The 72089-nt window shown below is 33.4% G+C and overlaps 2 protein-coding genes and 2 non-coding genes across 4 annotated transcripts; 3 read left to right on the forward strand and 1 right to left on the reverse strand.

Annotated features, from left to right (window-relative positions):
• Positions 1-14421: 14421 nt before the first annotated feature.
• LOC121209252 (small nucleolar RNA R71) lies at positions 14422-14528 on the forward strand. The gene has a single exon (XR_005904369.1). It is a non-coding gene; the product is annotated as a small nucleolar RNA R71 (small nucleolar RNA).
• A 15547-nt stretch (positions 14529-30075) lies between these two features.
• Positions 30076-30181, forward strand: LOC121209177 (small nucleolar RNA R71). The gene has a single exon (XR_005904294.1). It is a non-coding gene; the product is annotated as a small nucleolar RNA R71 (small nucleolar RNA).
• A 9099-nt stretch (positions 30182-39280) lies between these two features.
• On the forward strand, positions 39281-40684 carry LOC107896747 (protein DETOXIFICATION 53). Its single transcript, XM_016822011.2, has one exon. It carries the CDS (start codon positions 39284-39286, stop codon positions 40682-40684), a length of 1401 nt encoding a protein of 466 aa, XP_016677500.1. The 5' UTR covers positions 39281-39283.
• A 1312-nt stretch (positions 40685-41996) lies between these two features.
• LOC107896748 (expansin-A4-like) lies at positions 41997-43279 on the reverse strand. The gene is given in 3 exon segments (NM_001326844.1): positions 41997-42611; positions 42686-42998; positions 43084-43279. Coding segments are annotated over 3 exon segments (777 nt in total). The 5' UTR covers positions 43244-43279; the 3' UTR covers positions 41997-42307.
• Positions 43280-72089: the final 28810 nt, after the last annotated feature.

The raw sequence follows: 72089 nt of genomic DNA on the forward strand, positions 1-72089 counted from the left end.
TGCCTTCGGGACTTAGCCCGGGTAGAGCAACTACTCGCACAAATGCCTTCGGGACTTAGCCCGGATATAGTAACTTGCACAAATGCCTTCGAGACTTAGCCCGGATATCATCCGAATAATCAAGCACATATACCAATAAATCTTGACACATCCATATTTCATTATCATAACTAGAATTCAAACACAAGACGCTTATCAACCATTACCATTTTCGGCTCAATAGCCACATACAAAGAGCATGATTTTGATTTGCTTTATAACATGATCTCTATGCACATTCGGCTACCCGTCATAGGTATAAACTAATCACCTCAATATACAATTCAAGTAGAATCATTATATCACCGTTTATTTGTTATGCTTATATGTCATGACTTAATCAAATCATAAACTAAGTTTCATTACTCGAAAACTTACCTCGGATGTTGTCAAACAATTTCAACGGCTATTCGATCACTTTTTCCTTTCCCTTATCCAACTTTGATCCTCTAAGCTCTTGAGCTAAATCAAACAATTTACTTCCCAATCAAACACAATCACACGGCATCCATATACATTTTAGAACCATTCTTAACATATTTACTACTTATTTACAAACAAACTACTCATATCACATTTATAAAACTACAAGCCGAATATACCTATGTGTGACCATCCCAATTTAATCGATTTCTTGTTTTATGCACTACCACATATTCACACATATATATATTATGCCATTTACTCATAAACCCCATTATGCCGAATATTCATTAACCAATAGTCACACACACTACTTATGTACAAAAATTTATCCACCCTAGCCTATAGTTCATTCGGCCATTCATCACTCAACCAAACAAAATTTCATAGCAAACTCCTATGACCAAGCACACACATATACTTACATCCCAATACTAATAACATTCAAAATCACATTTTAAGTAAATTATCTTAAACAATGCCGAATCCTTAAGTGATTAAACATCAAATTTTTACTCAATTCCCAAACATATAAACAACATTTATTCATGACATCAAGCATCTTCATTTCGGCTATTACAAATATATACACTAGCAATCAAATACTAACATTTGCATTTTACCTTAATAGCTAGCTTAGCAAACCTTAATTTAACATATAATTGTTCATAACACAATTAAAGCATCCTCTCCATTCCATCAATTCAAAACACATACATTGCCCAATAATATCCAAAATCATATTCGGCCTTAGTACTCAACTTGCTAGCCGATTTTTCTCCATCTAGCAACTAATGCACATATGTGCTCATTTGTTAGACTCTACTTCACCTAACTACCAATTTTTTCTTTTCATCCAAATAACATGAACAACAACCATTTCTTGAACATTTTCTCTTAACCGATTACTCATGTTACCAACAAGATTCAAAATTTGGACATGGGCTAAGCAAGGAGCTTAATGACTAACTCAAAAAAAAATGCTAGAAATCCAAGAATCATCCTTGAACTTACCTTGATTTAGCTAACCACCATAGCTGAATTTTTCCAAGCTTGTTCCCTCCTAGTCACGGCAATGAGGAGCAAAGATGAAAACTTTGGTTTCTCCTCCCATTTACCACATGTTTTATTATTCTTAATTCCTTATTTTATTTTGTAAACTAATAATGCTAATAGAAAATACATATTATCATCAATGACCCATACCATAGCCGGCCACTACTTATTATAAATGGAAATTTGACATGCAAACCCATCATTTTTATAACATGCATTAATAGGTCCTTATAGATTAACCTATCACCTTTTAAAAGTGTCACACATAAGTCCTATTAATTAAATTCACATGCAATCGACTAAATCGAAGCTTAAAACTTTCACACATTCATATTCACATATTTTGGACAATAAATATCATATTCCAATACTTCGGTGACTCGGTTTAGCGGTCCCGAAACCACTTTTCGACTAGGGTCAATTTAGGGCTGTCACAGCTCTTACTTATTCGCACACATAGTGCCACGTTTCCTCACACACATAGTGCCATGTAGTCTCGCACACATAGTGCCACTTAATTTTTGCACGTATAGTGCCACATAACCTTGCACACATAGTGCTGAAATTTCTTACCTATAGCTACCACAATATCATAGATAGGTCAATAAATCTCACATTCGATTTTCAGAAACTCATACATACCATGGTTTCTTATCCAACCTATTTTGTGTCATTTATGTGCATTATTAATCGTAACCTAAATTACTTAGAAACTTACCTTTTTAGTCGGATGAACAACTCCGATCAGATACTCAACAGCTTTCGCTTTTCCTTTGGCCAAACTTGGCTCCCTTTGATCTTGATCTCTAACTCCAACTAGTAAAAGAGGGTGCCAAATTACTTTAGTGAAATTTCTCTTTTTCTTTCCTTTGGCTTCGGTTTTTGCAAGAAGAAGAAGATGAATACTTATTTTTAATTTCTTCTTTTATTCATCTTAATATTTTTTATTCATATTATTTATGATATTATAATCATTTATCAATATAATATTATGATTAAATTAAACTTAGTGGAGGAACATCATTGCTTGGCCGGCCACTTAATGCATATTGGGCATTTTGCCATGCAAACCCAAACTTCCATTCTTTGAAATTTATTTGGTCCTCACACATTTACCTAACATATTTTCTAAGTTTCTCAACTAAGTCGTTTCAAGTGAAATTCTCATTCATTTGACTAAATTAAAACATCAAATTTTTCACACATGCTCTATCACACATAGAAGATATAAAAATTAATTTCATAAATTTTATGACTCGATTTTGTGGTCCCGAAACCACATCCGACTAGGGTCAAAATTAGGACTGTCACAAATGCTCAAATCATAATTGCACCTGATTGGAACTTACCATTTGAATTAATGTGTGATGCGGGTGATTTTACAGTAGGTGAAGTATTGGGACAGCAAAGAGACAAGCATTTTCAACCTATCTATTATGCTAGAAAAACTTTGACAGCTGCACAAGATAATTATACTAGTATAGAAAAAGAATTACTAGCTGTCGTATTTGCATTTGATATTTGATCATATCCCATATTGTCTAAAGTTTTTGTTTACACTGACCATTCCGCCCTTCACTACCTTTTAACTAAAATTGATGCAAAACCTCGACTCATTCGATGGATTCTCCTATTGTAGGAATTTGGCTTGGAAATTCAGGATAAGAAAGGAGCTGAAAATCTCGCGGCCGATCATTTGTCCAGGCTTGAGAACTTCAATACCAAAGGGCTAGATGAAAGTGAAATAAATGATTCATTTCCTGAAGAACAATTTTTTGCTATATCTGACTCCAAGGTACCTTGGTTTGCAGACATTGTGAATTTTTTAGCCGCTAACATTATCCCAAAAGGGTTAACACACCAGCAAAAGAAGCGATTCTTTAATGATATGAAAAACTACTTTTGGGACGACCCCTTTCTTTTTCGCAGATGTGCAGACCAAGTCATTAGAAGATGCGTTACAAGATTAGAAACATCAAAAATATTGGAACATTGCCACTCAGGGCCAACTGGAGGACACTATAGTGGAACTAAGATCGCACATAAAATACTTGAATCAGGTTTTCATTGGCCCTCGTTATTCAAAGACGCTAACAGGTACGTTACTTCATGTGACAAATGCCAACGGACAGGTAACATATCTAAACATGATTAAATGCCTCAAAACTATATGCTTTCATGTGAAATATTTGACGTTTGGGGTATAGATTTCATGGGCCCATTCCCAGTTCATTTGGGAATAAATACATCTTAGTAGCAGTTGATTATATGTCCAAATAGGTGGAAGCCCAAGCTCTACCTACTAATGACGCTAGAGTGGTAGTTCGTTTCCTTAAGAAACTCTTCTCGAGATTCGGAACACCTAGAGCAATTCTCAGTGATAGGGGCACTCTTTTTTGTAATACCCAATTTGAAAAAACTCTTAAGAAATATGGAGTTCATCATAGAACAGCCACCCCATTCCATCCTCAAACTAATAGACAAGTTGAAGTGGCAAACTAAGAGATCAAACGGATCCTTGAAAAAACAGTATAATCAAACAGAAAAAATTAGGCAATGAAAGTAGATGATGCCTTATGGGCTTACAAAACAGCTTTTAAGGCCTCCATAGCGACATCACCTTACAGACTTGTTTAAGGAAAAAGTTGTCATCTACCATTCGAACTAGAGCATAAAAATTTTGGGGCTATTAAATTTCTAAACCTTGATCCTGAACTTGCAGGAAAAAATAGGTTGATGCAGCTGAACAAACTTGATGAGTGGGGAGCCAATGCATACGAAAACTCATGCCTATACAAGGAGGCAACAAAGCGGCATCATGACACTCGTTTAAAACAACAAAAACAATTTGAAGTTGGAGATCTTGTCCTACTATACAACTCAAGACTCAAATTGTTTCCTGGGAAACTTAAATCACGATGGTCAGGACCTTTCGTAATTCAATCTGTTCTTCCATATGGCACAATAGAGGTAAGTTACCCATCACATGGTACTTTCAAAGTAAATGGACATCGTCTCAAACTTTATAATGGTGAGAATTTTAAAGACGATGGAGAGGAGCTACGACTCCACGAACCGCCCTGAATAAACCAACAAGGTAATAGTCGAGCTTTGACTATAAACAAGCGCTTCTCGGGAGGCAACCCTAGTACTAACAGTTTTAAATTATTTTAATTTCAATTTTTAAACATCTAGGTCACTAACAGAGTCTTTGAGCATAGGTTCCTAACTCCACACAGCCGATAACACGGTCGTGCTTAAGGTCGTGTGACAACCATGGACAGAAACACAGCCGTACTATACGGCCTTGCTAAAATAGGCTAAAAGTTATCTTCCCCAACACGGGATGCGATAAGTGGCCACGGACGTGTGACCTAGCCATGGTCAAATCTGCCAAATGAACACGGGCGTGCGACACGCCCGTGTCTAGCAGCCGTGGACAGCACTGTCAAAATAACACGAGTGTGCGCAGAGCTAAACGACCGTGGGAGAAGCGAACCACATCACACACGGTCGTGTAACATGATCATGTAGCCACACAGCCTAGACACATGGGCGTGCCCGAGGGTCATATGACGACATCTCACTTTACGACAAACACGGGCGGGACACAATCCATACGGGCGTGTGAACCAGCCGTGCCACTTGAAAAAAATTATATTATCTATCTTATTTTATTTTTATTTTATTAATTTTTGAAGATTCTTTTGTTTTTAAATACGGCTTATCTTTATGGTTACTATCAAATTAGTCCTCCAATTCTCCTTTTGTCCTTCAGAATCATGTTGTCCTCCAGCTTTATTTCCAACAACTCGCTCGCGCTAATCTAGGAATTTCATCCATTTTTTAACTCAAGAAGTTTCACTTTTCTCCTTATCTTATGAACTTACACTTACCTTTTCCAAAATATCTATCTTTGTACATTGAGGACAATGTACATCTTAAGTGTGGGGGGTATTCATTTCACTATCAGAAAAGTCCCTGAATGATTGCTTTGTTCTCTTGAAAAGCCCTCATATCATGTTTAGGATAAATTTTGATTGATTTATGATTTTTACTAATATATTTTGAATTAAAACATAGGTATTCATGCACTGAGTTTTTAAACTTTAAGACATTAGGGAAGCAAGCATGATAAGTTGATTTTTGAGAATTTAAAATTTTAGGTTGTTTCCCCAAAGTTTAGGTATTACTTTGAGTTGGAATTCACAAGTTTTAAACATCAAAGAGCCATAATTATTGTGAGATTTTTGAGCCTTTTGAGCATCTATTAATTCTTTCATGCTCACTTTTATTATTGCTTTGAGTGCGTCAGTATTGAACTGTTATTCTAGAACTTGATTGATTATGCATGTCAAGACCACACCATTTGATTTGATACGTCAAAATGATAAAGGCACTTAGGATTAACCCACTAATGCCATGAAAAGCCTACCTTCACAATTAACCCTTAGTGAACCTCCTTGAGCCTAAGAACCCATTCATTGATTTACCTTTAATATTAACCCATAACTCATTATTGTTGAAATCCCCTAAATTAATTTGATCCCCATTTTTTTCGAGATTTGAATTGGAATAATTGCTTAGCTATGTTTTATTCTACTTTTTAATTTGACTTGTCCTTAAATATATATACATGTATACATTTTAGTAGTAGTGATCTTCTGAGCTAAAAAGTTAAAATTCCATATTTTGAGAAAAAGCTCTGTTGTATGCAATTGAGGACTAACCATTTTTTCTAGCTAGGCAATATTTAATTCAATCTTGATTCTAACCCTTTCTTTCAGCTTGTGACCACGCCCTCTAACCAAAGCAACATTACAACCCTCTAAAGACCTTTTGATTGATGTTTCATCTCAATTTATAGTGGTGGAGATTTGATTTTCATGCAAGCCTATGGTAATGACTTTTCATTATTGAATATTGAGTGCTTTATTTATTGTCCTTAAACACCTTGAGTGATTTGAGTGAATCTTTAGTGAGGATGTTAAACTCCGTGAGATTTCGAATCAAGGTAACCACTTAGATAAGGGGAGATGCCTAAGTTTTGCATGATTAAATACTCAACTTGGAATGCCTGAAGCTCTAATGTTCTTTTAGTCAAATTCTCAATGGATGATTACCTATGGATCATTTTGATATATTATTGATAGAGATTATAAGTTGAGAAGAATTTGTTTTGATTATGAGTTGAGGATTTTGCTTGAAGACAAGCAAATGCTTAAGTGTAGGGGCATTTGATAGAGCGTAATTTATACATATTTTTACCCCATGCTTAACACATTTTATGGATTATTTTTCCTTAGAATTGGTGAATTCGATGCTCCTAATGCTTTAATTTCATGTTTTATGCTTAGGTGAGCATAGGAGAGCGAAAGGAATGAGAAACGAGCCAAAAATGGAGAAAATGGGCCAAAGTACGAAATCAACACGGCCTGGACTTCCTCACACGGGCAGACCACACAGCCGTGTCATTCTAACAGGCTCGAGCACGGCCTAAAGTAATCGCACACAGGCGTGTCCTTGCCAAGCCCAAGTTTAGTCCAATTCAGAAAAGGCCAATTTTGAAGGTTTTTAGGCATTCCAAAGCCTATAAATACACCATAGAGGAAGAGGAAAAAGAGAGGCACGGGGAGGAAGGAAGGAATTACTCGAAGGAAGCCGATTGATCCATCTCAGAAGTCGGATTCATCATCAAGATTGAAGATCTCCCCTCAATTTCCCTTCAGGAGTTTTGGGTTTTCTTTATGTTTTGTATTCATTATTCTGTTGAGATGTTTTCCTTTTTAGTTTTGAACTAAATCCCCTAAATACCTAAGGGGAATGAAACTTAAGACAAATCTTGTTATTATTTTCTGAATTGTATGATAAATATTTAACTTGTTCTTAATTATGTGTTATTAATTCTTGTTTTGATATCCCAGGATACTGATTCAAGATAAGCTCTTATTCAGAGGAGGAATAGACCCTGTCTAAGAGTACAATTGTCATAATTAAGCGGAGTTGATTGCGCGCCTAGAGATAGGGTGACAAGATTTTACCGGATTAGGGTGAAACCTAATAAGGGGATCCATAGGTTGAGTTAATACAACCCTAGGGTGTTAATTAGGGAAAAGTCTCAATTATTCAGTCTAGGGATTAGACGTTATTAGTCTTGAATAGGATAATAACATAACTTAAGGATCTCTACGGAACAAGTTAAATGAATAAATCGTCCAATTCAGAGTCAGAATAACAAGTGAAGTCTAGGTGGATTTTTCCTTAGGTATTGTCTTAATTCAATCGTTTTCCAAAAGTAATCTCTCAATTCCATTCTCTGTGAATTCTTAGTTTAGTTAATTAGTTAGTTAAAACAAAACTCCCTTATTCTTAGGCTATATAATAAAAAGACAGTCATTACTAGTATTTTTAGTTACTTTGGGTTTGACAATCCGGTCTCGCTAAAACTATACTACTGTTTGATAGTTACACTTGCCTACATCGTGATAATAGTTAGTTTCAAGAAAGATTCATTATAAATATTTAAAACCTATCACGAAAATCACGATCAATCGCATTTTATTAAAATAACTTGACCACTTTTGTACCTCAATTTGATCCTCGTGGGATCGATACTCACTTATCACTTTATTACTTGATTCATGTATACTTGCATAATTCACATATCATTTCACACGCGACAGTGAGTGATCACTACTAGCAACAATTGAATGGCCTCCAATCGTACAACAAGGGCAAATGTTTCATTGAATTCAATTTTCTCAACTTGTTTGTACCCTTAAGCCACCATTCATGTCTTATTGTGAGTTATGATCACATTTTTATTTGTCTTGTTCTTGAAAATCTATTTGCTAGACTTCATTTTGATCGAACTTCTGGAGTTCTTCCTACATAACCTAGATGCAATCCTTATCTTTTAGTGTTTTTTCTACCTTCTTTGGTTCAGCTTGATACATGTAACAAGCAAACCTCAACATATTCTTTTAGTTTGGTCATTGGTTTTCCTCTAGTTTTGACCTCATCATTGAGATCACCAATCACATCACTAATAGAATGGTTCTTCCTAAATTTGGAATGTGGTCATAACTGCTCAACATCATGGTTTGGATCTTCCTCTCTACTGGATTCCTCAACCTCATGACTTCCTCATTCAAGTTTACCAGTTGTTTACTCAGTGTTTGGAGTAATGGGCACTAGTTCAAGCACTAGTTGTGCCACATATTCATATTCAAATTTTCACCCTTCTTAACAGATTCATTATTAATAACAACATTAATAAACTCCATTACCTTCTAAATTTTCTTTTTGTATACTCAAAAAGCCTTACTTGAATCTAAGTATCCTAGGAAAATCTCTTCATCATTCTTGGAGCTAAACTTTTCTTGATACTTTCTATCTTTAAAAATATAGCAAATACTCCTAAATACATGCAAGTACTTGATATTTGGTTTCCTCCTTTTCCACATTTCATAGTGATTCATGCATATCTTAGGTCTCAAGTGAACTCTATTGATAACATACACAATTGTGTTGACAACCTCAGCCTAGAATTTATGTGGAATGTTCTTACTGTTCAATAGAACTCGAGCCATTTCTTGAATAGTTCTATTCTTTCTCTCGACTACACCATTTTGCTATAGAGTCTTTTTACAGTAGAAAATTCGTGCTTTATGCCCTTTTCATCATAAAATTCTAAAAACTTCTCATTTTCAAATTCTCCACCATGATTACTTCTAATCCTCATATTTGTACCAATGGTGCTCCCTTCTGATTTATCAGCCTTCTACTTAAAGTTTTTAGCTCACCAAAACCATTTGATTTTTTTCCTAAGAAATCTCACCCAGGTAATTGAGACGTCTAATTTATATAGGTTTGTTTAACACATTTTTACTCATAAATCATGCAAATTTTGAGCATGTGGATAGCTAATTGAGTCATTTTAGTTCATATTTAGACATTGGGCATAATTTTAGTAAAGTTTGTAATTTTATATAATTTAGTATTAATTTTACATAATTTTTCTATTTTATGCTACATGTTAATTTTTACTCAATTTGCTGCAGTTAGACCATTGAATTAATTCACGTGGGAATCAATACAAATTCACATGCAAATGAGCTATAGTCTACTTCATGTGGAGGGCTAGAGGAAGAATTGGGCTAAAAAATATTGCCTTGACCTAGCTTGAAGATTGTTGCTGAAAAGAATTAATTTGCTTGAAATTTGGGTTGCAAAACTTGATTAAATTAAAGGTTCATAATAACTCGAAAGATCTCTATTACCTAACATAACTTTTAGATTTGTGTGATTAAATTGCTTCAAACCTAACCAATCCCTGTTACTTCACATAAATTCTAAGGAATCCTTATTTAAATATGGACATAGAAATATACATGTTTTTCTAAGTATAAGATTTTGGAAGAACTTATATTAGATTCAAAGTTAATGAATGAATGGGTTGCTATGGAATTTTTCTGGAACATTGTTAACATGATGAAAAATGACTTGAGTCAAATGTTGTAATTATTCTAGTTTATTCATGTTATTGTTGTTAAACTTGTGAAATTGCTGCTAAACCATCTCATTGCATCTGTTGCTTTTCATTGCATTTAGCTTAATTTACATTTAGTTAATTTAACATTCATCACCCCCAAAATATTGTGTTTTTCTTACCAACTTGTAAATTCATAATTTTGCAATTATTTGATTAACAGATACAGTCCTTGGAGAGACGATAACTTTTTTACTTATTACTTGATAACAACTGTGTACACTTGTACATTCCGTTGCGAACCAATAATCTAAAATAATCATCAACATAGGCAATAATGTATTTCTTACCATCTACTTTAAGTTTGCATTGGTTCAGTTAGGTCCATATGGAGAAACTCTAATGGAGTAGTGCTTTGGACCAACTTTAACTACTTGTGGGGCTTCCTATGTTGCTTTCCTTAGAGAAAATTTCCACAAACCTTTGGTACTACTCCTCCTAACTTGGTTATTCCTCGTACTACTCCATATCTAACTAGGCATTTGAGCCCCATGTACTGAATGTGCCTAAGCTTTTCATACTACAATTCTAGTTTAGAGATACCAACTTTACTGTATCGTGGTGGTTGAATAACCTATAGCAATTTTCCAGGGTTCATGCTCCTTTCATGACATTGTCTCCTTATTTGATGGTAACAAAACACTTGTCTTTGGTGAAGTTGACAAGCATTTGTTGATCACATAACTGGCTGATGCTGATCAAATTTTCCTTTAATCCATCAACAAGAAATACATTTTTCATTTCAAGTAATTCAAGAACATTAAAAATCCCATTGCCAAGAAATTTACCTTTCTTTCAATCACCAAATGTTACATGACCTCCATGGCTTTCATCAAATGTAGAAAAACAATTAGCATTACTAATCATATGGCAAGAACATCCAATGGTGAAATACCATACATGATCTACAGTGGTCTTCAAAGATTAATGAGCAACAAACAAATATTTTTTTATCATTCTTTCTCTAGAAAATAATTCTCTTCTTCTTCGAAGTAGTGTTGAGACTAGTGGACACTTGATATTGCATTTCATACTTTCTTCTTAAATCATGAAGCATCTTAAAGCATCTTGTGTAATGTGACATAATGTACCATGATAAATACAAATGATAACAGTAGGTCATTTTGAGATTTCTCCCTGACAATCAATTGTAGTTTTGACAAAGACAATAGGACCTTTAACAACAATTTTAGATTTTTCCTCAACATAACTTTATCCTCTCTTTTTTTTATGGCTCCGCCTTCTTACAACTATAGTTTCATCAAGTTTTACACTTTTGGCATTGAATTTCTTGAACATCTGCTTTATTGACTCAAGCTCTTTCTAAGTCTTATCCGAACTTACTATTTCAATAACAAGTTGAGACTCTTTCGCTTCCACTTGGTTGATCACCTTTGAATTTTCTTTTTTTAACTAATTGTTCTTAGTTATCATTCTATAGTTGACATTACATACCATTTCCCACTTATCAAACATTTTTTATAGGTCTTCAAGAACTCAACATTTGATTTTGCTTCAGATGCTTCATCAATTGTTACTCTAAGATTTAGCAACTATGTTTACCTTAGAGGTGAACTCAACGTAATTACTTAGATGTTCTTCATTGAAATTTAAGTTACTCGTGGAATCTTTTTTTCCATGTAACACAAAAGGACTTATTTTTATTCAAAGTGTTTGCAAATTCAGCCTATATAATTCCAAATCCATGACATTCATGATATTAGATCCCCTTCTTCATTTCCTTAGCTACTTCTTCACTAATGAGAACTCTTGTAGACTTCCCTTTTTGGTATTCCTAAAAGTTTCAAACTTTTGGCTTCTTCTAAAATGCTTTATTTAAAAGCCTTGTTGAAGTTTTGAGTCAACAACTTGACCGCCTCTGGATGTACCAATGTCTAGAGTAAAAATCTTGCACAAAATATATGGAAAATGGTATCCACAATTATACAAGTCAGGTTGTAGTATAGTTACAATGGAGTAGATGAGTACCCCAAGGACCATACCTAAGAGAGGTAAGTATTTAAATTAATCTTAACTTAAACAAAAATAGATCTAATTAATACTCTAATCAGTTTACAGTATGAAGTTATAAAAAAGGAGTTTTTGGATTATAATAAAAGAATAATAAAAGTAACTAAATGAATGGAAAGCAAGAAATCAAATAAGGAAGTAAATATCAAATCTGGACATGGGTGATTAACCCATTTTGGTAATTATAATCAACTACCAGATTACCATTGTTTCAATATTAAGGTTGATGTTGAAATACACTCTAGTCCTTTAGATTCTTGAGTACACTGGCTTCGGTGTCGCAACACACAAAGTCCATGTTGCGACGTCGAAATGATTTCCTTAATTCCTTCGATTCTGCCTTTGGTCTTGCAACATGGGGCTATCGTGTTGCCACACTGGCTTTGTTTTCACCCAAAATTCCAATTTATAGAGTGTTACGGTTTCTATAAAACATAAAGTTAATGAAAATTAAAATCTATGCTAAACAGTTAGCTAAAAATACAATAATTTACAAAAGTTAAACATCAATTCAAATAAAATTTTAAGACTTACTGTGTATTCATCCGATAGTATCATTAATTCACAGGTGGACGATTATTCAATTCTATCAGTATTAGTCTATCATCCGTCATGTCATTCCACCTTTTCTCATTTATCCCTTTACTTAAACCTATTTTTCGACCTACATGCATAAAAAGAAGTATGTCCCTCGAATTGGGAGTGTTAAAAACAAATAATTCCTTGCAGTGCTCCCCTAATTTCTTCCTACTTTCCTAGCTTGGTTGATAACCAAATTCAAAAGTTTTAGTCTCACCATTGATTTTTATGGTTAATTTATTTTTTTTCTAAATCAATGGTGGACCTAAAGATGGCTAGAAAAAGTCTACCTAGTAATATCAGTATCTCTCAATCTTCTTCAAAATCTGCTAAGACAATAAACCTGTGTACTTTGACTAACACATCTTCTAATACTCATTTTGGATGTACTGAGGATTTGTCAGCCAGTTGTATTGTTATCTGGGTACTTTTGAGGTCCTCTAAGCTGAATTTTTCAAAAAATAGATATAGGCATTAAATTAATACTAGCTTATAGGTTACACAAAGCTCTATTAAAATGAATGCTCCCTATCTCTATGGGAATAATAAAACTTCTCAGGTCATTCAATTTTTAGGGAACCTGTCTCAAGATAACCATAATACAAGAAGCGTTTATATTAACCTATTTGTCTACCTCAATTTTCCTACATCTAAACATAATTTCCTTTAAAAACTTGGTGTATTTAGGAACTTTCTCAATTAATTCAATTAAAGGCAAGTTAACATTTAACATTTTGAGCAAGTTCAGGAACCTTACAAATTTGTCCTCATCCTACTTTTGCTTTTTTTTCTAGTCTTGAAAGGGAATGGTATCTTTGCAATGGCAGAATCTTTAGTTTTTTTTTGGCTCACCTGCCAGTGTAATTATCTCCTCTGACTCTGGTTCATCTTTATCCACTAAAGGTCTTTCTTGAATATCACCAGTATTCTCCATATTTACCTCATGAGTGGGGTTTTCTGGGCTACTCAGTACTTTTCCCAATCGGAGCACTTTTGCTTTCACATTCTCCTTCCCTTCCCTATGAGGATTATTTTCTATATTGCTGGGAATACCTGTTTCAATTTTTCTTTTGATGTCACCCATCATGTTCATCAATTATCTCATTTGTTCTTGAAGTTTAGTCAATTTCTTATTAAGTTGGTGCACTCAGACTGCACCTGCTTCACGTCTATCCTTATTAACTACATCTCCCTCTCGATTCTATCCAAATGTTGACTACATACAATACGGTCACTCGGGTTTGCCCTATCCTGAGGTTTCTACAAATAAGTAGGTTAAAAATTATTATTTTTAACTTCATCCAAGCTATTACCTCCTTATTGGTTTCCTTCCCTTCTCAGGTTCGGGTGATCTCTCCATCCGGGATTGTATGTATTTGAATAAGGGTTTCCACCCCAATTTTTGACGTAGTTCATATCCTCGATATGATTACTAATATAGGGGAAGAACGGTTCCTCCATAGGTATCTGATACACCCTTTTTAACCTCTATTCGGTTGATTTTGTCCAATAATTGTTGGTATCCGTCATCTTCTTGGACAACCTTCACTATAGACAGTCTTTGGTCATATGTATGATGTTTAATTGGACAGTGGAAAGAGTTCATTGTCATACTTTCTATTAATTCGTACGCATCCTCGTACGTTCTATTCATCAAGGCTCCTCTTGCTACTCCATCTAATCTTGACCTTGAATGCACATAAAACCCATTATAAAAAGTTTGCATTCGTAACCACTTAGGTTATCCATGGTGTAGGCACTTCTGAATCAACATCTTGAAACGCTCACATGCTTCATGAAGGCTTTCTCTTTCTAACTACTTGAACATCAAAATTTCCCTTCTTAATTAGACTGTTTTGCTGATGGGGAAGAAATTTTGTAGGAATTTGCCTACGAGTTCATCCCATGTACTTTTGTAGGAATTTCCCTACAAGTTCATCCCATGTCGTGATTGATCCTGGTGCCTGCAAATCTAGCCAAGAAAAAGTGTTATTGATTAATGAAAAGGAGAACAACCAAAGACGAATAGTATCATAAGTGACCCTTTAGTATTTGAAGGTATCATAAAGCTGGAGGAATCATTTTAAATGCTGACTCAGATTATCTGTCATTGTTCTGCGAAACTGCAAATTGTTCTGGATCATAGCTGGCTTAATCTTGAAATTATCGGTCATGATAGCTGGCCTTGTTATGCTCCTTTGCACCATATCTAGATTTGGAAGTGTATATTCTCTTAGAGTCCTTTCATTACGTGGCATGTTTAGATTTACGGGTAATTTTGGTGGTGGTGGTGGTAAGTTTGGTGGGTTAACATTGGATTCGTAGAATAGCGGATTTTTACTAGGGACATTTCCCACAACAGGTTATGGGTTCTGCATCTGTTGCTGCTGTTGCTATCGATGATTCCTTTAGATAATTCTTTCAGGATCAGTGGCTGGCTCTATAGGTGTCCCCTTACTACGAGTCATACACGAACCCAAAAAGATAGAATTAGTATAAAATTAAATTAAATTTGGAGCTCTAACCTAAAAATTTCCTACTTATTCTATTAAAATGTAAAAATTAAAACTAATATAGTGACATTGCCTCCTCGGCAACAGCGCCAACAACTTGACCACTTCCAAACGTACCAACGTCTAGAGTAAAAATCCTACACAAAAGAAATGGAAAAACAGTATCCACAAGTATACGGGTTAGGTTGTAATATAGTTACAATGCAGTAGGTGAGTACCCCGGGGGTTGTATCCAAAAAAGGCAAGTATTTAAATTAATCTTAACTTAGACATAAATAGATCTAATTAATACTCTAATCAGTTTATAGTATGAAGAGATAAAAGAGGAGTTTTTTTTATTATAATAAAATAATAATAAAAGAAATAAAAGTAACTGAATGAATGGAAAGTAAGAAATCAAATAAGTAAATATCAAATTTGGACATAGGTGATTAGCTCACTTTAGTAATCATAATCAACTTTTTTCTAAGGCTTTTTTGTTCAATCAACTACTCAATACCCTACAAGGATCTTTTGGTACATCCACTGAAATACTTAGTCGAAAATGACTACTTATCTTTTAACCTCACAGTCTAGATCGATTCAGGGTTGAAGTGTTCATGGATAGGCCATACCAATTTTGGGTTAATTCCTAGGGTTTTCAGGCCTAAGGTTTAGGTTCTTCCTCTCCTGGACAGCTGTTACACTAAGGAATACCTATAAATAGTTAATTATTCATACCTCATAGATCTAGTAAATCGTATAAACTTGAATGAAAGAATAAACAAGAAATGCAAAATCCTCATAGAGTTTGAGAATAACTTTAAAATCTTATTTCTTCTTGAAAGTAAATAATAGGAATGAAAATAAAGTCTAAAACCTAAGAGAAAGGAAAAACTAAGGACTAAAACTAAAATGAAAATTATATAATAGAAAGAGGTATATATAACACGTGTTAGCTGAGCCTATCTATAGACTTAGGATGGTCATCGTCCTTAACCCTAGGTCAGTTGATGTTCCTTAACTTAAAGTTGGATTGTGCAGACCTAAATGTCCCTAGATCATATTAATTTCTCGTACAGAGGCAATGTCGCAACACACCAAGTTTTGTGTCACAACATCGAGGGTAGTATACTTAGCTTCAGGGTGTCTTTAGGGGTATGTCGTGACATCCTCAGGCTCTGTCATGACATTGAAGGCAGTCTTGGACTTTCCTTATTCTACTCCCTATGTTGTGACATCGCATGCTCCATGTTGCAACCTAGTGACCAGTGTTGAGTTCATACGCCTTCTAATGGTTTCATACACACTCACAAAGTATATTAGCTCCCCTTTAGGCCTCATTCGGCCTCTACGGTCAATAAAAGACTCGAATAACAAATTTTATTACACTTAACTGAACTTGTTGAAATGTAATTAAAACATAAGTAAAATGCTTATGTTTAAGCTCCAAAAGTGCGAAAACTAATTTAATCTACTAGACCGAATTACGGTAGATCAAACACTACCTATTCCTATAACTTTTCTATAGCAGTGTTGTGATTAGTGGGTACTGCTTCTATTACTTGTAAGGCAATACTGTTTTCTTCTTTGTTCTTGTTCCTATTTGTTTCATCTAGATCGATCTCAAAGGTTTGATCTAATCAACTCATTAATACGTATTGTATCCATGTTTTTTTCTTCCTCGATAACTATTAATTTGATAATGAATCTTTCAGGCCAGGATTGGAGAACCTTTTTGACTAGTTTTAAATTTGAATACTCATCTCCAAGGGCAAAAGCCTAATTGGATTTATATCATACAGTTCTGCATAAAACTCTTAAATTGTATCATTCTCTTACATCTTCTAGTTTCAAGTTTAGTTGTGAGCATCTGTAGATTCATTTGGTTCACAATATTAGTGCCTTTATGAGCTTCTTTAAGGATATCCTAGGCTTCATTGGCAATAGTGCATTTGGAGATTCTTTTGAATTCTTGAGGATCTATCCCACAGAAAATTACATAGAGAGCCTTTAAGTTAGTATTGGTAAGCTTCTCCTATTTAATTGTCCAATCCAAGTTAGACTTAGGCATCTTGATTCCTTCAACCTTAGTGAAAGGATACTCCCATCCAGCAAAAACTATTTTCCAAGCTTTTTCATCAAATGACTTTGTAACACCTAGACTTGGCAGGTCCTAAGTCTGAGTAAGTAGCCCAAAGGAAATCTGATTGGCACGATCCTATCCACCCAATTTTCATCTCCGACGCACTCATAGGGCGCATAGGTAATAGCATAATTTAGAGTAAGGTATGTCTTCCCAAAAGAGTGTGTATACGTAGAACGAAAGGTTGGCAAGGATATTAAATAATTCTTGGGTTGTAAAAGACCTCACCTAAGTCAAGGCATGCCATATTTGTCTAGCTTACATATAAGTTACGTAGGTGGAACAACAAGTCAAATCAAAGATATGAAATGATTTTGGATTCTAAAATACGCTTCTCTACAGTTGTAAACCAGCAATAAGAGCAACCTTGAAAGTTAATGACATGTGTTAAGTTCTTCGAAGAGAGCATGGGTTTTCTCTATAAAATATTGCAACTTAGTTTAGAAGGAAAGTATGTTATCTCCTCCGTTCTATTTGAAAATAAAACTATTGTTGCCTTACTCTAGAGGCTAATCAAGAATTTCTTATTATGCTAAAACTAAATTCCAGAGTTTACAAATGAGGTTGTATTTCACCTGTGTGACTTTTAGGGGGCCGCAAATAGATGTACAAACTTAGGGATCAAGCTGTTGTTCATGAAAGTCAAGTGAGTCTGTAAACTGACTCTTATATGCATTGCATGCCTTCAAGATATTTTTGTACTGAGTAACCTAAAGCCTGAAGAGTAAAGACCTATGAACTTGCATTTATGGAAAGCATGTTGCTTGAAGGTTAAATGTTTAGGACATGAATCTAAAGATTAATAAGTAATGGTTATGTAAGTGTATGTGTCATGAAAATATGTTAAGAAATGTGTCTAGTAAGCATAAAAGCGTCTGACATGAGTGAGTCGATGCGTGATGAATCTACATCTGTCTCTAGAATCATCAAAGGGTTTCGTTGGGACTAAAAACATGAATATCTGAAAAGACAAGTCCATGGGCATGGCACTGAAGGACCATATCGAGTAAGACTGTAACTGGTGGTTTATAGCATCATATGGAAGAAAGACTATATCATGTAAGACCATAACTAATGGGTTCTGGCATCATATGCAAGAATTTAAGGAAGGTTATTAGCTAATGCGATCCCTTGTGTGTGCCAAGACAATGAAGAGAAAACCTTACTAAATGTGAGTCTAAGCAAATCCCTATCGCCTAAATAACCAGGAAAGAAAAAGCCTTTGTGGCAAAACTCTAGATGGGAAAGCCTTGGTGGTGAGTTCTGGATATTAAAGAATGCCTTTGTGGAACAACTCTAGACAACAAAACCTTTATGGTGAGTACTGGATATTAAAGAATACCTTTATGACACAACTCTGGATGGTAAAGCCTTTGTGGTGAGTACTTGATATTAAGGAATGCCTTTGTGGCACAACTATGGACAGGAAAGCCTTTGTGGCAAGTACTGGATATTAAGGAATGCCTTTGTGGTACAAGTCTAGACAGGAAAGCTTTTCTGGCGAGTACTAGATATTAAGGAATGCCTTTGTGACACAACTCTAGACAGGAAAGCCTTTGTGGCGAGTAGTGAATATTAAGGAATGCCTTTATGGCACAACTCTGGATAGGAAAGCCTTTATGGCGAGTACTGGATATTAAGGAACGCCTAAAGCCTTTATAACAACTATTGGATATTAAAGAATGCCTTTGCAACACAACTCTGGACAGGTAAGCCTTTATGGTAAGTATTGGATATTAAAGAATGCCTTTATGGCACAACTCTGGACAAGAAAGCCTTTGCTGCAAGAACTGAATATTAAGGAATGCCTTTTTGGCATAATTCTGGATAGAAAAGCCTTTGTGGCAAGTATTTGATGCAAAGGATGCCTTTGTGACAAAACTTCGAAAGGGTAAGCTTTTTTGGCGAATCTTTTAAGGGACACCTTTATGGCGAGACTCTAGAAAGAAAGCTTTTATGGAGAGTACTTAATGAAAATGATGTCTTTGTGGCAACTTCTAGATAAAGAAGCCCTTAAGGCTATCTCTAAAAAAGAAAGCCTCTGTGCCAAACTCTAAACGAAAAGAAGGGAACCTATAGCAAACTCTAATAAATGATGTACAAAGTCTTTTGAAGGTATGGTAAGTATAGCGAACTCTGAAAGAAAGGCTCTATAAGAGGCATTGTGGTGAACCCAGTATAGTAACATGGTAAGAAAAATGAAACGAAAATGCTCTAGCATGAGTGGCGAACCAAAAGTATTTTGTCTGTAATAACCTTTGAAATAGGAATGATTGATAAATCACAAAAGAACAAAGTGAATAATTCGATTGATCGCGAGGTTTCATGATAGGTTTTAAATATTTATAATTACTCGTTCTTGAACTAACTATTATCGTGATGTAGGCAAGTGTACCTATCGAACAGTAGTATAGTTTTAGCAAGACCGGATTGTCGAACCCGAAGGAACTAAAAGTACTAGTAATGACTGTCTTCTTATTATCTAGCCTAAGAATAAAAAGGTTTTTGTTTTAACTAACTAATTATCTAGACTAAGAACGCACAGAGAAAAGAATTGGGAAATTGCTTTTGGGAAAATCGATTGACTTGAGACAATACCTAAGGAAAAATCCACCTAAACCTTACTTGTTATTCTGACTCCGAATCGGACGATTTATTCATTCAACTTGTTCCGTAGAGATCCCTAAGTTATGTTATTATCCCTATTCAAAACTAATAACGTCTAATCCCTAGATTGAATAATCGAGACTTTTCTCTAATTAACACTCTAGAGTTGCATTAACTCTATCTATAGAGCCCCTTATTAGGTTTCACCCTAATCCGGCAAAATCTTATCACCCTATTTCTAGGCGCGCAATCAACTCCGCTTAATTATGACAAATGTACTCTTAGATAGGGTCTATTCCTCCTCTGAATAAGAGATTGTCTTGAATCAGTATCCAGGGATATTAAAACAAGAATTAAGAACACATAATTAAGAACAACTTAAATATTTATCATACGATTCAGAAAATAATAACAAGATTCGTCTTAGGTTTCATTCCCTTTAGGTATTTAGGGGTTTTAGTTCATAATTAAATAAGAAAACATCTCAGAAGAATAAAAAATATAAAACATAAAGAAAACCCAAAACTCCTGAAGGGAAATTGAGGAGAGATCTTCAGTCTTGATGATGAATCCGGCTTCTGAGGTGGATCAATCGGCTTCCTTGGAGTAATTTATTACCCCCTATTCTCCGTCCCTCTTTTCTTCCTCCTCTAGGGTGTATTTATAGGCTTTGGAATGCCTAGAGGCCCTCAAAATTAGCCTTTTTCGAATTGGACTCAACTTGGGATATTACTCCAGGCCATGTGCTATACCCATGTGAGTCGTGATTCGATTCTGCCAGATTGACACGGCCGTGTGGTCTGCCCGTGTGAGGAGGTCCAGGCCGTGTTGATTTCATACGTTGGCCTATTTTCTCTATTTTTGGCCCGTTTCTCGTTCCTTTCGCTCTCCTATGCTCTCCTAAGTATAAAACATGAAATTAAAGCATTAGAAGCATCGAATTCACCAATTCTAATGAAAAATCATCCATAAAATGCGTTAAACATGGGTAAAAATATGTATAAATTACGGTTTATCAAATACCCCCACACTTAAGCATTTGCTTGTCCTCAAGCAAAATTCTCAACTCATAATCAAAATAAATTCTTCTCAACTTATAATTTCTATCGATAATATCTCAGAATAATCCATAGGTAATTATACATTTAGAATTCAACTAAAAAGAACATAAAAGTTTCAAACATTCCAAGTTGAGTATTTAATCATGCAAACATAGGTGTTTCTCTGCATCTAAGTAATTACCTTTGATTCAGAATATCACAGAGTTTCACATCCTCACTAAAGATTCACTCAAATCACTCAAGGTGTTTAAGGACAATAAATGAAGCATTCAATAGTCAATAATGAAAAGTCATTACCATAGGCTTGAATGAAAATCAAATCTCCACCACCATAATTTAAGATGATACATCAATCAAAAGGTCTTTAGAGGTTTGTAGTGAGGCTTGGTTAGAGGGGTGCGGTCACAAGCTGAAAGAAAGGGTTAGAATCGAGATTGAATTGAAAAATTGCCTAACTAGAAAAAGAGTTAATCTTTACTTACGTACAACAGAGCTTCTTCTCAGAATATGAAATTACAGATATGTATACATAGTTTTTTTTTAAGATTAAGTTAAAATAATATAGACTAACTATTAAGAACAAAACATAGCTAGGCAATCCATTCAACTCAAATCTCGACAAAAATAGGGATTAATTTAGGGGATTTCAACAATAATGGGTTAAAGGTTAATATTAAGGGTAATACAAGAAATGGCTTGTTAGGCTCAAGGGGGTTTACTAAGGGTTAATTGTGGAGGTAGGCTTTTAATGGCATGAGTGGGTTAATCCTAAGTGCCTTAATCATTTTGACATATCAAACCAATTGGTGTCGTCTCGACATGCATAATCAAGCAAGTTCTAGAATAACAGTTCAATACTGACGCACTCAAAGCAATAATAAAAGTGAGCATGAAAGGATTAATAGATGCTCAAAAGGCTTAAAAATCTCACAAAAATTATGGCTTTTTGATGTTTAGACTCGTGAATTTCAATTCAAAGTAATACCTAAACTTGGGGAAACAACCTATAATTTTAAATTCTTAAAAATCAACTCATCATGCCTGATTCTCTAATGTCTTAAAGTAATCCCTATGTATTAATTCAAGATATATCAATCAAAATCATAAATCAATTAAAATTTATCCTAAATATGATATGAGAGTTTTTCAAGAGAACAATATGGTTATTCAGGGATTTTTCTGATAATGAATGAATGCCCCCACACACTTAAGATGTACATTACCCTCAATGTACCAAGATAGATATTAGACTATAAAAATAAGATAGGGAGAGAAGTGAAACTTCCTGTATGATGAATTCCTTGAACTAGAGTTTTGGAGTGTGATCGGTTCGAGAGTGGAGGAGGATACTCCGGCGATCGTAGAGGTTCATTAGGCCATAAGTCCTGTGCCAAAAGAATATTAAATCTAGTGGTAGCTATGGTCGCGGTCGAGTAGGACATGGCAGTCGTGGAGAACCTTTCCCTGTGGAGTTTTAGTTCCTATATGATGATAAGCTTAAGAGCTCTATATAACTGTGATAAAATCAGGAACTTTTTAAGGAATATTAGGAAGAATAATTACTCATAAAGAAAAACCACAATTTATAATAAAATTCTAAATCTGCTAAAAAATAAAAATAAAAAGTAGTTTGAATAAAAATTAAAAACATAAAATAATAAAATAAATATTTCTAAACATTTTCATTGCTGGATGGTTCGCGAGGTGGGACTGGCGATGAGATGTGGAGGTGCTGACAAATCTGCTGTAGAGTAGCATCAATGTTGTCAAATCGTTGAAAACACTGATGCTCGAATCGGGTGAGGCACTCAGAGATGTCAACATATGAAACCGCTGCATGAACTGGACGAGAGGGTGGTGGTGGCTGAGTCGGTGGGCCCTCGTGCTATGGGGAGACATCATCAGGAATGTCCTCGTAGGCCTCCTCCTAAGGAAATTGTGCGAGACGATACTGGGGAGGGTAGGTTCCTCAGTGCCTCTCGATCATCCTCATGCTAAGCATGCTCGAGATGCCTAATGGAGACATCTGGCTGATGAGGGTGAGGGATGATTTTTGGGCCGCGGTGTTGAGGAGACTGAAGTGTCACGCCAGCCTAGTCACGTAGGGGCCAATAGAGATGACCCCCTTCTGATGCCGCTTCGTCTGGTGTTGAATCGCAAGGGCGATGAAGTAGGCAAGGTCGATGACGTGCCCTTGCGACATGCACCATAAGAAGTAGACATCGTGGGTGTTGACGACGTCAGTGCTCTCTCGCCTCCCTGTAATCGTGTGAGCTAAATAGCGTGTAAATATCTCAGGGATGGTGGGAGAACTGATGCCTTGGAGTGGCTAGGATTGTAAGAGGCCGTGATAGGGGCCAATGATGGAACGTTGAGCATAGTTTCATCGAGAGCTCAAGGTATGTCAGCTCGATAATCCCGAAGAATAGCTCTCAAGGGTCGGTGGTTAGGAGAGCCCGAATCACGTCAGCCATCTAAACTTGTTCTATGGCAGCCCAGTCGATGCAGTGGCCTACTGCTAAAGGTCAGGCCTGAAGTATTTGGAAGAGCTCTTCTTGGGGCCCTCGTGGAAACTATAGGGGAAGGTGACGAATTTCCGTGATTGGACCCACGGAAGATGACGCTGCCTTCCTCTTCTTCGAGGCTGGTACGGCGATTTTCTTTCCTCTTGAAGATGAAATTGAAAGCCTGTAATATAAAGAATAATAATAATAGGTAAACATATTCAAAAGGGAAGTAAACTATTTCATCCAAGACTACTAATATGAAGCAAACTCAACCACAATAATAATGAGAATGAGAATAGAAATGTAATGGGTATAAGGTTTTCCTAGTCTCAATTTAACATAAATTGTATGGTAACTAACCTAGGAATGCAATTTAAATGATAGACATTGGCATGATAATAGCATGAAAAATAAGCATAGTAATGTCATGGATATGAGGTGTGTCTAACAACTTGATTTAATTCGAAATGTATAATAAAGAACCTAAAAATGCAAAATGATAAAGTAATGAACAAAAATGAAAACTAGTTCAAAAGTAATGGAGATTATTGTAATAATAAGCATTAATAATATGTACACTAGAAGTGAAAGGAGTAAACAAACGCTAAGGGAGAGAGATTAAGCTTTAAAAACGAAGTTAGAGGTAGCGCACGGGTGTGGCAGGGGGCCATGTGGAGTTGCAGCGGCTAGGGCTAGGGTTTTTGAATGGAGAAGAAAGTGAATAGTGCAGGGTATTTGTAACAGCCCGATTTTAGGCCTAGTCAGGACAGTGGTTTCAGGACCACTATTCCGAGGCAGGAGAAAATTATTTTAGTATTATTTTATGTGTTATAATATAATTTTATAAGTGCATGTAAATTTTGGTAAGTTAATTTTAGCGATTTCTAGTCCAATTTCGAAAAAGGACTAAATCGCATACAAGGTAAAAGTTATGTTTTGATGCCTAAGGTGTTAAATTGCTTTTTTTATTAAATTGAGGGACTTTAAAGTGAAATTAGACCCCTAAATTAAGCCTGACCGGTCATGGGGGACAAAAATTGTTGAAAAGTCAAAATTAGGTGAAGTTGGTCACCAATTTTGACTAGTTTTATTTTAACAAATCAAAAAGAAAAAGTTATCATTTTTTCTCTTCTCCTCGACCGAAATATGCAGCAAAGAAAGGGATTTTTAAGCTTTGAAATATCAGCCACTTACATCCCTTGCTAGTAAGTGATTTTTAATGTCTTTCTTGATGATTTTTACATTTTTGGAACCCCTAAAGCATGAGCTTTCATATGAGGGGTCTAGTTTGCAAAATGATGAAGAGTCTAGGGTTTTTACATGAGAGTAAATATGTTGTTTTCTGTGTTTTTATGGAAGATTATGAGTCCTATTTGTTTAATAAACAACTTTTGTGAAAGAAATTGCATGAAAACACCTTAAAAAGGGCTAGTTTGCCAAGTTGTAAGATAAGGTGTTAGTGTGTGTAATAATGATTTTTGTGAGTTGCCATAGTTATGAAAATGGTTTATCTAGGCTTAAGGAGTAAATAAATTGAATAAAAATCATTTTTTGAGCCTAGGGGTAATTTGGTAATTTTGGTAAAATAGAGGGGCAAAATTGTAAATTTTACCAAAGTGTGTCAATGGACTAATTTGATTAGTACATTGTTTTAATAAGCTAAATGTGATGTTTTAGATGTTGAAAATCAAGATTTGGGCTTAGAACGGAAAGAAATCGATTAAGGGATGATTACGTGGACCATAAAACCTTGTGTAAGACCATATCCAAAATATGGCAACGATATGTGGATCCATGTAAGACCATGTGAAAGACATGGCCTTGGGCATTCTATTCGGTGTATGATAATTCCGAACATCCTTTAGCGTCCCGAGTGTTCAAAGGGTAATGTAATAGATGATGTGATGAAAGTTCTAAGAAGAGCATGTTAAAGAAGGTATGATTATATATTTTATCTCGAGTTGGTATAGGTATGTACACTGAGCTTATGAGTAATACCTTGATATGTGATAATCTATGATGTATATAGTATTTGGTGAATACTATGGAAATGGCATGATTTGGAATAAGTCTTTGATATTTGATGACAATGAGATTATGGGTCCATGCTTATGATGCATAGCTATGTGTTCTTACCATGATAGATGATATGATGTTGTATTAATTTTGTGAATAATAATTGTGAATGAATAAATTAGCCTGGACAGTGCTGGGCTATTGCATTGGTGTAACTTTGAAAATACACCAAAAATATTAAAAAATGAGTTAGAAGCTAAATAAAATATGATAATAAATATTAATGAGTATAGTTTCTTATAAAAGAAACCTTGTAAGCAAAAGAATTTCCTATAATGAGATATTTGAAGTTACATGGGACAGAGTCAGAATGACTTCGAGATCCGCTACTCTGATTTTAGAAAATCATTATAAATTTTAAAAAAATGGTTATGAGTTATTATTTATATTCTTATAATCCTTAATGAGCCTAGTTTCAAGAGAAATAGACGAGAACATTATTTGAGTCCTGAGCTATGAGATAATTGAACTTTAATGTAGAAGGGTCTGAACTGTCAGACAGTGAATAAGGTGTAACTTTGAGGAATAAAATGTACTAATTGGAAAACCAAAAATTCTGTAAAATTTATGATAGAAAGGTATATGAATCTAGTTTCAATAAAAATTAAAGGAACTTAATTTGGAGTTTCGTAGCTCCAGTTATAAATAATTTAGTGACTGTTACTCAGGAAGACAACTTGTTGTGAACTTGAGAATTTGTTGTAAACATTGATAAAACATGTTAATGAGTTGATTATTGTTTTTATATGAACTTACTAAGCATAAAGCTTACCTCCCCTTTCTTTCTCATGTTCCCTAAGGTTTCCAGGTTAGCTCGGGTTGGAGGCCGTCAGAGATATGATCACACTGTCGAGTTAACGCTATTAGCGTAAGTAAATCCTAGTGTTCCGAGTCTATGGCATGTATAGGGTTTTAATGTTGAGTATGTGATATTATGATTTAGCCAAAGGTGTTGGCTTGTATTGATAAAGTGTTGTAGCCATGTGAATTGGTCTATGTTGGCTAATGATGTTGTCGGCCTAAATGTTTATTCATATATATGTATGATACTATCTCTTGTGATGTGGCTTATAGCATGTATGCCTAGAGATTGAAATGAGATTCATTAATGAGTTAGTAACTTATGCAAGATTAGATGATTGGTAAATAGTTAATAATGCCTCATGAATGGTTTGTGGAAACGATTATGCATGCTTACTGATGGACATGAGGTTTGTGATGTAATGATAGTCATAACTAGTATGTGGTAATGATGTGAGCAAATTCTATGATATTTATTGCATAAGAAATTGAATTGAGCATAACATGTTTGTAGATGTTTAAGAGCTCATTTTTGCCATGTTGTATGTTATTGGATAAGTATGTGTGCACATGTTGTGAGGGTGACAAATGGCTTGGAAAATAGCCTTGTAATTGTCCACACGGGTAGACACACGAGCGTGTGTCTAGACAGTGTGTGACATACGGTCTGCCCCCATGGGCGTGTTGTCCAACCGTGTGTCCCTTGCACCTAAGTTTTATTCAAGTTAGTATGCATGGTAGTAGTACACAGGCAAGAGACACGGCCATGTGTCTCAGCCGTATGAAGGACAGGTCATAGGACACGAGCGTGTGCCTTGGTCGTGTGGTTTTGGCAGAATGTCCAGGTTTTTAGACACAGGTTCGGGACACTAGCCTGTCCCTAGCACATGGGCGTGTGCTCTATAACCACACCAGTGTATGAAGCCTTGATGCAAGAGATTTTCTAAGTTTTTCATGAGTTCTCGGTTGGGTCTTGAGCCACCCCGGATGTATGTTTTGGGCCTCGTAGGCCCGTATATGGGACAGATTACGTGTGAAAAGAAAAGTTTTAAAATTGATCAAAATTTTACGGCTCGATTTTTATGTGATTGATTGAGTTTAAGTCAGGTAACACCTCAAACCCTGTCCCGGTGTTAGATACGGGTGAGGGGTGTTACAGTATTTATAGATTTTTGGGGCACACAGCCATGGCACACACCCGTGTTCCCCAATTTCAGCCTGTGTGATTCGCAAAATTCAAATTTGGGCACGTCTGACATTTAGTACATGTCAATATTCCTCGGGCGTGTCACACGATCGTGTCTAGCTTCATTTGCTTCTTCCACGGTCGTGTGTGCAAGCCCCACACCTGTGTTCATTATACAGGTTCGACCACGGGTGTTAGACACGGACGTGTCTAATGCCTGTGCTGTTTTAAAAAGTTCGTCCACGGTTCTTCCACACGGGCGTGTCGTACGCCCGTGTTGTTTTGGCAGGCTCAACCACAGCCATGTCGCACGGTCGTGGCATTTTATCGCAGCCCGTGTTGGGGAATTCTTTTTCCCTGTTTTCACACGGCCTTAGGCACTCTCGTGTGCTCGGTCGTGTCTCTGTGGAAACACCTATATTCAAGATTTCTATTAGTAGGTTAAGAGTTAAATACCAAAATTTAAAGAAATTAATAACGTTAGTGCTCGGATTGCCCCCGAGAAGCTCTTATTTATAGTCTAAGCTCGACTTACCTCTTCAATGAATGGTATGGTGGTTTGAGGAGTTTATACTCCTCATTCCTGCTATCAATCTCATCAGAATAAGGTTTTAATCAGGTTTTGTTTACCTTAAAAGTGCCGAACTTGGGATGACTCACCTCCACCGTACCGAATGGAAAAATACTGAGTACCATAAGAGGGATTTCCTCATTTAGTGTGGTAGTGACAATGTGGGGATCTGCGGCATCTAATAAGACCTTATCACCAACCTTAAGTTGATTTGGAGAGGTATCGAACTCCTTCTGGCGTAATTTTGGTTTATTATGTGTTTTTGGTTTATGTGCTCTCCATTCGTCTAGCTTCTCTATTCGTAGCCTTCGTTCTTCATGAATGTGTCCTCTATCATTGCTGGAACATGGCTCGTGAACTTCTTTGAAACTCAACTTCTGCAAAGTAGGTTGTGTCATATTGTTAGTTTTAATAGACTGGTGCGGACCATTACCTTCAATGTTCAATGTGATGCCAGAATTATGAGCTTGAAAGGTGATCTTTTCGTCTCCCACACGAAGTGTAAGCTCACCTATGCCAACATCAATAATTGTTTTAGCAGTTGCTAAAAAGGGCCTCCCTAAAATCACAGGGGTGTTATTATCCTCTTATATGTCTAGAACAATGAAGTCAACGGGAAATATGAACTTATCTACTTTCACTAGTACATCTTCAATAATACCCCTAGGAAATTTTATAGTTTTATCTGCCAATTGAATGCTCATCCTAGTTTGTTTAGGTTTCCCAAGACCTAGTTGCTTAAACATTTTGTAAGGCATGACATTAATACTAGCCCCTAAATCAGCTAATGCATGATTTATATCTAAACTACCAATTAAGTAAGAAATTGTAAAACTCCCTAGATCTTTCAATTTGCGGGGTAGCTTATTCTATAGAATTGCTGAGCAGACTGTGTTTAGCTCTACATGCAACGCTTCGTCCAACTTCCGCTTATTTACTAAAAGCTCTTTTAAAAATTTCATTACATTCGGCATCTGCGACAGAGCTTCAATAAACGGTAAGTTAATATGTAATTTTTTTAAAAGTTTAAGGAATTTACCAAATTGTTCGTCTGAGCGGTCTTTACTTGTCGCGTTAGGGTATGGGACACGAGGTTTATATTCTTCATTCACCGTTTTGTTATGACTTACCTCACTTTTACCTTTGCTCGCCATAGTTTCTTGCATCAATTTTGGCTCAAGCGCAATGAATCTTTCCTTATCTTGAGTACTAATTGCATTGAGGTGTTCCCTTGGGTTAGGTTCAGTATTACTTGGTAAGCTACCTTGTGGTTGTTCGAAGATTAGTTTGGATAGCTGACCTATCTGAGTTTTGAGTCCTTGGATCGATGCTTTTTGATTTTTAAGTGTTGTCTCGGTATTTTAAAAATGGGTTTCTAACACCGAGATGAATTTAGTGAGTATCTCCTTAAGGTTCTATTTCTTCTCTTGTTGATAAGGTGGTTGTTGAAAACCCTTAGGATTTTGTGGCTTTTGATTCCCTTGACCACCCCAGGAGAAATTTGGGTGGTTCCTCCAACCTGCATTATAAGTATTACTGTATGGGTTATTTTGAGATCTAAAGTTATTGTTACCCATATAATTGACTTGTTCCTCTTCGGTTGTAGGATTGAAGGATTGATATTCTGTATGCACACCTCCTCCACTTGAGTCACACCTCATTACTGGATGTACCTGCGTAGAACCAAGTAAACCATCAATCTTTTTATTGAGAAGTTCTACCTGATTTGACAACATAGTAATTGAGTCGACGTTATAAACGTCTGCTTTTTTTTTGGCTTAGTCCTCATGACTTGCCACTGATAGTTATTTAGTGACATTCCTTCAATGAATTCATAAGCCTCTTCAGGTGTTTTGTTGTTGATGGTTCCTCCAGCAGCTGCGTCAATCATTTGTCTTGTCGAGGGATTCACACTATTGTAGAACGTTTGAACTTGCAGCCATAGTGGTAACCCATGGTGAGGGCACCTTCACAATAGATCCTTGTATCTCTCTCATGCATCGTAAAGTGTTTCTAAGTCCATCTGTACAAAAGAAGAGATATCATTATGTAACTTAGCCTTTTTAGCCGACGAAAAATATTTTAGTAAAAATTTTTTGGTCATTTGTTCCCAAGTAGTGATAGACCCTCGTGGTAACAAGTTCAACCACTGTTTAGCTTTTTTTCTCAGTGGAAAAGGGAATAACTGAAGGCGAATGGCATCATCAGAAACGCCATTAATTTTGAAAGTGTCGCAAAACTCCAGAAAATTTGTGAAGTGAGTGTTGGGATCCTCATCTTGCAAACCATCAAACTGAACAAACTACTGTATCATCTGAATTGTGTTAGGTTTCAGTTTGAAATTATTCACAGCAATAGCAGGTCTAACTATACTTGACTCAGGTCCTATTAAATAAGGTTTAGCATAGTCATACATAGTACGTGGAGCGGGATTTTGATTAGCCGCAATTGCAGGAGGTAGCTGATTGCCTTGGTTTTCAGCCATCTCTTCGGTTGGGGGTTGAGTATCGTCTTCTTGCTCGTTCTCCATGTATCTTAAGCTTCGCCTTATTTCTCTTTGGGTTCTACGAACTGTGCGATCGATTTCTTCGTCAAAAAGTAATGGTCCTGACGGGTTTTTTCTAGTCATAAATTATAAAAACCTCCCAAGAGAAAGAAAGAGTGGGTTAATAAATAATAATAATATTAAATTGCAAGAAAAATAAATGGCTAAAGTAATAAAAATTAAGCGTTCCTAATATCTTAGTTCCCCGGCAACGGCGCCAAAAAAACTTGATCGCGAGGTTTCGTGATAGGTTTTAAATATTTATAATTACTCATTCTTGAACTAACTATTATCGCGATGTAGACAAGTGTACCTATCGAACAGTAGTATAGTTTTAGCAAGACCAGATTGTCGAACCCAAAGGAAATAAAAGTACTAGTAATGACTGTCTTTTTATTGTCTAGCCTAAGAATAAAGAAGTTTTTGTTTTAACTAACTAATTATCTAGATTAAGAACGTATAGAGAAAAGAATTAGGGAATTTCTTTTGGGAAAATCGATTGACTTGAGACAATACCTAAGGAAAAATCCACCTAGACCTTACTTGTTATTCTGGCTCTAAATTGGACAATTTATTCATTCAACTTGTTCCGTAAATATCCCTAAATTATGTTATTATCCTTATTCAAGACTAATAATGTCTAATCCCTAGATTGAATAACCGAGACTTTTCTCTAATTAACACTCTAGGGTTGCATTAACTCGATCTATGGATCCCCTTATTAGGTTTCACCCTAATCCGACAAAATCTTGTCACCCTATTTCTAGGCGCGCAATCAACTCCACTTAATTATGACAAATGTACTCTTAGATAGGGTCTATTCCTCCTCTGAATAAGAGCTTGTCTTGAATCAGTATCCTGGGATATTAAAATAAGAATTAAGAACACATAATTAAAAACAAGTTAAATATTTATCATACGATTCAAAAAATAATAACAAGATTCGTCTTAGGTTTCATTCCCTTTAGGTATTTAGGGGTTTTAGTTCATAATTAAATAAGAAAACATCTTAGAAGAATAAAGAATACAAAACATAAAGAAAATCCAAAACTCCAGAAGGGAAATTGAGGAGAGATCTTCAGTCTTGATGATGAATTCGGCTTCTAAGATGGATCAATCGGCTTCCTTGGAGTAATTCCTTACCCCCTATTCTCGTCCCCCGTTTCTTCCTCCTCTAGAGTGTATTTATAGGCTTTCGAATGCCTAAAGGCCCTCAAAATTAGCCTTTTCTGAATTGGACTCAACTTGGGCTCGGCAGGGACACGCCCGTGTGACACGCCCGTGTGTGATTACTTCAGGCCGTGTTCGAGGCTGTTAGAATGGCATGGGCGTGTGCTATACCCGTGTGAGTCGTGCTTCGATTCTGCCAGATTGACACGGCTGTGTGGTCTGCCCGTGTGAAGAGGTCCATGCTGTGTTGATTTCATACTTTGGCCTATTTTCTCCATGAAATTAAAGCATTAGGAGCATCGAATTCACCAATTCTAATGAAAAATCATCCATAAAATGCGTTAAACATGGGGTAAAAATATGTATAAATTACGGTTTATCATCGATTTAGGTAACGATGATAGGTAATGCATGTTATGATCTTAGAACGAAATGTGACACCCACAGTAAAATGAATAGAATCCAATGGACATATTCGTCAGATTCAAGCTAAAGAATAAGTGCAAGGAGATGATATTCTCAAATAAGATTTAGGTCAATTAGGGTTTACTCACTAAGTTCTATCGAACTTACCTCTATGTCTTCTTGTTACGTGTAAGCGGATTAAGGGCTACGTCAAGAGGGACGATGCCAGGTGTAACATCCCAAATTAGGGCCTAGTCGAAATAGTGGTTTTGGGACCACAAATTTGACATCAAAATATTTATTTTATGAATATTACGAGGCTTAGAATATGAGAATATGCATGTGTTAAAGTTTCATGAAGGAATTCTTTGAGTAAGTGCCTAATTGGAAAATTAGGGACTAAATTGAATAAATTGCAAAACTTGGATTCTAGAAGCAAATTTCATGAAATTGCTTTAGATTATAAAATAGAAGGTCTTGGGGAGCAATTTTCCCAATTTCTAAGTTTTTGGACAAAAATGGGCTTGCATGGATGAAATTTCAAAGAAAGGGATTAAGGGCATTTTGGTCATTTGGCATATTAATGAAATAAAATGGGAAAAAGAAGGCAAAAATCAGCCATTCTTCTCCCTTTTCCTGCCAAAATTCCTAAGCCACCATAGCTAGGGTTTCCAAGCTTTTCAAGCTCATTAGTAAGTGCTCCCAAGCCCCGTTTTTAATGTTCTTTGTAATTTTGAGATCCCGGTAGCTTACTCTCTCCATTTCTACCCATATTCATGCTATGGTTCATGTTTAAAAATACCCATGCATGATTTACTTGTATTTTGATGTTTTATGGAGGAATATGAAAGTTTGATGTGTGTTAAACAACTTTTCTTGGGTAATTTTCATGAAAAAAACCCTAAAGGGACCTTTTTGCAAAAGTTGTAAAATGTGTGGTAGAAATGTGAAAATAATGGAAAATGTGGGCTACCATAATAGGGAAAAGTGTTCGGCTAGGCTTGAGTAAGGTAGAAATTGCATGTGTTTCATTATACGAGCCTAGGGACTAAATTGTAAAAATGTGAAAGGTTAGGGGCAAAAGTCATTTGGACCGGGGGTGGAATTTAGGCTTGAAATGTATAATATGGAGTGTTAATGATCTATTTTTATTGTTATAAACCCCGAGGAACAAATTTCGGAGGTCGATCGAGGAAAAATGAAAGGTTTCGGAATAACCGAAATGCGACACCGAAACGAATACCAGGTAAGTTCGGATAAATTAAAGTAAACACTCAATGTGCCTAATTATATGATTTATGAATGCATGATGATTGCATTTATTAATAACATGGAATTTTATGAAATGCATGTTTAAGTATGAATTGTGATAAATGTCTCGGTTGAGCTTAAGAAGGAAATTCGATGGATAAAACATGATTGACATGCGTAATGAGGTCCTGTATGTGTTGCAGTAAGGATTTAGCCTAGACAGGTAATCCGTTGATCTCATTTATAAAAGGATCTAGCCCGAACGGGTGTTCCTTTGAATGGTCGAGCCTCTTGAAGAATATGTGTGCATCATGAATTTAGCCCAGACGGGTAATCCGATTAGGATCTGAATTTAGCCTGGACTGGTAATTCAGATCCAAGCTCAATAAAGGTGTTTGTCGTTATAAGGGATTTAGCCTGGACTGGTAATCCTGACATCATCTTATGAGTTCATAAAATGAGGGATTTAGCCTGGACAGGTAATCCCGCCATAAGATGTGAGGTTCGCGGGAGTGCATACTTGAAATGATCATTCATACAAACTGACGGTTAATGGGTATTCCTTCGAAACTTCCTAGAAACTCAACGAGATTAACATGACTTATATGTACAAAATGAGATGTTGAATGATGAGCTCATCTAAGATAACTTTCATAGTGCATTGTTATGTGACTAACTCATTGATTGAGTGTATGTGATAGGGAAGCCATCCTATGCTCATTGAATTTATTACCCAATTTGATTGCATGCTAATTACTTGGTAAGTTTACTTTCCAGTTATTCGAGCTTACTAAGCATGAAAATACTTACCCCTTTCTTTTCCCTGTCTCTCATTGAGCTCGAGGACTCGTAAAAATTGGAAGACGATTGGAGAGTCAGTATACTATCAAATAGATCAGCTTTAGTATAAAGATATTTACGATTTGTTCAATGGCATGTATAGTTCTTTTGAGTATTTTGTTATATGTGTCATTTGATTTGCCAAATGAAGGCATGTAAAGATAAATCTATCTTTTTGTATATGGTCATAGAGATTGGCTTGCTTTGAAGTAGGCTATGACCTACAAAATTTCCATGCATGTTTATAATCATATGCAATGGTTGAATTCCAATTGGCAATGAGTCACAAGAATGAGCCAATCTTGAATGTATTAAAGTGGTATGAAAACCCATAAATACAAGATGGGAAATAACCTAACATGTATGAAACCAATGATATGAGGTTTCCATGCAATCAGTTTTTGCAAAGACCTTTTATAAAAGTATAATCATGTTTTACTTTGTATTTAATAATCATTATGTATAAGTGATAAAAAAGGGTGACCAAAGGCTTGAAAAATAGCCTATTAAGGTCCACACGGTTGGGCACACGGGCGTGTGTCTAGGCCGTGTGTAATACACAGGCCACACTCATGGGCGTGTGGCATGGCCGTGCGTTCCCTACATCTAAAATTGTAAGTCTGTTAAATGAACACAGGTCAGACACACGGGCGTGTGTCTTGGCCGTGTGAATTTAACAGAATACTCAAGTCTTGGACACAGGGTGACTGCATGGGCGTGTTCCAAGCCACACGAGCGTATGATACTTTAAAGTAAGGGAAATTTTCCAAGGTGCCCAAAGTTTATCAAATGTTCTCGATTTTGTCCCGCACTTCCTCTGGGTATGTTTTAGGTCTCGAAGACCTGTTTAAGGGACAAGATGTACATATTTGAAAAGTTTTTAATTTGAGAGCAACTTGGTGACTCGATTTAATATGTTTATGAATGTGAAATCCTAGTAACGCCTCCAATCCTATCCCGACATAGGATACGGGTGATGGGTGTTACACCAGGGCTATGCCAAAGGAGTGGCGAGATAGGCTGTTATGCATACAGAGTAAGAGGAGCAGCATATTCAAGTCTAATAGAAATATTGTGAATAAGTTATGAAAATTGTTGATAAGTCTTGTGGCGTGTACAGAATGTGTTAGTATTATAAACGCTACTAGTAATATTATTTAGAGGCAGAATAAGTGGAGTAATATAAACAAGCGAGATATATGTACTTATAAGTCCTCATCGAGTGAAAAGTATTGTCTAATGGTTATAAGTACACTTTGTACGCCTAGACATAAATTAGTTGGGCAACGTTTCTAAATAAGATGTATTGTTGAAAGTTGTATACTTTGGTTAAGTATAAGTTTGTGTTAGAGTGGTAACACCTGAGATACGGATCTAGTGAATCGGATCGAGTTTAAGGGATTACAGACTTTATGAAATTCATCATTCTTGTCTTCCAGCAGGCATAGTTTGCACCATTGAGCATAGGGGGTCGAGAAACTGATGAATCTTCCATTTTAGGCAAATATCAACACCAGGAAATTCACAAAATGTGTTAAATGGTAGGCTCTGATACCAATTGAAGGACTAAATCAATATTTGAAAGCAAACTTGAGGAGTGCAAAAAACCGTGCTTAAGACCAGCACAACTGCTTTAAGCACTAGTGATAAACAAAACAAGAAAGAAAGAACAAAGGATATGTTTGCACAATTCAGTTTCCCTACGTTTGTGAGATTTTGTCGAGAGAGATAATCTGCTATCTTAGCAACTCACACAACAAGTGATTTCAACATCTAACACACATCATATTAGGTTCCTCAATTTTGTACCTAAGATCTAGACAACTGTCCCATGAGTTTTCCCCCTGAAAACTTAAGACATAAACCAAGTAACTCACTTGAATTAGCATTCAATGCACTCACAAAAGGTTCATTGATGAACAAAAATAAGTGTTATTAAATTAGTATATAACTTATACAGGTCTCCTAAATTTATGAGGATTTGACACTTGCTTAACATATTATATCAATTACAATCAACTTTCCCGTAAAACCATCAGGATAATAAGTATAAAAAATATCTTAATGAACTTAAGATAAGTTTTGAATCTTCAAGATATATTTTCATGTTTCACTCCATTCGATTCAATCTTACCAAAGTTGGGAAGTCGATTTTCTTAATCCAAATCCAAATCAATCTTCAGGATATGTTGCTATAAACAGTTTGGATATCACAGGCGGGTTTACAATCATCTATAGTATTAGCAAGAATCAAAGTCCAAAGATTTTTTATTGTCAAATTTTAGCAACTTTAAACATTTCAAATTTCTGAACTAAGCAATTGGCAATGCTGCTTCGCGCAGCTCAAAAATGGCCTCACATTCGAAATAAATATATTGTGAAATCTAGTGAAATTCGATTAAAATTGTAGTTACTCTTTGAGATTTATTGACTTCACTATCGAAATTTAGAAATCATCTTGTTTTTATAGTCTTCGAAGTCTTCCTCTCATACTACTCTTAAAAAAAAAAAAAGGCCCCACTTCATCACTCTACCAACTATATGTTTTAACTGACGACTCAGCATACCATATATTTAATTCATCTAATTAAATTATTTCATAAAGATCAAACCAATATACTAATCACAAACCTGCAAAACTTTGTACGGACTAATCTTTATATATATAAAAGACATAGACCTTCTTCTCAAACAGACAGATAGCACATAAACGAAGAGTAATTAAGTTAACACAGCCTTGTAAAGCTAATTAGGTAACTTAATTAATTGCATATAAGAAAATAAAAAAGAAATTAAGGACCAAAAAAGCTTATTAATGTATATTTAATAGATTACACCATAAAACTAGCTAGGGTATTTTTTTAATTTAAAGAAAAGAAAAAGATATAGTGCCCTACTTGGAGCTAGCTCTGTTTCTGCATTAGTTGAAGCAATCCTTTCTTCATAAGCTCATTGGCATTGCATATATAAGTGAACCAATAAACTAGATAGTCCTGGATCAAGCAAAGAAGCTAGTGGAAATATCATTCATCAACTCAGTTTCGAAGAAGAGTATGTGTGCGTTTGTATATATTATTATATAATTTAAGTTAAAGGTGAAGGGATTAATTAGTATTTGTCTTGTTTTCTGCAGTATATCGTCAGTACTCTATATATTCAGTGTCCATAACCACTTAACCAGGAACAAACTCCAACAACAAAATAAGAGCAGTGAAAGGTGTTAAAGCTCTGGGAATATCAAGGTATGTATTTTTATATATATAAACACTTACTTCTGCATGCCATTTGCCTATAAAAATATGTAAAAACTGAGTGCATTTTCTTCACGTTTCACTTGTTGGTTCTGAGTTTGAGGATTAAGTTCTCAGGTATTTTTCATTTTGTAGGTTTGGTATAAACAAACATGTGCCCAGGAAGTGATCTTGAATCTCGGGAAAGTACTTTAAACGGTGATCACCAGAACCAGCTTTTGAAGAGCTACAATGAGGAAACAGGTGATGGGGATAAATTCATTCATGGGTTTTTGCGGAAGATTCAAGTCAGACAACTACTCAGCAGGTTGCCATTGAACGAGACAAGAGAACCTCTGAACCAGGCAAGCCTTCCACCCTCTCTCGCTCTTTCTCTCTCTCTCTATGTTTTCTGTTTTTATTCAGATTAGTGTGAGAATTTAATTAATTTCTATTCAGATTGGTTGTTATTCTTTTTCAGTTCAACTTTGAATGTCTTTTGGCTGTAAAATCACTTTTGTTTGAATTCCTTTTTTGGGGTTTCATATGAAAGAGATGTTTAGCCTTTATATAGAAACCATTTACGTACAATATAAACAGCAATTGCATTTTTCAGACTTTTGATTTGAGTGTGTACTGTACAATCAAAGTGACCACACCAGCTTTGCAAATATTCCCTTCTTTTCTTATCATTTTTCTCCTTTCTAAATAAATTCTAGGTTAAAATATGTTGTTATTCGATATACTTTCTTTTATTTAAAAATCACAATTAAATCATTAAAATAGTAAGTATTTATTATAAAAATTTGTTAATTCCATAAGCATGTTAAATTGACAAGTTTTAACGGAAAAATACCAATGATAATAATAATTGAACTAAAATTTTTAAATTAAAAAATTAAAAAAAATCTCAAATTTTATAAAAATAATTCTAACAGCATATTCTAACTTAAATTCTAAGATAATCAGGAGTTGACCCTTAGCATTCATATTGTATTTTCTTCATATTCATTGGTTTAGATAAAAAAAAATTCTTTAAAAAAAGGGATATCTTTCTATAGCTAATCTTGGGTGCTGATTGGATAATAATATTCTTCATTCTCAATTTCAAATGCACATATAAATGTTATGTATTTATATATTTCTTTAGAACTATTCTCACTTAAAAATTTAGCACCACAAACATTTGCTATGCCTGGAGGTATGGGGGCCTATAGCTAATTCCATGGAATCAATTTTTTAGCTTATTTTAAGAATATAAAACACCAGCTTTTTGGTTTCATACAAGTAATTTTGTTACGAGAATTTTGAACATTAAAATAAGGTGTATAGTGGAACCCTTCAATTAATTGACAGTCTAAAATTTGTGTTATAGGGAATTTATCTTTCCTTTTCCTTAAAAGACTTCACTTTTCAATAAAGTTGATGTACTGAAATTTTGTTGTATAGAATAGAAAAATACTTAATAAAACTTCATTTTTTTCGCTTCACTTTTTGGCCACTTGCACTTTTTAATAATAACCAAAAGTTCAAAAGTGGGTGTACTTAATTTCTTTTCATTTTCTTCTCCTTTTCCTCATTTCCCTAAGCTGGCCATGTGAAATTAAAAAGAAAAAAAAAACATTTTCTTTTCATTTTTGAGAGGAAGCTTAATTCTTTTGAGAATATGGGACATAATATTTGTGAAAAGCTAGCCAATGAGTGGACTTGAATTCCATGCAGGTGGGAGATGAAGTGCTGTCAATTGGAAAGATCGCAGGCCCAATCATAATGACAACATTGCTAATACATTCCAGATCAATTATTTCTATGCTTTTCCTCAGCCATTTAGGCAAAGAAGAGCTTGCTGGAGGATCCCTTGCAATGGGGTTTGGAAACATTACAGGGCTCTCTGTCATCAAAGGCCTTGCCATTGGGATGGATCCCATCTGTGGTCAAGCCTATGGAGCCAGAAGATATTCAGTCCTCAGCCAAACTTTCTATAGAGCATTATGTCTATTGCTACTTATATCCATACCCATCTCGATTCTTTGGCTAAATGTTGAGCCCATATTTTTACGCTTAGGCCAAGATCCTGAAGCTACAAAAGTCGCCAAGGTTTACTTGGTTGCCTTCATTCCTGAACTGCTAGCTCAGTCATTTCTCCATCCAATGAGGACTTTTCTAAGAGCCCAAGGCATAAACACTCCTCTTACGATCGCTGCTATATGTGCAGTCCTCCTCCACCCTTTGATCAACTACATTTTCACAATATATTTTGAGTTAGGGGTGAAAGGGGTTGCATTAGCCCTTGCTTGTAATACGTTCAATCTAAACCTGGGATTGATAATTTATATGGTGATGTCAGAAACTCCTTTGAAACCTTGGCATGATGTTACCATTGTGTCAGTCTTCCAAGGCTGGCGGCCATTGTTAGCGCTAGCACTGCCTAGCCTCCTTTCGGTGTGCTTGGAATGGTGGTGGTATGAGATCATGTTGTTCCTTTGTGGCTTACTCGACAACCCAAAGGCTAGCGTTGCAGCAATGGGCATCCTCATTCAAACAACAGGCTTATTATATAATTTCCCATTCTCACTAAGCAACAGCATTTGTACGAGAGTGAGTCAGGCTTTGGGTGCTGGCCGACCATCCTGTGCCCATCGGGCCGCCACCATCGGTCTCCTCATGGCCTTTGCGTTTGGCCTCTCAGCCTTTGCTGTGATGACAGTCCTGAGATCATGGTGGGGAAGGTTGTTCACTGATGAGCCACAAATCCTTGATTTGATCTCCACTGTGCTTCCAATTCTGGGGTTATGTGAAGTTGGCAACTCTCCACAAACAGCAGCTTGTGGTGTCTTAACAGGAACTGCACGTCCAAAAGATGGTGTTCGCATAAATTTATGTTCGTTTTACCTTGTTGGATTGCCGGTTGCAATTCTAACAACTTTCACATTCAAAATCGGGTTCGAGGGTCTATGGTTTGGGCTTCTAGCAGCACAGATATCATGTGTGTGCATGATGGTGTACACATTGGTTCGAACCGATTGGAAGCACCAGGCTAAGCGGGCTAACGAGCTCACCATAGCTGCAGCAGGCAAAGATGATTTGGAAACCACCCTACTTACCTCTGATCATTGACTTTAGAATAGAAAATTGGTTGATAGACCGCTTTTTAACATTTTTTGTAGACCAGTAGAGTTAATATATCCATTTTATTGAGAGATTGCAGAGCACTGACAACTTAAAGACTAAAACAAATGCCAAATTTCTATTGCACTGCTCGATTGTTAAATTATTTATTGATCTATTTATCCAAAATAATTAAATAAATGAGTCATTAAGGTGGTTAAGCACTCTTCTATGTTATATTGTTTTTGTAAGTTGAATAAGAAAAACTGGCTCTGAAAGTAGCCAACATTTATTGCACTTAGAATGATAAACAGTTTGCCAAATTACCAAACAAAAACGGGTTACAACTCAATGTTAATAGCAATGCGAAAAAACGAACCTCCTCTTAGTTACTAAAATGTGCATGAAAGATATCAAGCTAAGATACAAGAGTGTGTCACGTGACAAACTTGAAAAGTCACCACAAGTTCGCTTGATATGTCTGAGATGAGCAAATGGCTGCAAGATCCTCCAAGTCATTGGTTAGTTGTAACACCTTTTTTCTTTGGTAATTTGGCCTACTCTTTAACATATCAAGTGTAATATTTACTACTTTCACAGTCAGGTTTTCTTATGCAAATTACAAAGTGAGATAAAACATGTGGCTTCAGTTATCACATGACACAACTCTCATAAGTATGCAAATCTATTGCCCCCATACCTTGTGCTGGCCTCCAAAGCTTGTACTATAGGCCAATATCATCATTTGTAGATCGGTTCCGTGGTGAATTTTGGGCTTTGACATTAAGTTTTTTGGGATGTAACTAAATTTTCTAAAAGTTTGAGAGTTTTTATACGAATTTTCAAAATTTTAAGTAAATCTAATTAAAATTTAAAAACTTTTGAAGGCTTAATGAGAAGTAAAAAGGAAAAGTTAGAGGAGTCCAATTAAAATATTTGAAAATTTAGAAAAACTCGAATGAGGGACTAATTAAAATTTTGGGAGTCCCGACCCCAAAGACTATCTTGGCCATGAAATCCATTGCATGGTTTGGCTCCCTAGAAGTATGACAAATGTGCAACTCCCGCTCTCTGCTACATAGCACCTTGGGCAAAATTATTTGCCTCAACAAAGCTACCATTCAACATATGCACCACTGAAATAGTAACTTATATTAGGGGCTTAATCTTACTATATGAGTGCTCAACTTAAAAAAGATGATACATCTTTTATATCTTATATGATGTCTCAATAATTCATTTATACACTCCTGATTCAATATTGCATCATAATTTTGATTAATGACATTAGTTGATAAATCATAAAATATGTCGAAAATACTTGCAAAAATAAATGACCCATTATTTATAAATTATAAAAAAAGGTATTTCAATAATGAAAACCATAAATATCATGGTCAATCATCAACAAACAAATTTCAGACATTATGGATATATCCTCTAGAGTTCAAACTTAATAGTTTGGTTCACTATAAGAAATGTATAGATTATAGGCTAATGGCACTTGCTCGCCTATTTCACACATAAAGCCAGCGGGCGCCATTTTGCTACCTCGGCATAAAACGCTCATGTGCCTTATATAAGTAATATGTCAATTCCAGTTTTATATTAGACAGACACTATAATATTGTCTTAAAACTGGCCTCCTTCAAAAGTTTGTCCGAATTGCCAACCAGCAGGCACTACATTGTAGGCTGTGATAGTCCTGCCATCGCTGGCAGTCACTTTAAAAGAGAGGCTTTGTCCGTTAAGGTAAGCATTGCTCTGCCAGTTTTGGCCCCAATTTCTGGACATAGGTAGCCATCCTGTTCTGGAACCCTTGATGGACACTGACGTTATATCCCCTGCCCCTCCCACGTTCGTTATCAACACCATGTTGAAGTACGAATGTCCATTCATGGTGTACCTGATGCCTCCTTTCTTCACACATGACACCCTGCAAAAGGTCAAACACCCAACAGTTTAACATACCTTAAAGAGTGATGATTTGAATTGAGTTTTATTCACCACCTTCTGAACATAACAGGGACGATTCCAGCTCGATATTCTGCTATCCGCAAGAATGCCGGTTCGGCCAAATCAAAGTGTTCTCGTGGGGGATTGCACCACCCGCCATTGTCACTAGATAAAGCATAGTTAGGTGGACAAAAGTTGGTGGCTGTCACGGTTATGGTTCGACTAATGCACCATTGAGGATCATTGTTGCACCGGAGCTCGTAGCAGGCACCGCAGCTCAAGCCATTGTTGAAAAGTGCAGTGCTCAAAGCTGCTGTGCTCGTTCCATACCCTTGACTGTACAGGTTTCCATAACCACAAGCTCCCCCTATAGAGAACATCACAAATTAAGAACATAGCCTAGAGATTTTTATGTAGGTAATGCCGTAATGGTTTGAAAGTTTGAAACTCACCCATTGTGCCGGTAGCATCAGCACCACCGTAGAAGGTGGCATGGGCAGTTTGCCAACCACCATTGTCATCTCCATTAGCACCAAGGAAAATGGAGTTGCAGACACTGAACAAAAAGAAGAAAAGTGGAAATATTTGCAACATCATCGTTTTGGTTGCCATTTGAGTAAGAGCTAGCTAGCTCAAACAATTGGCTGACCTAACCTTATTGATTTGAGGAGAGAAAAAGTGTATAGCTATTTATACAAAATGAGAAAGAGTTTGTAGTACAGAAGATGACAAGCAACGCTAAGTACCGTACGTAGCTAATTAAGTGGTGAAAGAGTACAAATTTGGAGGATAATTAAGGCTTAAGCTATACATTAAAAGGGCACATGCAAAATTTTAATCATAGATATGATGGTATCCAGTATCCATTATTTGCTCAACGACTTGTTTTAATGGATATAAATATAGATGGATGGAAACATAATGTTTAATTAAACCATAACAATGGCGGAAGGTTGAGCGAGGGGTTATTCCAGCGCAGTCTCCTAATTGCTTGCAATTGAAGCCACTTGAAACAAAACTAAAAAAATCTCATTTAACTCCAGCCAACCACCTCAACCATCGGTGGAGTTACACTTTACCAGTTAATTCCCCTATCATTTGAAGTTGGTAATAGTGAATGGTGATGAGTAGGTTCATTTTCAGTCAGCCAATCAGACTCAGGTTTTTCGTTTTTCACAAGCGCCGATCAGGGAAGGACTGAAGGTGAAGAAGTCGCCATTTTCTAGAATACAATTTTCTTGACTTTCTGAAAATAGAAATTGTTCTATATAAGATGATACGTACTAAAAGTTTCTATTACTTCATGAAAGTTATTTTAACAGGGGTAACTAACTCTTAGTAAGTTTTCCTCGGTTAACTTATTAAATTATTGAAAATTTTTCATTTAAATTAGTATATTGTTAAAATTGTTATTGTGTGGTCTTCTTTGTTCGCACTGTTTGTGCCAATCAAAAGATATTTTTTTCCTTCCCTCTTACACTTTAGTTCTTTTTCATGAACCAGCTTTGAAGTCATAAATTTATGAATCAAAATCCAAATATTTTTTTTCGATTTTCAACACTGACCGTAATATCAACTTGGACCTAATGTATATTCTATTTGTCAATAAGTATAAATCCATTGTATCACTTATCGAATCGTAGCTTGGAACTTGCTAATCGAATTTTTAAAAAAAAACTTAATAGCCCGGTGACTTAAATAAAAACTTTTAAATATTCCAGTAACTTAAATGAAAATTTTCGAATAGTTCAAAGACCATTTTTTAACTTTCTGAAATTAAGTGATCAAAACGTAAACTTACTAATAGTTGAGTGCAAGTTACACTTTTAATAACAATAAAATAATAAAATAATAATAATTTAATTAGCTAAAACTAGAGAGGTATTATAGTTTTTTTGAAAAAAAAATTATAACTTTCTAATTTTTTTAAAGTGTCGATGGTCGAAAGTTGATAAATCTTTCAACGTATCAATATTATTTTTGAGGGCTGTTTTCTAATTTTATTGAGAATTTAAGTGACCAAAGAAATTGTATGAAAAAATGACGAGTTTGTCAAATGCCTAAAAAGAGACATCATGTGTCCATGCATGATCATTCACTAAAGAAACCTCAGTATTTGTACTTTATGGGATCCAAAGCTAAACCCATGATCTATACGCTATAAAGCATTTATGGGTTGTAGTATTGTTACCCGCTACCCAGTCACGATTCAGGCCGCGTCTCTTGAGACTTTTGAGTTTTTGGTAGAGTTGAAAACGAAACTTTCATTGGGAATAATATCTATTCATTGAGGGGTGCATTGACTTTGTCTAATCTCTCGCCAATAAATTTACTTTTATATATTTTTCTAGAGTTTCATTTTCTAATATGTTAAATATGACCTCATCTAATTTAGGGGTGATACTGGTTCAATCGGGATTTTTTTAATTTTTTGAACTTTTAATTATAATTTAGTTTAGTTTGGTTATCAATTTTTTTCATATTAATTTTTAGATTTTTTATTTCTAAATTTATGTTGACAAAATGAACTTTATTTTATATATTTTAAATATTATTTGATAAAATTTTAAAGTATTTTTCATATATATATTTCAGAAAACAATAATTTTCGAATAACGAATTTTTGAGATTTTTAAAATGTTAGTATTTTTAATTTCTTTATTTATATGAATAATTTATTTAGAAAAAAATTAGGTTAATGGAAATTTAAAATTTTTAAAATAATTAAAAAAATAATAATTATATTAAAAATAAATAATATAAAAATGGAATATGGATATCATTATATTTGTAAAAAAAATATAAATAGTTTTAATAAAATAAATTTAAAAAATATATATTATAATTAAATAAAAATAACTTTTAAATTTTAAATTTTTACCTTATAGTGAGATCATGTGTATTAATCAAATAAAATTGTGGGAAATTTTGAAAACCATCTATTTAAATGGAACTTGAAAAAAAATTTAAGCTATTAAAATTCTCTTTTGAAATTACTCAAAAATTTTAAAAATTTCAAATATATTTATCCAAATAAATAAATTTATTTTTAAAATTTCGAAAACTTTGATACCAATGAATTTCATCCTACAAAATTCTCACCTAAACACACCTAAGATTACTTTTATTATTTTAAATATAAAATATTTATTTGTATGTCATAAAAAATTTAAATTAATTACACAGTAAATAAAAAATAAAATTTAATCCGGCTTCGAATAATAACAATTTTTGAAATTGCATTTTGTAAACCATTTGAACACCGTGATTCGTTTTTTGATTTTTCTTACTCAACTCTAACTTAACCATTTGCACTTTACAGGCCCAAAGAGCAAGTTTGGCATTTACAAACTTTGAAATGGATCCTATATTATCTCATAGCCCAAACATTTAAACTTGGGATATAATTTGAGTGGTGGTGGGCCAATGATAGTTTCATAAAATCTGGGCTCTAAACATAACTCAAGCCTCACCCAGATGTACTGCAAGTTCATATATCATGTTAAAACATTTAGGGTAAATATATTATTTGCCCCCAAAGTTGTACCTAATTATCAGTTTGATAGTTAAAAGAATTTTTTTATTAGTTTGGTATGTAAAGTTTCCACCATGTATCACTTTACCCCAATCCTTAGCAACGTTGAAAGAAGATGACATGGCGAGCCACGTCACTCAATTGCTATTTTCTTAAATCAAAAAATGGAAAAAAAAACATTCTAAAAAAAATTTAAATTCTGTAAAACATATAAAATTATATAAAATTACAAGAAATTAAAAATATTATATTTTTATTTATAAAAAACATGAAATAGAGGGAAAATACAAAAAATACTTCCTCTTTAATTATATAAAAGAATGTAGGAGAGTATATATGGAAACTTTTAATTCTTGGATAGTTCTTTAACTTTCAAAATACTTCCATTTCTTTGACTTTCAAAATACTTCCGTTTTAGTTATATTAAGATTGGGTCTCATTTTTTAAATTATGTTTTAAAAATGAGTTTCATGTCATTGATAATAATAATATTTTAAATAATAAATAATTTTAAACATAATGCATTAAATTATAACTAAGACTTAAAACTAAAATCTTACCAAAAATTATAAAATAATATAATCAAATCCAACAATCAGATATAATATCTTTCTTAAAAAATCTTGTAAAAACATCTTTTAAATATAAATATTTGGATATACTTAAACAATATCTTCGACTTTGAAAGTTAAACTGTTAAAAATAACTAATCAAACTTAAAATGGCATGAACTTAAAAAAAAGTAATATTTTTTAAAACTTTTATGTAAAATAATGAAGTTGAAATTTTTTTAATCCAATAATAATTTTTGCTACACCAGAAATTGTATATCGATCTCTCTTGAAAACATTTTGTTTTGACTTTTTCTTTTAAAAATGTAAACTTTTTTAAGTTAGAAACTACATATTACTGACAACCTATAATATTTCCGATATTGAAAACTGAAAATATTTAAAATTTTCTGCATTGGGTTAAAAGTGAACCTAAAATACAACAAAATAAAACAAAAAAAAAAGAAGAAGAAAACTCAGGCTTTTAATTTTATTTTCCAACTACCCCGGTACACATGAAAATAAAGGAAAGAAAATGTCTGCTATATATGGGAAATGACGATGGGTTATTTTTAAAATAAACCCCTCAGTATTTTAATTTATTTTATAAAGGGCTTTCACCTTCCTAATTTTCTCATTTAGTCCCCATAATTTAAAATATTATCTAATTTTAGAAATATGATCATATTATTAACTATGTTACTCCCTGCCATGTTTATATTACTTGGGAAAGGAATTTATCTTATTTACTTTCCATTTTTTGAACAATTAATTTTCACTTTTAACTTCTAATATCATGTTTGAAATTAGATAATTGTTTTAATCTTTATGATTTTTTTTTTAAAAATTACATGTGAATGAATAAAAATATTCTTTTTATAAATATAATAAATTATATTTATTTAAGTATTAATAAAGTAAGTGTTTTTCGCATACATTATTTTAGAAAACTTATTAAAAATGATAATAGTTGTCTGAATTATTTTAATATTATAGTGTCTAAATTTTATATTTTATATAACTTTTTAATTTATTTAAGCATTGTTTGATTGAAATTAAATAATTTTCTAATATAGAACTTACTATTAATTTTTTGCTTAAACTTTATACAAATTTATTTACTTTGTTATTCATACAAACAAGCATTTAATAATATTTAAATCTTAGCGTTTTCAAAAATTTTACATGAAATTTAAATAATATTATTTTTTTTACAATACTTTCCTAATTTTTATTGTAAATAAAACTATGATCATATTTGTCTCGCATTAAATCATTTGTTTATATTTTATTAAAATATTAATAAAAATGAAATATATTTTAATTAGCATACATGATCATCCCATGTAAAATAGATTTTAATACTATTTAAATTTTAATATTTTTCTTGAAAAATTTATGCATGTAATATATTTAAAATATTACAAATATATTATATTACAGATAACATAGGGTAAAAAAAATTAGTATTATATAAAAATTTGTATGAAAGCATATATGAAAACTTTTAGTTCTAGGATAATTATGAGTTCCAATAAATTTCCGTTTTAGTTATATTTTGAATGACTCTCGTTTTTTAAATTAAATTTTAAATATGATTTTCATGCTAATAATAATAATAATAATAATAATAATAATAATAATAATAATAAAGTTTTAAATAATAAATAGCTTTAAATATTATGTATTAAATTATAATTAAAATTTAAAATTAAAATCTCAGTATAAATCGCAAAATAATATAATTGCAAGCAACAATCATATATAATAACATATTTTTAAAAAAAAAATCTTATAGAAACATATTTTAAACTTAAATATGTGTGATATATTTAAATGACGTCATTGATTTTAGAAGTCTTAATCATTAAAGTTGAAAACAATTCATCAAATCTAAAATTACATTAACTTATAAAAGAAAAAGTACATTTTTTAAAACTTTTATGTACAATAAAAAAGGTTGAATTTTTTTTATTCAAAAAACCTTTTTTACTACACCAGAAATTATGTATCGATGGCTCTCTCGACAACAAAAACATCAATTTTTTTTTTTTACCTTAGAAACTTATTAAGTACCTATGATATTTCCAATATCGAAAATTGAAAACATTTGAATTTTCCTACGTCTAATTAAACGCCAACCTAAAAGACAACAAAATGAAGCAATGAGAATAAAAATGGGAACACAGGTTTTTATTTTTATTTTCCAACTACTCCATTACACATGAAAATAAAAGAAAGAAAATTCCTTTTCTCTATGGGAAACGCGATTGGGTTATTTGTAACATAAACCCCTCAATATTTTTACTTTATTTTATAAAGCGCTTTCACTTTTTTAATTTTCTTATTTAGTCTCCATAATTTAAAATATTAACTAATTTTAGAAATATGATAATATTATTAAATATGTTAGCTCCTAGAATTTTTATATTTCTTAGGAAAATGAATTAATCTTATTTAATTTTCATTTTTTAATAATTAATTTCCACTTTTATGAAATTATATAATTTTTTTAATATTTATATTTTTAAAAAAATTTGCATATGAATAAATACAAATATTTATTTGTAAATATAATAAATTATATTTATTTAAGTATTAAAAAGTAAATATTTTCATATACATTATTTTAGAAAACTTATTAAAAACGATAATAATTTTCTGAATTATTTTAACGTTATAATGTCTATATTTTATATTTTATATAATGTTTTAATTTATTTAAGCATTATTTGATTGAAATTAAATAATTTTCTAATATAGAACTTACTATTAACTTTTTTAATTAAACTTTATATAAATTTATTTATTTTGTAACTTATAACAATTCATACTCGACCTGATCACCAGGTCCGGATTCAAGGTGCTACACTTCACTCACTAACTATTCAACACTTATTGCATGGAAATATACCGCAAGTTGGAAGTATTATAATACTAACTCTTATTATAGAATTTTAACTTAGAACATTTCGCTTACCAAATAAAAACAATCTAATAGACAACTATAACATAGAAGAATAAGTTATTAAGCTTAAGGAATTTACTAAAAGGTTAAGACCCATGAAAAAAACATTTTCAATGGCCATTTCACTACAATGAATTAATCACTTGACTTGAAAATTTAAAATCCTGTTTTAAATTTGATTTACAACTCGATTCGGACCCTGAGACTCCATCTTTGGATCGTCCCATTGTATACATATCAGTACAACCACAAACTAAGCTGCTTGAGCTTGGCAAATCTTGGCCTGGTCCCTTTTTGAATCTTAGAATCAGCCACCAAACCTACAGTTCATAGAGAAAGTGATACATACTTGGCATCAACATAACGCTATTGAAATTGAATTTTTGGACATTTAGAAACCACAAGATTTTTCTTATGCAAAAGCACATTCGTTAAATCCTGCTAACATAGATTGGACTATATAACGTTCCATTGATGACATCTTGACGATGTACAATAAAGGATGCCCATATAGAGATGTAGGTGGCGAGTAATTTTGGCCAATCCTTCCTTTAATGGTTTTCTTTGCAGACCTCTTTCGCCTTTACTTCTTTACGAAGTAATTTCTATGGACTCTCACTTGTATACTTAAGAAAAAAACTCATGCCTCATTCTTGTAACATAACTAAGTTAAAGGATAGGCCATAATGAATACCTTCCATCACAAACCTGTATTAGTACTTGAATTTATAGAATCCAATAGGTGAATCTTACTTTCTACCACACAGTTGGATACCAATGTTTTGCACAGTATCTCAGACACAATACTTGGATAGATATTTGCTCTATTTCGAAAGTATAGGAGAATACCCTTGTATCATCCCCAACAGAACCTAGCGGACTATCATACATATATAATATGACTTCCTTATAATTTCCCTGAACAGTGATTCAGGCACAGGATGTTCTACTAGCACGCAGGCTCATTCTTAGCGGACTCATAAAATTAGATTTGAATCCCCGAACGAACTTGCAAACTCTCACCAAAGTGAATTTCATAACTACTATTGGTACAAACTTGTAAGAATAAGTCGATGAACTGTCATAACTTGTATCCACCTCACTTTATCTTCTAGCACAAGCACAATGGCCTTCTCATAATAATAGGTCACCTTTTTTTTTCAGACCCATGCAAACAGGTATAGTTTAGAATCATGATATTTTCCTCACAACGATAGTCCTGAAGGACTTTCCCCATATTAGATAGTCCTCACAGACTTCCACAAAAGATAGTCTCGGTGGACTTCCCACATAAGATAGTCCCGACGGACTTTCCACATAAGATAGTTGTGAGACACCAAACCCGATCGGGATGGACCAGCCCAAATTCAAAGTGTTACATTAGCCACCTAAGTGACTCTCCTGCTAACAACCACCCAAGACACACCCTGACCTTATAACACCTTAATATTATCTACATATTAGTTATTTATTAATGCAAAAGTAACTTATGAGCCAATTTTAAACTTTCCCTAGGTAATTTAACCTAAGGGCATTTTTGTCATTTTACCACATATGGTAAAACTAACCCAATTTTAGACCTAAATGTTTATTGACCTTCTTTTAATTAGAATTATAAAAGCCTAAAAATTTCAACTTAAATTGAGTTCATTTGCTATATCTAATTCAAGGTTTACTATTATGGACTAAATTGTAACAAATACAAACTATCAGGACCTATTTTGAGTTACAAATTAAGTGTGTTTCTATCAAGTTTTACCCATTACAAGACCAATACTAAAATTTTACCAAGTTTCCTTATCATCTAGGGCTCTAATTAGACTAATCAATTTTCAGGACTAAATCGTAACTTAAACAAATTAGAATGCCAATTTAAAAAGAAAAAAATTCAAACCCCAAAAAACCCATACAGTTGTGTCCTCCAACTCGTGTGTCATTAAATGCCTGTGTTCATGTCATGAAAAACTTTTTGGTAGATCCCACACACCCGTGTGCAACCCCTCACACGCCCGTATGAACAGGCACATGCCCGTGTGAAAATCACTCCACCTATTTTTGCGAAAAACTCATTTTGAAACCTGAATTTATATATTTTAATAACCAATTAAACTCGATTTAACTATGATTAATTAACATATGCATACATACACCCCCAATTGAATTTATGAACATTAATTAAGCCTTAATTAAATAGAATTAGGCAATCAATTTCATGCACATCAAACACTGAATAAATCAAACAAGTGGCGTACCTTAGTCGCTAGTAAATCACTCCATGTAAGCTTCAATTAAACATTCGTTAGTATAAATTTCATGCCTCATACACCGTGTGATCAATCACTGTAACAGCCCGTTTTGAGTCAAATCAGAACAGTGGTTTTGAGACCACAAATACAAAGTCAAAATATTTATTTTATTATTATTTTAATTTTTTTAGCATGATAAAATGATTATGTGAAAGTTTCGTTCAGAAATTTTACTGTTTGAGTGGTCAATTTGATAAAAAAGGACTAAATCGCGTAAAGTGAAAATTTTGAGTTCTATAAGCTAGAAGTATTAAATGGCTATGAAATTAAATATGGAGGTCCTTAACTGGTAATTAGACCATTATTAAGTTAGTGGATAATTATGAGATTGGTATAGTTGTAATTAGTGTGATTAATTAAAGTTATATTGGTAAATTAGTAATTAACTTAAAATAAATAAAACAAAACAATTTCCTGTTCTTTTTTCATCTTCTCCAGTTGAACTAGGGTGCAAAAGAATCCATTTTTAAGCTCCCATATTCGGCTAACTGGCAATTAGGTATGTATTTTGTCCCCTTTTTTTAATGATTTCTACGTTTTTGAGATCGTTGAAACTAGGTCTAGCTAGCCCAAGGACTAATTTGCAAAAGTTTTAAAGATTTTAGATGTTCCATTGATGAATAAGCATGTGTTTTGAAGTTTCTTGATAGATTATGAATGCTTGTTAATAGATATACAAGTTTTGTTAAGTGATTTTTAGTGAAAATGCAAATTAGGGCTAAATTGTGAAATGTGTAAATTTAGTGGTTAAATTGTGAAATAAATGGAAAATGTGAGCTTCTAGGGACTAATTTTTAAATCGGCTAGCATGGGTTAGTATTGAATTTCATTAATTTGTGTTTTTATGAAATAAGGACTAAATTGTAAAAGCTGTGAAACATTAGGGAAAATGTATAAAAATGCCTTAAAGTGAATCTTGGACTGAATTGAATAGAGAGATGATTTAATAAGTTAATTTTGATTACATATAAATCAAGAAAAGCGAAACTTGGATCTAGATCGGGGAAAGAACAAAATTATGGAATAGTTGACTCGTTTAGCCCTTTTTATATCCAAGGTAAGTTCGTATATTATAAGTTTTAATACAAATGTATTTCATATGCTTTGAAGTTGCATAAATTGTGAATACGAGACTATGGGTATGTTCGATATTTATTCGACCATGATTCTACATTCAAAATCCTAGTTGAACTTGAGGAATAGTTTAGGATACTAGTGACATGTCATTAAGGGATACATGGATTTGGCTTTGGGCCATGATATCAGTATTTCGGATATAAGCTACCTTGATTTGGCTTCGGGCCTTGGTATAGGTGTGCAAGATTCTTGAGTATCCGACTTCTATTCCAAATGGTTCATCAGGTAAACGAAAGACGTGATTGAGTATGAGAATGATATGAGATAGTATAGGTACGTACGTGACATGTATAAGTTTTGGTTTGAAGAAACTTGTGAAGAATGTGATTGATATCATAATTGTGTATATGAAAGGTTTGTTAGCTAATATATGCTAAATGTTGATATATTCAAATTGTTATATTATAATCTTGAGATTGAATTAAGTTTATTGTATACGACCTTACTAAGCTTTATAGCTTACTTTGTTTAATTTCCCATGTTTTATAGTGTTATCAAGCTAGCATGGATTCGGGGATCATCAGAGATCGCTTCACACTATCCACCTATCACTTGGTACCTATAAACTTTGGTATTTTAAGTATATGGCATGAGTAGAGACTTTGGTCATGTTGATTATGTTTTGGTTATGATTTTGGCCATTTGAATTGGCTTGTAAATGTATAAGGTTTGGTTTGTATATTTGGCCATGTGAGTCAGCTTATTTTGGTTGGTTATGTTTATATGAATACAAATGACCTATGTTGTGTAATTGAGGTTGGATTCATGATGCTTATTGATAATAGGTAATTTGAATGTCAATTGGTTGATAATTGGGAAGTTATATGCTTGTGAATTGGTGAATGATAATGCATGTTTGGAAAGGTTTAATTAGTTGACTTGAATATGTGAAGTTGTTATGATTTGAATGAGTAAAATATGAGATAATAAGCATGTTAGTTATTGGTATTGAAAATGTATTTTTTAGAATTGATTGTGGTTGAATTGGATGTCCATTTATGCCATGAATGAGTGTCATTGGAATTGTGTAGGTCTGCACAAATTTGGGTGGCAAATTGGCTTGGTAAATAGCCTATTTTTGTCCACACGGGCAGAGACACGGACGTGTCTCTCAGCCATGTGTGACACACGGTCATGTTATATGGCCATGTGTCCCCTGGTGTTGACCAAGTCAGTATATTCCACACGAGCGTGTGACTTGGTCGTGTGGCATAAGTTAGTATACCCTACAGGTTTGGCACGGCTTGGCACAAAGGCTTGTATGGCCAATTTTAGGGCACACGGGCATGTGTGTTGGCCGTGTGACCCAAGTCAGAGAGTTACACAGGGTCGGACACGGGTTGGGACACGACCATGTAATTCCATTTCGAATGTCCACACGGCTTGTGACACAAGCGTGTCTGTTGGCTGTGTAGGACACACAGGAGGGCTACACAGGCGTGTGTCCCCTGTTTTATGCAAAATTTTTCTAAGTGTTGAAAAATTTCAGAGTTATCAATTTAGTCCCGAACTACCCTGAATGCATGTTTAGGGCCTCGTAGGCTCGTATTAGGGACACAATGATTGGTTGTGAATGAAATGTGTATGATTTAATTAATTAAATATGGAATGTATGTTTGAATGTGTTATAAGTCCGGTAATGCTCCGTAACCCTATTTCGGCATTGAATACGGGTGAGGGGTGTTACATTTATTGGTATCAGAGCTAGGTTTAGTCGATTCTAGGACTAACGTAACGTATATAAGAGTCTAGCTATACATGCCATATATAAAATGTGATAGTGTAATGACTCTTGACATTTTAAAATGTGTTTTCATATAGTAAATGGATCCCAATCGAGTTGTAGCTGATGAGGTTGAAAGTAATGCGCCAACTCCCGCTCAAGGGACAGCGCCATCTAGATCTAGACCTGTGTTGGGTAGCCAGATAGGAGAGGCTAAAGAAGCCTTCTTCCAAATAATGAACAAATGGTTCACGAAGTTTGTTCAAATGAACCCGGCTACTCAACAACCTCTACCCCCTCCTGTTCCCCAACTGGTTCCCGTAGCTCCCCAATGTTTGGAACCTTTACATTTGAGCAAAACACTTGTTGATAAAATTCAAAAGTATGGGGTTGGAGAGTTTAGAGCTATAGTTGATGATGATCTTGAGAGAGCCGAGTTTTAGCTTGAGAATACAATTCAAGTTTTTGATGAACTGTCTTGTATGTCGGCGAAATGTGTTAAATGTGCCTTGTCACTTCTAAGGGATACTGCGTATCAGTGGTGGAATACATCAATATCAGTGGTGCCGAGAGATAGAGTCACCTGGGATTTCTTTTAGACTAAGTTCCGGAAGAAATGCATAAGTCAACAGTTTTTAGATCAAAAGCATAAGGAGTTTTTAGAACTGAAACAGGATCGCATGACTGTAACCGAGTTTATCCCTAAGCTCGAAAAATAAAATTCATGCAATTTAATCCTTATTTCAAGCCTAACCAAAATTTACATGTTACAATAACAGCCCATAAATTTCAAAAAGATCATAATTTTCCATGGGTTTTACCACTTTTCAATTTAGTCCCTAAATCACAATTTCATGAAAATTCACTTTGTAAAAGTTGTTTATCTATCAACAACCTTTCATTTTCTACCATAAATTTCAAATTTTTAGTATATTCATCCATGGAAAAAATTCTATACTTTGATATCTTTGCAAATTAATCCCCAAAATAGATAGATTAAGCTATACCGATCTCAAAAATATAAAAATTACTAAAATCGGGACAAGAATTCATACCTTATTAAGCTTGATTAGTTTTCTTTCTTTCTCCTAGGGTTTCCATGTAAATTTTGGGGAAGAAGATGATATAAAATGATGTTATTTGATATTTATTTTATTTATCATCTTTAATTTTTCAACTTTCCAATTTCATCCTTTCCTTTTTCTAATTTTCCGTGGATGATTCATCAAAAATATCTACTAACTTTTCTTTAATGGTCTAATTACCATATAAGGACCTCTTATTTTGAATTCCATAGCTATTTGATCCTTTTAGCTACTAGAACTCAACTTTTGTATTTTTTGAAATTTGGTCCTTTCCTTAATTAAACAAATAATCAGTAAAATTTTCTTATCAGAATTTTCATATAACATCCCTATCATAATGCAGACCATGCAATAATATTAAAATAAATTTTCTTTCTGGCTCGAATTTGTGGTCCCGAAATCACTGTTTCGATTTCACTGAAAACGGGCTGTTACAACTATCATCCTTTAAGAATTTTCGTCCTCGAAAATCTTACCAATAAAGAGGTTTGGGTATTGCTTTCTCATAGTATCCTCCGGTTCGTAGGTAGATTCTTCTATTCCATGTCATTGCCAAAGAACCTTTACCAAAGCTACATTTTTTATTTCTTAACTCTTTTGTCTTACGTGCTAGGATTTTGATTGGTTCCTCACTGTAAGTCATATCAGGCTGAATCTCAACTTCTGTCAGAGAAATAACATGTGAAAGATCTGACCGATACCGTCGTAACATAGACACATGAAAAACATTATGAATTTTGTCAAACTCTAGTGGTAATGCTAATCGATATGTAACAAGTTCGATTCTTTCTGTGATTTCATATGGCCCGATAAACCGTGGACTTAGTTTTACTTTACTGCCAAACCGGAAAACTTTCTTCTAAGGTGATACTTTCAAAAATACATTATCACCAACTTGAAATTCTATCTCTTTTCATTTAAGATCAGCATAAGATTTTTGACGATTGGAGGCTGCTTTCAAACTTTCCCGAATCACCTTTACCTTTTCTTCTGTTTCACGGATCAAGTCAACTCCGTGTATCTTTTTCTCACTAAGCTCTATCCAATAAAATAAAGTTCTACATTTACGACCATACAGAGCTTCATACGGTGCCATTTTGATACTGGACTGATAATTATTATTGTAAGCAAATTTAACTAAAGGCAGATATTTTTCCCAGTTACCTTCAAATTCTAGCACACAACACCGAAGCATATCTTCCAAAATCTGTATAAGATGTTTGGATTGTCCATCAGTCTGAGGATAGAATGCAGTGCTGAAATGTAACTGTGTACCTAGAGCTTCTTACAATTTATTCCAAAATCGGGACGTAAATCGAAGATCTCTGTCTGAAATAATGGAGACTAGTACTCCATGCAATCTGACAATATCAGAAATATATAATTCAGCCAATCTATCCAAAGAAAAATCCATACGTATCGGAATAGAGTGTACAGAATTTCGTAGACGGTCAACGATTACCCAAATAGCATCTTTCTTTTTCGGAGATAAGGGTAATCCGGATACAAAATCCATAGCAATTCTTTTCTATTTCCACTCTGGTATTGTAATTGGTTGTAGTAATCCTGGAGGCACCTGATGTTCAGATTTGACTTGTTGACATATCAAGCATTTAGATACAAATTCAAAAATATCTCGTTTCATTCCTGGTCACCAATACAACTTTTTCAAATCATTATACATTTTATTACTTCCCAGATGAATAGACATAGTACCATTATGAGCTTCGTGCAAAATCTTCTGTATCAGCTTTAATTCTTCGGTACACATATTCGGTCTCTGAATAACAAACAACTATCAAACCCAATCTGAAATTCTGAATCAGGATTCAACTCACACTGTTCTCGTTTAGCTTGTAATTCTTTATCACCCTTCTGAGTTTCACAGATCTGTTGCATAAATGTCGGTTTAGCTTTTAACTCAACTATAATTGAACCACTATCTGAAAATGACAACTGAGTATTCATTACTCGCAAGGAAAATAAATAATTTTTGCTTAGAGCATCAACAACCACATTAGCTTTTCCCGGATGATAGTCAATAACAAGATCATAATCTTTCAATAATTCAAGCCACCTGCGCTGTCTTAAATTCAAGTCTTTTTGAGGCATCAGATACTTCAAACTTTTATGATCGGTGAATATGTGACACTTTTCACCAAGTAAGAGGAAATAAAACCTAGTAAGCATTTAATGCTTAGTAAGCTCGTATAACAGGAATTAAACTTACCTATCATATTCATTTAAATAAGTATAACAATAACATGCTTCCCAACAAATTGGCAAGTTTGCCTAATCGCATACACTTAATTAAGCAAGTTAGTCACATATTTCACATGTACATCAAATAAATATGGATGAGCTCATCATGCTACAAGTTTTCAAGTATTTCAGAAGCATTCGAGACATAATTCCTTTAATCTCACAATTTCTCATGTAAGGAGTTTTATCCGTTGAATTATTGAATATCGATGGATACTTAGGTAGTATAGACGAGGTATACAAATCAGTAATCTGTCAATTCATGTTTAGAGGTACACATTAGGGCACATAATCAGGAAGCACACTCTCGAGCCACATATTAGGATGCTCAGATGAGCCATGTAACAGGACGCTTATTCGGGCTAAACAAGAAACTCATAAGAGTTTTAATCAGGGAGCTCATAGAGCTTAATAGGTAACTCTGAAAAGTTAATATCAGGGATCACTGGATAGCCATTTAATAGGGAGTTTAAGCGAGCCATGTCAAGAAGCTCACAAAGAGCCTATATCAGGACGATCGTGTAGAGCTGTGTTTGTGTCCGCATTATATGCTAGATTACAACCAATCAAATCTTGTAACAAAACGCTCACAAAGAGCTGCGGTAGTGTGAAATACATGCAAAATCACTACCGATTAGGATGCTTACGGAACTATATAACAGGATACTCGAGGAGCCTTGTAACAGGATGCTCATCCGAGCTATAATGTCCGTAACATGTGCAAGACTATAATCAGTATGGGAAGTTATGTATTAATCGAATTTCATTATTCAAGCAGAACTTAACATCTTCCAAACATAATTTGATATGTGATTATTTCATATATATATAAAATTTATATATTTCATGTAATCAAATACCACATTCAAATTAAGCATAAAAATAAACACAATTTAGTTACACGAACTTACATCATTACGTGTTCGTATATAGAAATCTACTAATCCAATTCTTTTTCTTTTTCTCGATCTAACTTCGTATTTGAGTTTTCTGGATCTATATAAATGAGTTTAACATCAATTTAATCTAATTCATACTCAATTGAACTCAATTCATTTCTTCGAAAAAATTACTATTTTGCCCCTATACTTTTCATAAATGATAATTTTGTCCCTAAGCTCGGAAAATGAAATTCATGCAATTTAATCCTTATTTCAAGCCTAACCAAAATTTACATGTTACAATAACAGCCCATAAATTTCAAAAAGATCATAATTTTCCATGGGTTTTACCACTTTTCAATATAGTCCCTAAATCACAATTTCATGAAAATTCACTTTGTAAAAGTTGTTTATCTATCAACAACCTTTCATTTTCTACCATAAATTTCAAATTTTCAGTATATTCATCCATGGAAAAATTTCTATACTTTGATATCTTTGCAAATTAATCCCCAAAATAGATAGATTAAGCTATACCGATCTCAAAAATATAAAAATTACTAAAATCGGGACAAGAATTCATACCTTATTAAGCTTGATTAGTTTTCTTTCTTTCTCCTAGGGTTTCCATGTAAATTTTGGGGAAGAAGATGATATAAAATGATGTTATTTGATATTTATTTTATTTATCATCTTTAATTTTTCAACTTTCCAATTTCATCCTTTCCTTTTTCTAATTTTCCATGGATGATTCATCAAAAATATCTACTAACTTTTCTTTAATGGTCTAATTACCATATAAGGACCTCTTATTTTGAAGTCCATAGCTATTTGATCCTTTTAGCTACTAGAACTCAACTTTTGCATTTTATACAATTTGGTCCTTTCCCTAATTAAACACATAATTAGTAAAATTTTCTTATCAGAATTTTCATATAACATCCTTATTATAATGCAGACCATGCAATAATATTAAAATAATTTTTTTTCTGGCTCAAATTTGTGGTCCTGAAACCATTGTTCTAATTTCACTAAAAACGGGCTGTTACAACTACGACCAAATTAAGGCCCTGACCCCATATAACTATTCTGTGAAAAAGGTTTCTATAAAAATGCATCAACTCAGACTCAATTTGGCCATCAAGCTCGCTCTGTATGCATAATAGCCCAATACGCCACTCTTTCGACACAGATTTGGCGTTGTCCTTTTAGGCTAAGACCTTAAGAACCTGTAACACGCCGTACCCGTATCCGTCATCAGAACAGGGTACGAGGTATTACCGAGGCTTATCAAATCATTATTAATTAAAGGCAAAAAGTAAAACCAAGTAAACATATAATATTTAATAAATTCATATAACATGGTAATTAACTTACCACTTCTCTATATTCAACATAATTATGCAAAGCATAATAATTCGAATTGGTCATGAGCTCTAATACCTATTCTTATCACATTGTTAGTCATATAATTCATGTAAATATCAAGAAACATGTATGGGCTCAACTTTCATTAAATTTCTTGTATGCATATACTTTTACGCATCATTTATTCACATATCTTATAACAATCATATCTATGTATTTTAAATATGCTTTCATAACAATTTGTCTTGATTTTAGACTATCTCACATTGGAGCTTTACTCATCAAATCATTTGCAATACTATCTTTATACAAATAGTACACTTGAGTTGCATAATTCTATAATTATGAACGGACACATTTATAAAATATATTCCATGTTCATATATCATAGTCTTATGTCTCCATATATTAAATATATAACCATCATTTTCTTGTGTTTCAGATAAATACATATAACCATACATAAGTATGACATTCACTATTTCTTCTTGTCTATCACAATTTCAAATGACAGATTCATGTGAATGAGCTCAATAATAACCATGAAAATACTTACCACATTCTTTCACACATATTCCACTTATAACATATTGTTTTTTATATTTTGCTTGAAATTTACAATGCAATATTGGATATTCATTTATTAGGCAATATCAAATATTCAAATTATAACATATATAACAATTAATTCAAACATGAATTTATAACATTTTTCATTTTAACAAAGTTTAACATTTACCAAATATAATCAAGCATGTGATCAATTTATGCATAAGTCACTCACATATTTTCCTCCTCCTTCTCTCTATTCCACATCCTTAATGTATATAACACACTTGTAAGTAACAATATCTATAATTTTTACTATTTACTTATATGAATATTCAAGCTATCCATTTGTGTCATAGTCACTAAATTATTTTTATCTTGAGCTACAGAACTCTGAATTAAGATCCATTAATTTTTCCTGAAACTAAACTCATGTATCTTCTTACCATAAAATTTTTAGAATTTTTGGTTTAACCAATAAGTACAGTTTATTCTTTAATTCACCCCTGTTCTACTGTTTGACAGTTTCGACCCTTCTTCACTAAAAATTAATTATCTCCTCGTACGGGATTCGAATAATGTTCCTATTTGTTTCTTTTGAAAATAGACTCATTTTTTATTCTAAAAATATAAAGTTAAGACCATAATTATTTTTATTCAATTTTTGATGATTTTCCAAAATTAAAACAAGGGAACCCGAAATCATTCTGACCTTATCTCATAAAATTTATTATATCTCATGATTTACAATTTCATTGCTTACATCGTTTCTTCTATAAGAAACTAGACTCAATAAGCTTCAATTTAATATTTTATTCATCCTCTAATTCGATTTCTACAAGTTTTGGTGATTTTTCAAAATTAGACTACTACTATTATCCAAAACAGTTTTAATGCAAAATATTGATTTCCATTTTACCCCAAATTTCACAGTTCATACAATTTAGTCCTTACTTAATTAACCCCTTTGAGCTAATTTTTCTCAATTAATACTTTAGTCTATCATTTTAAACTACTTCATAACCCCTAAAAATCTGAACTTTAGCAATAGACCTTATTTCCAAACTCTTTCATAATTAGGTCCCAAAATCAATTTCCATCAATTTTACTTGATAAAATCATCATATATCAAAATTAAAGCTTCAATTCTATATTTATTCATCATATGCTTCCAGCACTCATCCATAGCAACTTTAAAAATTAGCCATGGAATCAAAAACTAATGACATAGTAAGTTGGACCCAATTGTAAAAGTCCAAAATCTTAGAAATTTCAAGGAGAAAGCAAGAATTAAACTTACATGAAGCTAGAGTATGAAAACTAGCTTGAACCCTCTTCCATGGCTGTTTTTTTAGCTGATGAAAATGAAGAGAAATGAACAGAATTCTAGATATTTCATTCTAGTCCCCTTTTTATTTAGTAAATTTTGTTATTTTCCCATTTTGCCCTTATTTCCTCAATTTTCCTGATTTTTCTCTGCTTGTGCCACCCAAAATATCTCCTTTAGGCTTATTTGCACTTTTGGTTCTTCCTCATTTGACAATTGAGCTATTTAATCCTTCTAGTAACTTTTACACCTTTTTCAATTTAGTCCTTTTTATTTAATTAATCACCCAAACGTCAAAATTTTCTAACAAAATTTTAATACTACCTTATTGACACTCCGTAAATATTTATAAAAATATTTATGGCTCAGTTTATAACATCGACATCTTGATACTTTTTTCTTAATTTCTTGACCAAATAAATCTTTATAAAACACAATTTACTATTTCAAAAATCTTTTAAAAACTAAATTTGGCTCATAAATATTAAATAATATAATCTACGAGTTCATTTTTTGGATTTGGTGGTCTCGAACCACTATTTTTGACATCGCTGAAATTTGGGCTATTACAACTCTTCCCCCCTTTTTAGAATTTTCGTCCTCGAAAATTCCTTCGGATGAGAGGTTCAAATATTTTTCACTAACTAATAGTATCACCAATTTTCAAAGCTGAAACATTAACTACCACTTCTAACTCATATATCAAGTAATTCTTTTCATACGATTTTTAATTGTTTAAAACTGTAGACTATTACTTTGTCTTATTGCATCAAAACACAGTTTACCCACTCAATGATATATCACTGTAAATCACAACTTTCTTACCCGATTTAGGTTGAACCATAACTGATACTTCGATCAAAAGAACTTTTATCTAGTCAAAATTTTGCTAACATTTATTAAACCATTCAAATCTTACATCTTTTTGTAATAACTGTATCATCAGTATAACTATCAATTATTAACACCGAAGCTTTAAATTTTCCAAAGTTGTAACCATCATACCAATTGAAACCATAGTACCATAATAAGGTCAGCGTCTCAACCTTAGAAATAAAATAATACTTCAATATCAATAGTACTTCCCAAACAGAAAAGAAAAGACTAAAAATAGTCCCAATAACAACCAATGCAATAACATGATATCCATAATCTGTGATTCATATTACTAAACTTCCATATTCGAATCAAGAGTTATAAAAGTAAATGTAATGGTCTCCGACTAATAAATATATTTCTCGAATACATATAATATTATATTTACAATTCAGAGCTTCAATCAATAGAAGTAGAAAACAACATCATATGAATCTTTTTGTCAAATCTTCTCTCAAGTATAATTTATTAGAAAACCAGAGAAGAGATAAGCAGTACTGCTCATATTTTAATCAGACTTTCAACAATTCTATTTAACATCATGATCAGCCAACCTTTCTATAAAATAGTAATCACATTTGAAAATGAACAATTACATAGATTTCTATATATAAACAAATCATGTAGAATACCCTGAAAAGATTGTTGTAAGATATATAATCATAACAGTTATAGTTAGATATCTTTTCCATTTTACCACTGTGCAACTTACTACTAAAATCATAAATAATTCTACATTATACAGCTCACTAAAAGAACTAATTCAAAAGAAATTTCCTGTAAATTTGTTTTGTAGATATCATACCTGAATAAATCGATTACTCATGAATAATTTCTTTCTTAACAGTAACATTGCGTATTCTGAATAATCCTCAGAAAAATTGTCTGATATCTCAGTCATAATCATTTTTACTTACTAATTCATTCTTTATTCTTTCATTTCACAATTTATTTTTAATTCAATCTTTTAAACACAAATCAAAGATAATACTTTACCTTGTAACGAAAATTGTTTACCTTTTTAATAGAGGCCCACTAATCTAAATAGAACACTTAGAATATACGGAATTGATATAAAGGTGCATTATTATGCACTATTAAACAGAGAGCACTAAAGTGTTATACAGATAGCACAATGTGCTAAACGGAGAGCACTAATGTGCTAATAATCAAAGAGCGTGCTAGAGTTTCTTAATGGCATGCCACTAATATTCTAGTAGTTCTAAATTCCATCTACTTGAGCATTAAAATTGAATTTCATACATTTAAATACTTTACAATTTAATCCTTGTACCAATAATCCGTATATTTATAAATTCTCTATCTTTAATAGATGTAATATATTTCAAAATTCACTAGTCATTCATAATTTACTTATAATTCTTATCATGTACTTTATATATCACTATCCAATTCCAATTTCACTTTCAATGCATTCGCAACTCAATTTAATTTCACTTTCTCATCAATATACAATTCAATACTAATATTTATCCATCACTCAATTCAATTTCCATTCAATTCAACAATAACACTTACCTCTTACTTCACTTACCATACACATAATTTAAATTTAACATTTAATAATAAATAATTTGAATTATAGTAATACAACCGTTTGCTGGGTATGTCTATATTCAGTGGTATTACCAAAATTCAAATTATAAAACTATAATAAATAATAAACATCAAACATGGAACATTATAAATCATATGTGTTAATTTATATTTAATTTCATATCTCAACAATAGTCTTCCGTCAAAGGGCATCACATATCATCTATATTATCTTTAATAAATTCATAAACCTTTGGTTCAAGCTTTCAATATCGTATCTCAATTTCAATTCACATTTCAATTCATAATTCCACTTTTTCATACTTTCAATAGTTCAATCGATCAAATTCAATCGATTTTCTCATTTCATTTATTCAACCCTATTAACATAACTCGGACTCAGACAGATACACGTATCCAACCAAACACACTAGTACGACACATTGTGACTAAAACGGTACATAGTACCTGATCAGTATACGACACATAAGTGCCTGAAATGACACACGAGGTGCCTAAAATACGACACATAAAGTGCCTAATCGGCAAAGCCGATATATCCCGTACTCTTCCAAATCCTATCGCATGCCAACTATATCCGACTAGCCCGAAAAGTTAATAGGGAATTCAATTCTCATTTCAATTTCACTTAATATTCATATTTACCCCTATTAACAAGACTCGGACTTTGGCGGATACACGGATCCAACCAACACACCAGTACGACACTCAGTTCATCGGCTTTGCTAAAGTAAAATAGTAACAATACGATACTCAGTACCTGATCGGATTAAACCGAAGTAACAATAGCAGCACAACACACAAGCTGCCTCATCGACTCGAAGTCGAAGTAACAGTACGACACTTATAGTGCCTCATCGACTCAAGGTCAAAGTATCTCTGAACATTTCCAATCCTATGGCATGCCAACTATATCCGACTTAGCCCGACTAGTTAATAGGGTATTGATTCACTTTCCAGTTTCCAATCAATACACATTTCAATTAATCACATATATTCTCAATTCAATACAATTCAATTGATTTTTCAATAACAAATATTCAAATTTCGTAATAATCACCTATTCCTATCAATTTCATCACATTCCCAATCAATAAAATTTTCAAATATAACATATATCCAATATTCTATTTCCACATCAATCACATATATCCATACAAATTCAATTCAATATTGATACTTACCTTAAAATTTTACATACTATACACATAAATTTAAATATAGCATTTATTCATACCATTAGGAGTTCTGACTCATCATAATCAACTTTTACTCATATAAATGAGTATCGCTTTCAACATTATCAAAATTAGCTCGGTTGGGAAAGCATCTCTATCTTTAAGTAAAAAAAATCTCATCAAAGTCGGAAGATATCACATTATCATAGGTTATATAATGACATGTATTTTTAGACTCTATATATGCTATGTTCGGCCCGAGAACCGACTAAATCGTAGCTTTGATACCAATAAATGTAACACCCTCTACCCGTATCGGTCATCGAAACAGGGTACGAAGCATTGCTAGAGCTTAGTGAATCATTATTAATTAGGGGAAAAACGTAAAACAAAGTAAACATATAATATTTAATAAATTCGTATAACATGGTAATTAACTCACCACTTCTCTATATTCAACATAATTATGCAAAGCATAATTATTCGAATTGGTCATGAGCCCTAATACCTATTCTTATCACATTATTAGTCATATAATTCATATAAATATCAAGAAACATGTATGAGCTCAACTTTCATTAAATTTCTCATATGCATATACTTTTACACATCATTTATTCACATATCTTATAACAATCATATCTATGTATTTTAAATACGCTTTCATAACAATTTGTCTTGATTTTAGACTATCTCACATTGGAGCTTTACTCATCAAATCATTTGAAATACTATTTTTATACAAACAATACACTTGAGTTGCACAATTCTATAATTATGAACGGACACATTTATAAAATATATTCCATGTTCATATCTCATAGTCTCATGTCTCCATATATCAAATATATAACCATCATTTTCTTGTGTTTTAGATAAATACATATAACCATACATAAGCATGCCATTCACTATTTCTTCCTGTCTGTCACAATTTCAAATGACAAATTCATGTGAATGAGCTCAATAATAACCATGAAATTACTTACCACATTCTTTCACACATTCCACTTATAACATTTTTTTTATATTTGGCTTGATATTTACTAAGCAATATTGGATATTCATTTATTAGGCAATATCAGATATTCAAATTATTCTTTAACATATATAACATTTAATTCAAACATGAATTTATAACATTTTTCATTTTAACAAAGTTTAACATTTACCAAATATAATCGAGCATGTGATCAATTTATGCATAAGTCACTCACATATTTTCCTGTTCCTTCCCTCCATTCCACATCCTTAATGTATATAACACACTTGTAAGTAACATTATCTATAATTTTTACTATTTACTTATATGAATATTCAAGCTGTCCATCTATGTCATAGTCACTAAATTATTTTTATCTTGAGCTACAGAATTCTGAATTAAGATCAGCTAATTTTCCCTAAAACTAGACTCATGTATCTTCTTACCATAAAATTTTTAGAATTTTTGGTTTAACTAATAAGTACAGTTTATTCTTTAATTCACCCCAATTCTACTGTTTGACAGTTCCGACCCTTCTTCACTAAACATTAATTATCTCCTCATACGGGATTTGAATAATGTTCCCATTCATTTCTCTTGAAAATAGACTTATTCAGGATTCTAAAAATATAAATTTAAGACCATAATTATTTTTATTCAATTTTTGATGATTTTCCAAAATTAAAACAAGGGAACCCGAAATCATTCTGACCTTATCTCATAAAATTTATTATATCTCATGATTTACAATTTCATTGCTTACATCGTTTCTTCTATAAGAAACTAGACTCAATAAGCTTCAATTTAATATTTTATTCATCCTCTAATTCGATTTTTACAAGTTTTGGTGATTTTTCAAAATTAGACTACTACTACTATCCAAAACAGTTTTAATGCAAAATATTGATTTCCATTTTACCCCAAATTTCACAGTTCATACGATTTAGTCCTTACTTAATTAACCCCTTTGAGCTAATTTTTCTCAATTAATACTTTAGTCTATCATTTTAAAATACTTCATAACCCCTAAAAATCTGAACTTTAGCAATAGACCTTATTTCCAAACTCTTTCATAATTAGGTCCCAAAATCAATTTCCATCAATTTTACTTGATAAAATCATCATATATCAAAATTAAAGCTTCAATTCTATATTTATTCATCATATGCTTCCAGCACTCATCCATAGCAACTTTAAAAATTAGCCATGGAATCAAAAACTAATGACATAGTAAGTTGGACCCAATTGTAAAAGTCCAAAATCTTAGAAATTTCAAGGAGAAAGCAAGAATTAAACTTACATGAAGCTAGAGTATGAAAACTAGCTTGAACCCTCTTCCATGGCTATTTTTTTAGCTGATGAAAATGAAGAGAAATGAGCAGAATTCTAGATATTTCATTCTAGTCCCCTTTTATTTAGTAAATTTTGTTATTTTCCTATTTTGCCCTCATTTCCTCAATTTTCCTGATTTTCTCTGCTTGTGCTGCCCAAAATATCTCCTTTAGGCTTATTTGCACTTAGGTCCTTCCTGATTTGACAATTGAGCTATTTAATCCTTCTAGAAACTTTTACACCTTTTTCAATTTAGTTTTTTTTATTTAATTAATCACCTGAACGTCAAAATTTTCTAACGAAATTTTAATAATACCTTATTGACACTCCGTAAATATTTATGGCTCAGTTTATAACACCGAGATCTCGATACTTTTTTTCTTAATTTCTTGACCAAATAAATCTTTATAAAACACAATTTACTATTTCAAAAATCTTCAAAAAGCTAAATTTGGCTCATAAATATTAAATAATATAATCTACGAGTTCATTTTTCAGATTTGGTGGTCACGAACCACTATTTCTGGCATTGCTGAAAGTTGGGCTATTATAGAACCCACCTAAAATATAACACACAGACGTAAGTTCAAAAGAACTTAGTAAGTTAAACACTCATTTACTTGAATCATACTTGCGTGTTACATTCAATGGTTCAATTATTGTTTCTTTGCCCTTATTCTTCATTTTGCCTTTAAAGATTACCTCCTCAATTGCCATTCTTATACTCATGTTCATTTCCATACCTTACCCTAAGACTTTTTTCCATCTCTTCAGTGTCTTTGAGACCATACCTACATTCTTCAATCACTAAGCCATGACTTCATCGAGTTTCAAAAAGAGACGTATACATGGATGATTGATATTTCCTTTAGAGTGTACCATGTTCACATTCACTTCCAGAAAATATTTTCATTACTTCACTATATCACATTAATTCCCTGTCTCTGTACAGGTGTTAATCATATTAGATACCTTACTGTTATATCTATGGATACGTCTTGTTCTTACTAGTCTTACTGTTTGCATTTAGAGACAATGTATGATATGCCAGTTATGTAGCACAGAGTCTACCGCAATAGCATCATTTATGGTTCATCATTGAAAGCCCTTCCATATTACATACATGAGTAGCTTATCTTGTATGAGTCATAAAAACCTTCATTATAGAGTTCGCCATAGAAGTTGTTTCTTCGCAATCCACTGCGAGGGCATTTCTTTCATACATTACTACTAAGACTTTAATTTCAAATATTTCCTTTCATGCCATTTCTTTAGAGTTCACCAAAATTCCATTCTTTCAAAGTTTATCATGCATTCTATTTCTTTCATTCAGGGTCCGCCATTGAAGCGTTCCCTTCAGATGGTTTCCATAAGGGCCATTGTTTCGGAAAATGCCACGAAAGCTTCCATTTCAGATATACCACAAAGGCTTATATTTCGGATACGCCACAAAGGCTTCCATTTCAGATATGCCATAAAGGCTTCTATTTCGGATATGCCACAAAAGTTTCTATTTCTGATACACCACAAAGGCTTCTATTTCGGATACGCCACAAAGGCTTCCATTTCGAATACGCCATAAAGGCTTCCATTTCCTAACGTGTTCATGATAGGAATTCGCCTACACTCACATTTTATGAGGTTTTCTCCTCATCATCTTGGGTCACGCAGATAACCCCATTAGGTAATAACTTCTCTTTAGTTCTTTCCAGATGATGCCATAGCCCACCAGCTATAGTCTTACACGATATGGTGTCATGACCATGGGCTTTTCCTTTTTAGAGATTGTGTTTCAAGTCTAATGGACCCCTTTAGACGACTGCAAAAACAGACACAGACTTACTAGCAAACCTTTCATGCATTTACACCAATTAAAACTCATACACACTTAGTCTCATACATTTAATGCATGTTCATACAGCTATGCTTCAACTTCAAATTATTTATCACATAGTCTATACTTGTCAGATTTGTACCACTACACATGCAACCCTCGTTTAACATTCATATATAAGCATATTCATCATACCATTCCTTTCTAGTTTCAGATCACAGTTTATACGATCATTCACAAAAGTATCTAGAATGAACAACATACAACATACAGGAGTCAGCTTAGGGACTCACCTGACAACTCCAGATAGCAACATGGACTCTAGATCCAACATTCAATCAGAGATTACAACAACCACTACCTTATAAAATGGAAGATCACTATTAAAACCCATACAAATAACCTTTATAATCATTTCAAACCTAGATAACCCACATACAAGAGCTTACTTCTCTATTCACTCATACATATATACTTAAAGCCATAAAACTTACCTTGGTATAGAAATATTACTGATAAAATCCAAGGTTTTTGATCTAGCTTAAAGGGATACTTCTTATTCCTCCAGCCTTAGATTTCATTATTTTGGAAAAGAGAAAAAGACGACTCCCTTAAATCAAACTTGAATACCTATTAAAATAGTCCAAATCTTTACTGGAACTTGAAAAATGTCGCATCACTACTGAATTTTCTTATCAAAGTCCACAACTTCTAAGAAACCAAATTAAGTATTTCCTTTTATCTTTAACTATCCTGGTTTATGTTCAGTTAGCTTCTAACCAATTTACCTTGTAACTTAACTTTCACAGTTCCACAGATAAAGGGCACACCATACCTCTAACATAGACTCAACCCTTAATACCTATTCACTTGATCACGTCTTTATACAGAAAGGAAAGGTCATAGCTTATGCATAGCGCCAGTTGAAACCTCATGAAAGAAATTATCCTACGCATGATCTAGAATTGGAATCAGTGGTTCTAGCATTAAAATTATAGAGACATTATCTGTATGGAGAGAAATTTCATAGATTTTGTGATCACAAAATTCTGAAGTACTTAATAACTCAAAAGGACTTGAGTTTGCACCAAAGGAGATGGTTAAAGCTGTTAAAGGATTATAACTTAATTATTGAGCATCATGTAGGAAAAGCAAATTTAATGCTGGATGCATTGAGTAGGCAAATTGTGGCTACCTTGATGTGTCTTCGAGCTAAGGTGGCCATTTCTGATAATGGAGCCTTGATAGTAGAATTATTTGTAAAACCAACCCATCTTTCATAGATATTAGAGGAGTAGATGAAAGATATTCAGTGTGATTGTCTCAAGCAAAGAATGATGGCTGAAAAAGTAATAAACTTCAGTATAGGCAAGGATAGAGAACTAAGATTTAGGGACATAATATTTGTACCAGCAGTAATGGACCGAGAAAGAAGTTGTTAAAGGAAGCTCACCAAAAACCTTTTTCACTTAACCTTGGAAGCATCAAAATGTATAGAGGTATGAAGGACTCTTATTGGTGGCCTAGCATGAAATTGGAAATTTCTAAGTATGTCTCAACTTGTTTAACTTGTCAAAGAGTTAAGGTTGAACATCAAGTTCCTCATGTAAAGTGTATCCTTTTGAAATTCTAGAATGGAAATGGGATGAGATTACCATGGATTTTATTTCAGGGTTTCCCCTTAGTCAATACAAGAATAATTTTGTATGGGTGTAGTAGATCGGCTTATGATAACTCTTGAAAAGAGTTATATTTTATGCCTTTAGACATCGCTAATGGCTTGTACTTAAGTATATTTTTTTGCATTTTAAGACTTTTTAGTTAGCATTTTTAATATTGCATTAGGACTTGGACTGTGTTGGAATTGGGTGTTTTTAATCGCTTATGGTGGATATGTTTGTGTTGATGTGGCAGGAATAAGTTTTGGAATGAGGAAATAAATGAGTGAAGTTTTGTCAGGATAAAGTGTAGATAGTTTGCTAGCAT

The sequence above is a fragment of the Gossypium hirsutum genome, chromosome A10, assembly GCF_007990345.1.
Source record: "Gossypium hirsutum isolate 1008001.06 chromosome A10, Gossypium_hirsutum_v2.1, whole genome shotgun sequence".
In the NCBI taxonomy this organism is placed as follows: domain Eukaryota; kingdom Viridiplantae; phylum Streptophyta; class Magnoliopsida; order Malvales; family Malvaceae; genus Gossypium; species Gossypium hirsutum.

Bases quoted from the DNA above. Each gene is read 5' to 3' on its own strand.
- LOC107896747 (XM_016822011.2), top strand. From the start codon at position 39,284: ATGCAGGTGGGAGATGAAGTGCTGTCAATTGGAAAGATCGCAGGCCCA.